Below are 72,089 nucleotides of genomic sequence, written 5' to 3'. Positions count from 1 at the left end.
GAAGATTGTTTATTGTATCTATTTGGAGGAACGTGTTTCATGCTGTGTCCTTCATTAAAAAGATTAAGTACTTGATCAATCTTAACCTCTTAGTGTGTCTCATTAGTTTGGTAATTTATTCATCAAAAATATACTCAAAAATGTGTTGGGATTGAAGAGCTGGTATTGGTCCAAGAAAGCATGCTGTGTAGAGCCATGGACCTCATCAGTTAGAGTAATGTGCCTATTTGGGGAGGAGTGGATGCCTTTATAACAGAAGAGGTGTGGAAACATTTACTGATTCCAATACAAATAAAGCTTTTTGAGTGTGGCCCACCTGTAAATCTTTTAGAAGTAAAAGTGTTGTAAACTATAATGCATGAAAAGTAGTATTTATGGAAGCTAGAGCCCGATTCCGGAAACTGCTGTGAATCGGCATTTCTTGTTTTAATGGTCTGCTTTTATAGATAAAAGGAAGATGAATTAGCATAGTTCTCAAGCTGAAGAAACTTCATTAAAACTGAAACCACCTGAAAATTTCAGTGTATTAGCTTGTCCTCAGTTTGATAAGAGGAGAGTTATATATTTTACATGCGTGATTGTGCATTCCATGTAGTGGAGAAAACAGATGATTTCAAAGACAATAGAAACAGAATCTACCACAGACCTTGTGCACTATCTGCAGTAACACCACATTTTATTTAAGCTGACTACTTTGGATCTTCATTATATGTGAGGGAGTTTATTCTCAGAAATCTCCATCCTATGCTTTCCTGATAAATGAGTCCCAGAATCATTCTTTTAACCTCACTTAGTGCTCTGTTTTAGGATTCTTGAGTAGTCCATGAGCGTGTGCTCCTTAAAATGCTATTCAGCATGCAATCACCGTCTCAGCACACCTTTCATCCATTCTTTTCTCATTTTGCTAGTCTCATGTCCATTTGCTGCTCATCAGTCTTACTAAGTGAGCGGAACTCCTCAAAAATTAAAGATAAGGAAGAAGAAAAGAGAGGTAGAGAAATGTGGGAAGAAAGTATAAAAACATAAAAGAGAAACATGAAGGGAACTTAGGTTTGTTCCAACTACTTGTCATAGAGAAATCCACAGCTGTGTCTCCCAAGGAAGAGATGAGCAAGTAAAGGATGGGAGATTGGAACTGCAATTCATTTTTTTTTTTGTTAGTTTGTTAGTTTGTTTTTTGCTTGTTTATTTGTTTGTTTTTAATTTTTGTTTTCCAATCAGGGGAATATTTACTAAAATGAAAGCATTTATCTCATGTCTAGCTAATTCCATGAGAGTAGCAAAGCATTCATGAGGCAGCCTTAGGCAAATCGGTCATTTTTTTTTTTTTCTGGATTTGTTGCTAAATTCAGGCAAAAAGAAAAAGTTCTGTGTTTGTTCTTGTCACAGGTAAATAAGATGATTGGGGCAGATTCCTTAACCATCATTATGTTCTGCAGAAAAGGGTAGAGAGGAAGTTGTTTATCAACAGAAAGGTTGCAGATGAGAATGCAAAACTAATCCTTATGCTGCACTGCAGAAGAAGTCTTTGGGCTTTCCCTAAGGGATTTTAGGTCTTTGAACAAGCTGTGTAAAAATAGACAAGATCTGAAAAAGGTAGGTCATTACCAACAATACCATAAGAACAAAAAACCCCTGCACAGACATAATCCACACACAGAAAATATTCAACTTCTAAAGAGACACACAGTGGTGGTTATGCCAAGACGAAAGGATCCAGACTCATGTAGAGACAAATTTCTGGACTGGGTTAATTGAAGAAGAAACACTCACTAGCTCTGTGAGTGGAATCTTTCAATGGACTAGGGTTTCAGACTGAGTCAAAATAAAATGAACTGAGCACAGTATTTATTGCTTCTGGTTTCCTGATTGGGGATGTATAGCAATAACTGCCCCTGCTTCCTGTTCAAGACCCCCTGCCTAGATGTACTGTACTCTTAAACTGTGAGCCCAGATAAACCTCTACATGCCCCCATGTTGCTTTTGTCAGGGTTTTTAGTACAGAAACAGAAAAAGTACTATTATACCCACCATTTTCTTTGTTGATACAAGAAGCATAGCTCTCACCTCAAGGTGATTAGAAGTCTTTTATTATGGAGTCAAAATTGAGTGCCATAGCCTGGGAACACAAATTCAACTTACTATAAATTTTATGCTCCAACATGGTAGTAGTTTCATGAAATCTTTATAGTAACAAAACAAAGAAAGTCATAAATCAAAGTGCTTTTTAAAATACATCTGTGGAACTATCAGGTAGATTTGTTAAGGCAAAGTAGGAAGAGCTTTGTTACAGATCTTAGATGGTATCTGGTGACATTCTTAGCCTTTATGTTTGGGGAAGCTAGTTGTCTTTCCAAAAGATTGATCCAAGACTCATATTATTTTAGGTTACCTTCAGAGATGGTGATAAAGGCCATAAAGGAAGCTAATTGCAGTCCAAGATAACTAAGCTCTTTACTTGGAGAATTCCAGCCTGACCATATCATTGAAGTTCCAACCATCGTCAGCTTTTGTAGTTGTAGATTCTTTCAAGAACTTCCATTAACAAGCAGTTTTTCTTCCTTCCGTAACTCTGGTAATTCCAATCCAGGGACAGATTTTGGCTCTAGTTCTTGGTATCCTTGCTGGACAGCAAAACAGTGAAGCTTTTCTTAGTGGACAAAGAGGCTTCCATCATGCCGACTTCCATGTGTATGAAATCAATGCATTATAGATACAAAAACTTTTTCTTCAAATGTCTTAATAAATATTAAAGTTTCTGTTAATATTAAGCTATCATATGTATTATCAATGTTAATTTGACCTTTGATTATTTTTTAATATATTTTACATAAGATTATTATATATCTTCTGACAGGCAGGACATGGAAAAATGGCTGTGTTTTGATGCATTTGCTTAAAAAAAAGGTTGCATTTTATTGTTTTAATATTGTGTGTAATAGGGTAGGGTTTCATAAGTGCCATGACATACATATGGAGATCAAAGGTCACAGTGTAGGGATCAGCTCTTTCCTTCCACCACAATGATCCTGGGGATGAGAGTCAGCTGTCAGGCTTGGTGGTAGGAACCTTCTGCTGAGCCCTCTCAGTGGCTCTGTCTTCACTCATTAACCAATGCCATTGATGAGCAGTGCAACTTAATCTCAGTATCTTATATCAGAAAACATTAAATCTTTATAGATGGTTTACATTGACCAAATAACTCAACACATTCATTTTCCCTAACTATTTGTAGGTTCCCATGGCTTGCCTGAACTTGCACCATACTTTCAGCAGTAGGATTCTCAGTGATGATGGAACAGGGATGCTGTTGCCTCGGGTAGCCTAAAGAATTTCTTTAAGTTTTAGGGACCTCAACTCAGAGCAAACGAGGCTTTGTAAATTTCAGGACTAGCCAGTAAGACAGAGCAGAGTTAGAGGGTTTATTTCCTTAATATTTCATTTTTATTATTTGAAAGTTCCAGCCAGGTGGTGGTGGCCCAGGCATTTAATCCCAGCACTCAGCACTCAGGAGGCAGAGCCGGTCGAAGCTCTGTGAGTTTGAGGCCAGCCTGGTCTACAGAGCGAGATCTTGGACAGGTACCAAAAACTACGAAGAGAAACCCTGTCTCGAAAAACCAAAAGAAAAATAGAGAAAGTTGCAGGCATTTATATGTATAGTGATCATACCCATCCACTACTACTTCCCTGTAGTGAACCCCCCTCCATGACCCTACTCTATCTGCTTTACAGTTTCATGTTCCCTATATTCATTTCTTGCTATCAATAACTTCCAGCACCCAATTAGTGCCTCTCATATACGCATGGGTCTGAAGCAGCCTAGCTGCAGCCAAACCACCATTGGAAAGTGGCTCTTGGTTCCTTAGCAATGTTCAAATGCCAACAGCAACTCTAATAAGCACAGGGATGAGTCCACAAGAGCTCCTCTCCCATCCATGCTAGAATTTTGACTATCTTGATCTTGGGTAGGTCACGTGCAAGTAGCTACAACTGTTGTGAGTTGATGCTGGAAACAGCCATGACCTGTCCATAGTCAGCATTGTACGGCTCTCCCCATTCAGCAGATTCCCTCTTACGTTCTTTCTACTCAGGTTTCTCCTAAGTTCCTCAAACCTTGCATGGTGAGAAGTTGATGAAGATGACCCATGCACAGTTAGAACTCAGAAAAATTTGTACAAGCACCTTCAGTCCGGAGGCAGAGCTAGATTAGAACTTTAGAGAAGATAGTTAACATAGACATAGAAGAGAGGTGTTTATGGGAAAGAAAAGAATGAAGTACAAGGATGCATACTTTTCTGAGAGAACTGTAGATAGTAAGACACACCTAAGTAAGTGTAGGTACAGGCTCCTCAAGGTTGAGTGGCAATTAATTGTCTTAGCATTAGCCATATATAGCATTTTTGAGTCTGTCAAGTTGCAATTCATAGGGTTGCTAAGAAACCATTCTTTTTTAAGTCTCTTTTCTACCTCTTTTGATTAGTGAGATTATAGGGTGTCTCTACAAATGCCATGGACAGAGTTATAATAATAAAATCAGAATCCATTAATGTTGGAAAAAGGTTTAATACGTGTCCTTCCCTCATCAATTGCATGAAATTCCCAAAAGCTGATAAAGAGCCTGGGCAATTTTTAGTTTTGCTTAAATTCTTGCTTCTCTACTGGTAGATTCAATGGGATTCTGGCATGAGATGTTCATCTTACTCATGTCCTGACAATTTCTTGTCTTCCTGTTTTGTTCTGGGATGAGAATTCAGACTGCTGGCTTCCTATCGTAACTCTCATTCTGCTGCAGTGTGTTTCTAGTGACAATCTGTCGATACTCTCTTAATATTTCCCCAGAATACACAGAGCTCTTTCTCACGTTCCTAGTCTTATAGATAAAATAATTTAAAAATGGACTCTGGAGGAAATTCAAGGACATCTTATTGGATTTTGAACAAGAGAGAGCTAGAGAGAAGAAGATTAGGCAAGCCAAGCTCTCAGCAATTGCCCACAGGATATGGAAGCAGAAAAAGTTAAATCATGTTTTGAGTGACAAATGCCAAGAAAGTTTGCAAGTCGCTGTACCAGCACAGTGGGTGGAGCAAGAACAACAGTGAGAAGAGAGTGCCAGAGATGCAGGACTACAGTTTTAGTTCAGGCCGGAAGAGAGAAATGAGAAGAAGGAAAAGAGGAAACGCTTTGCTTTCCAAGTTAGGGGCAGCCTAGCAGTGATGGTCTATAAGTAACTGACCTGGGTCCCTTAAGGGAAAGGATTTTGGATTATGTAAGTGTATTTCTCTCTAAGGTAATATCTGCTCCTCCCATCTCATCTTGTCTTTGGTTATATAATGTTTCGTCTTGCCATCTGGCCTCAAGCTGTTCTTTAAATCTCCAGCCCTGGATAGGAAAGGGAAACCTGAAATGTTATCAGCCACCGAGCAAGCCATTTCTAAAGTCAGTTACTAAACTGGTACCTGTGTCAGAGCAAATCATCAAATTAGTATTTATGTGTCTTAAAGGGGTGCCCAGACATCAACATCAAAGGCATATGAAGTCTACATAAGAATGGATCTTACGGACAATGAAGGTAGCATGACATTTGACAAGAAGGAGATGACATATGGAAGCATTATGTTCCAAATGGTGCCTGGGGAGCAGCTGTCTGCAAATTGCCCTTCCTAGTCCCCTTCTCTCTGCCTAGCATCTCCTGTCAATATGACCACTAGAGTATACTGTAAGGAGGTAAGGACGCCCATAAACATCTGTTAGTTACTGGTGGTTCAAAGACTTAAAGCAAGCTGGGAGGTGGCTAACAACTTCAACCCCAGCATCTGAGAGGCAGAAGCAGGCAGATTTCTTTTTTCTATACTAGCTTGGTCTACACAGTGAGACCCCTTCTCTAAACAAACAAACAAATAAATAAATTTAAAAAAATAATATGAAACAGCACAAAATCTAGAATGGAAAGCAATATTGAAAATATGCTGTTGTATTTTAAAAACATCGGGAAGGAGTCACACCATACAATCGTGCCCAAGTAGGAGGTATATTGAGGAGAAGGGGAGAGAGAAGGGGCAGAGAAGGGGGCAAGGACTAGTCCCTGGGGATGAAAAAGGGAAAGAGAACGGAGAGAGAAAAGTGAGGTAAACAAGGCCCACCTTTCAAAAGGAAACAGTAGTGAATATGCACAGAAGGTGCTTTTAGTGGCTACAGCTGGGGTACATCCTGTCAGGACTCTAAGGGCAGGCCAGTACAGATGCTGAAATGCTAACATATAATAAAGAAAAAGAAAATAAATAAAGCCAGTTTGCGTTCGATAAGAAGAAGCAATAGAATACAAAGGTTGCCAAGAGGTCTCAGTGGGATAAGGTGCATGTTGCCAAACATGAGATCAGTACTCCAGACCACAAAGTGGAAGAAGTTGCAGGTTGTTCTCTGAACTTAGTACACATGAGGTCAAAGTTTTAGTACAGTTGGCCTGGAGTTTCTAAAACTTTTCAAGTCTTGTATCTCTTTATCTGAAATGCAGAAGAATACTAATCACTCAGAATGCCTGATTTATGATATTCTGCTCATGTCTCAGTCAGGTATCACTCTCATTTTTGGAGCTAAATTCTCTTGAGCTGATGTTCCCATTATTAATAAGGGCATCTTACAGAATATCTTCGTTTATGTGAACTCAGTATTTCCTACCAGAAAAAAAAAAAAAGGCATTACCTAATACCAAATTGGTGCTTAGACATCCAAATTTTGAGTTGGTTCGTGTGTGTGTGTGTGTGTGTGTGTGTGTGTGTGTGTGTGTGTGTGTGACTTGCTCTGTTTTATTTTGCATTGCATTTTGATATGCAGCCATGTATCACAGGCTGGCTTCAAACTTTCTATGCAGCTGTAAATCCCCTTGAACACTTGATCTTTCTGCCCCCTCCACCTACTGCTGAGATAACAAGTATCTATTCCCATGCTCAGGTCATTATCTGCAGAATTTCATTGAGTCTCTAAGCATACTTCTATCATTAGATAAATATTCTGCCCACAAATATCTAAAAGTCAAAGGTTTGAAAATGAGACAGCCATTTATTTTTGGTTTTTGTTTTTTACATTTTTGAGGTAAAGTTATTTGAGAAGTATTTTTACATAGTTTGATTTTTCGGTGTATTTTAATATGCTTTTAATAAATATTACTGTTTATAGGCTGTAGGTCCAAGTATGTATAAAGCATGTATAAAGACCTAAATGGGGGCCTAGGTTCAATTCCCAATGCCAAAGGAAAATGAAAAGAAATCTCATTTCTTGGTTGGTAGATGAAATCATGCAGATGTTATGGATTCTGTTTCATGTTCTAAAAGCTATGTGAATTTAAGTAATCTGAACAATTAGGGAAAAAGAGAATGCATATGTAAAAGTAATAATCAAAAGAATTGTTACTACTTTTGAGAATAGATTTAAGTATATAAGATTTGATTTTAACTGCTAATATCTATGTTAAAAAATTTTTACTAGAATTTTCATTTGTTGGGAAGCCTCATATGTCTAGTAAGTAGAATAGAATCATTGATGATGACCTAATGATTTTCATTTCAAGATACATATATTTGACTTTAATTAGTGAACCAGAAATGGAGTTTCTTACAAATGTCTTAATAATTGTCATATCAGTAATTAAAGAATATACTATATCAGGTGTATTTAACTCTGACCATGGATCTGTCTCTTCAGAAATCATTGATATAATGTTTGAGAGTAAGGTTTCCTAAAACCAAAAGAAAAATTGCAGATTGTGAAAATAATTCACATAGCAAGATTTGCCTTTAACCTGTTTTATCATATTGAAATACAGTCTGGAGAAAGCATTACAGATGACTTGGATTCTTACAGATAAAGTAATCATTTCAGCAGAATACACTTTCTAGGTCATATGTCAAAATTCAAGGAGTCAATGATAGTAGACTAGGGTGAGCTTCACTTCTCTAATTAAACCATCTGTTCACAACATTCTAATTATTTGACTGGCATTTATATTTCCATTTATTCATAAGAATGATTATTTCACTTCAAAAATATAATACTAAGAATAAGATGATTCTCAAATATGAGCAAAGAAAAGTATGATGAGAACTGGGCTTGAGTTTCCATTGGATTTGTTTTTTAAACCACATGATAGACTCTAGGAAACAATTGCTGTTCCTAATATAGCTTTAATTTTGTCATATGAACTTTATTCTATTGATTATAGAGCTTTTTAATGTCTAAGTTTAGCAAATATGAGACTAGAAGCAAAATCCATTCATATTTTTCATATCAAAACTATAAAATCTCAGGCTGAAGAGATGGTTCAGTGGTTAAGAGCACTGTCTGCTCTTCCAGAAGTCCTGAGTTCAGTTCCCAACATCCACATGGTGCCTCACAACCATCCATAATTCGATCAGGTGCCCTCTTCTGGCCTGTAAGCATTCATGTAGACAGAATACTGTATATATAATAAATAAATAAATAAATAAATAATTAAAAAAACCTATAAAATCTCATCAACATGGCTGCCTAAATAAGTCTTGAATAGCAATGACCCAATGATCATACTAACATGGAAGGGGGAAAGTTCTCAGGGTCTCAACCCTAGACAAAGAACTCCAGACAACTAGAGAGTGCTGAGATCTGGAGAAATGGTCTTCCCCATTCAAGGGCCCATCAAATGATTATTCGATACCATATTGTCAGCCCTGAGATCATATTCACACAGGTAACATTATACTGACTGAGCATGCTGTATTTGTTCTGTGGTATGTGTATGTGTGTAAAACAACAAATAGAAAATGTCTGTGAATTTGAGAGCAAGGAAGTTGCATAGAATTGGCTGCAGGGAGAGAAGGGAAGGGTAAAAATGGTACAATTTTCATTATAGTTTCAAAAAGTAAATTCGTGGTGATAATTTGTGCTTTAATAAATAAAGCTTGTGTGGAGATCAGGCGAATAGGAACAGCCATTATAAGTAAACAAAGAAGTCAGGCAATGGTAGCACACTTGTCAGCCTTTAGTCCTATCACTTGGCAGGCTGGGATCTGTCTGGATCTCTGTGTGTTCAAGGCCACACTGGAAACAGAGCCAGGTGTGGTGGCACATGCCTTAAATTCCAACACTAGTTAACCATGGAGGTCTGGAGGCCTGTACAGATAGACAGGAAGTGACAGCACTGGTCAGGAAGAAGAAGTGATGCAGCTAGACAGAGAGAGCAAATCAGATGGCAGAACAGCAAGGCATATAGGTGTGGGTAGACAGGAAGTCGCTCACATTTGGAAGCTGCAGAGTTGGTGAGGTGAGGTTAGTTGTGGCTTTCCCTATTTCTCTGATATCTCGGGCTTTCACCCCTTTATCTGGCTCCATGTTTTTTATTTAATAAGACCATTTAGAAATTTGTCAACAATTGATGCCCAATGTGGTGCTAAATTCAAAAGACACCAGCAATTTCCATAATTTAAAATCCTAAATCATGACAAGACACTAGAGGAATTCAAGTTTATCTAGTACATGGAATAATCACACCAAATGTGAGGTGGATGTGTAGGCCTTACATACATCCTACTTCACAAATTAATCTTTCATATATGCTAAGCCTGTAGGCCAAAGAGGATGCCCCAACGTGCAGAGAAACCTCAGGTGACTATCCAGAAAGCTGGATGTTTCTTTTCATAACTCATGTTTTTTGGAAGTCACTTTTTTTCACTTCCTGTTTTACTAGGTAATATTATTTCCTTCTCGGTTTTTGAGGGAGTTGAAGATTAAGTATTTGTAGTTATAGTTTTCCTTGTTAAGAAATTCAGAAAAGAAACTCACTAAAAGGCATTAAGTGTATAAATTTGAAAGACATCATAAGATAGTTTTCTGGTGGTAATACAAGGTAGGATAGAAAGTGAATTAGGTACATTTTGGGCTCACCAAAATAGGATCGATAATGCAATATTTTCTCTGAATTTGTCAAATGCAAATGGACTAGACATTGTTGGTGTATTTATTGCTTGTATATATTGTATATAGTTATTATTATATATAGTTTTTCTTATATTAGTTATAACTTTTTTATTACTCTTTATTTTTATTAGATTAAAACACAGGAAATGTGGTAATATTTTATTTGTGCTTTAATAAATATAGCTTGCCTGGAGATCAGAGGAAAAAGCCAGCCACAAAACAGAAGTCATGCAATGTTAACACATGCCTTTAATCCTTTCACTTGGCAGGCAGGATCTCTGTTTGTTCAAGGCTACACTGGAAACAGAGCCAGGTGTGGTGGTACATGCCTTAAATTCCAGCCCTAGTTAACCATGGAGGTCTGGAGGTCTGTACAGGCAGACAGAATGTGACAGAGATGGGCAGAAAGAGGAAGTGATGTAGCTGGACAGAGAGAGCAAATCAGATGGCAGAACAGCAAAGCATATGTGCATGGGTAGACAGGAAGTTGCCCTCATTTGGAAGCTGCAGAGTTGGTGAGGTGAGGTTAGCTGTGACTTTCCCTATTTCCCTGATCTCTCAGGTTTTCACCCCTATATCTGGCTCTGTGGGTTTTTTTTTTTTATTTAATAAGACCATTTAGAAATTCATGAAAATAAATTATTATATATTATATATGTTAAATATATATACATATATATAATGTTATTTAAGTAATTGTATTTCTTCAGTCTGTTGTAGGTAGTTCAAAGCTATCCACATGCAAGTTGTGCATCACCCAGTTCCAAGAGGCCTTTTTGCATCAAGATGCTCCAAGGGCTATAACTGTAAATAAGCAATAACTGATGGAAAAGTGTCACAACTTTATGAGATTTTAGTTCTCAGGCTGTTAATTAATTTTACCAACATTATCATGCCTACTCACAATTTAAATGAAAATGACTAGTTATTCATTGATGAGGTAGTGTGGAAATTTTTATTTATCTATATCTTTTGTTACTTTTATAATCATAAACTTTATGTTGTTTTCTGTTTACAAAGGTTAAATCCATTATACACATATAAGTGAAGCTTGTTAGAACCAATAGACCCTTTTATATTCTTATGTCTTTTAGAAGAAATTAAGCTTTATAAATATTAAAGTATAATAGAAATATAGGAAATAGATATAGCTCATTGGTTGAGCACTTGTCCAACATACCCAATGTCCTAGGTTCATCCCTCAACCTGACAAAGTAATAATGATTATGATATAATTGTACCTAGAAATATACAGAGAAACAATGGCAATTTATTTCATTAAGGATATATCAAACCTCTGGGTATAGCTCAGAGACATCTTTTCATTAGTGACAGGAAGTGATAGGCAACTACCAGTACCATGGAATCATGTTTCATATGGTAGTTGGCAATGTCTTAAACTTCATTATTGGGAAACTACTGGCATAATTATCAAAGTATTTTGTGTGGTATGTCTTCATCAAATTCTTAAGTTTATTAATTCTGTCCTGTAAAGTTTGCTTGCTGATATCACCTAGATTTTTCTTTAGTTATCAAAGACTCAGAAAGTCATTCTTCAGCTACCTTGATCTAAAACTACCTCTATTCATACCCATCATCCACTAGCCTCCAACCCTTACTCTGGTTTTCTTTATAGCACTTAGTACCTCCTAGTTTTGTTTTTTCATTGATTTGCTCTCTCAGTTAGAACAAAACTCCAGAAATTATCTACTTTCTGCATTTATTTCTCAAAATTACCAAACATTGTGTTATGTATGTATGAGACAATAAACAAATGCAGACAACTGACTATAATTTCTGTAACATATTCACTAATTTGGAAGTTTCTTAGCTAAAAATGACATTGTGCTTATTATCATAAATGCAACTTTTATTTTAAAAGGCAGTAGTCTTAGTATGCAATAAATAATTACTATTGATTATATCTAAAATATTCCTCTGAAAATGCTGTTAAATCAAAGACTTTGTATAGTACAGATTCTTAAAGCTGTCATGTAAAATGCTATAAATTCAGTATCTAAGTTGCAATTAAACTGGCCTAATTTGTGTTCATGCAGAGCTATATAAAATATTGAAATATAAAATTGTATCTATATTTTAACAGGGCAGGTTTGATTGCAGTTAACTAAAATATACAATAACCAAAAAGGTCATTAGTTCATATTCCCTGATTCAAAATATTTAACATAGGGCCTAGCATCTGGAAGCAACAAATAAAGTAACTGGGTGTAATACTTTAATGGAAGTGTTGTGACTGGGCCAGGCCCACCTAACTATAGGTCTTACACCTTTGTTCCTGTTGGCAGATAACACACAAGATAACTTTTATCTGGGTAATAGTGCTGTGGGATGTCTTTCTGTATGTTATGAATATATGTTGTTCCCATTGGTTAATAAATAAAGCTGCATTGGCCTATGGCAGGGCAGAATGGAGCCAGATGGGAAAATCTATAAGCCTCTGAGTGATTATTTTATAGGTGGCTGCAGGACTGCAGGGCTGGGTGGACTGGAGAAATGTTTGAGTACATTTTGGCTCCCAACTCCCAACATATGGCAAGAACTTATACTGAAACTGAGAAAGTTTTAAAAAAAGATTCATATATATATATATATATATATATATATATATGTATATGTGTGTGTGTGTGTGTGTATGTATGTATATATACATACATGTATATATACATACATACATAGTCTGTGAAGTCCAGTCTAAACTGGACATACAGGACCCACAGGAAAATGACCACCAAATTCTGCCAAAAGAAGGTGAGATGGTCCTTCAGGTTCCTGCTTCACAGAAGAGACTGCCAGACACTCTACAAGACACAGCTAAAAGCAACTGAGAGATTCTAGGCCCAGAGGCTAAAGATGGATGTCCCAATATTGCAGAAGAACTTTGGATGACTTCCCAGGCAGCCAGCTGTCTCTGTCATTTCTAGAATTATGGAAGTTGCTTGCAATGTACTTCCTGTTTACTCAGGTAATATTATATCCTTTTTAGGATCTTTGATGGAATTGAACACTAGATAGTTATAACTATAGTTTTTCTTAGTAAAGATAAAAGGTAAACTAGATATAAAACTTTAGACTCACAAAATTAGATGATAGAATATTTTTTAAAATTTTGCCAACTACAAATAGACTAGATATTGTAACTATAATTATTGCTTGATAACTGCTTTGTTATATACAATTTTACTATGTTAAAGTTAAAACCTTCACCAGGCAGTGGTGGCATGTGCCTTTAATCCCAGCACTTGGGAGGCAGAGGCAGGCAGATCTCTGTGAGTTCGAGGACAGCCTGGTTTACAGAGTAAGATCCAGGAAAGGCACAAAGCTACACAGAGAAACCCTGTCTCAAAAAAAAAAAACAAAACAAAACAAAACAAAACAAACAAAAATTAAAACATTCCTTTTTGATTAGACAAAAAAGGGGAAGTGCTGTGGGATATCTTTCTGTACACTATGAATATATGCTGTTCCCATTGGTTAGTAAATAAAGCTGTTTTGGCCTGTGGCAAGAAAGCTTACAGCCAGATGGGAAATCCATGGAGACATACAGAGAAAAGGAGGGAGGAGTGAAGGAGACACCAGCCACTGTTCAAGGAGCAGCAAGATGCTGGAAGACTGGCAATGCCATGGCCATGTAGCAACTTAGAGGTTAATAGTAATGGGTTAAACTATAAGAGCTAGCTAGCAAGAAGCTTTAGCCATAGGCCATCCAGTTCACAATTAATATAAGCCTCTGGGTGACTGTTTTATAGCTGGCTGTTGGACTGCAGGTTGGGCAGGACTGGAGAAACTTGCAGCTGTATAATGGTTCTCAGCCAAGTAGAATCTCAAAGAATATTTTCCTCTCCCTCAAATTTGGTAATGATGAGCCAGGCATCTAAATGCAATCTGCTTTTCCTCAAGTTATAACTATTTTTGCTTCATTATTTGGACTTAAAAGAGCTTCTTATAGGAGTCTAAGCTAGTTTCCTTTTGGATCATTTTCTTGCTACTTTTTATCCTTCTACTACATGCTATCTTCTTTACTCCCTGCCCCTAACAACAGCCTCCAACAAATAAATCACCAGACCAAGAACTATTCAGATGACTTTGACTCAGTAAACTCAGTCTCAGTATCTTATACTGTATATACTTATAAATGTATATATAGACATATATGTAATAATATGTGTGTGTATATATGATTAAGTCTTTCTATTGTAAGTATTGAACCGAAACATATAGTGCACTGGGTCTATAGGCTAAAAGCAGCAGGAGAATCAATCAGGTGTTGTTAAATCAAGGACTGTTTGTGTTTCCCAGATGTCAACATCTTTCCTATGTAATGTTGGAATACAATGTCTGATTTTAGAGTAAATTTGTGTAACTTCTGGGATGATGGAAAAACATACTGTTATTGACAAATAAGGATATAGTAATACTTTAATTACAAATTCTTCAGAGAATACTTCAGTCTGTAAATTGCCTTTGTGAGATTACCAATTGTTTATGTCGTGAAATACATAGATCTGGTGTTACAGATCCTGAACAGTGCCATGTGGTACCGTGTATCTTCACTTTCAGTATACGATTTAAGTCTGGCAGTTGACTGCATACTTGAGCAATAATCTAGCTGTGATGTGTCCTTGGTGCTCCTGGGATTAATTCAAGTAGCTACTCAAGAATAGTTACTTTAGAAAAGTGAATAGTAAATTACTATCAGAATATCTTCTGAATTTCCCAGTAAAAATTTCTTGCTTCATCATTGCATTTACATTATGTCACTGACAAAAACACCAGAAATAAAGAACTTAAAAGAAAAAAAAATGTTTTTTTCTCAGGGTCTTAGAAGAATCAGCCTATGGTTGCTCTGAACTGTTGCTAAAGACTATGGAGAGTAACACATCATGGCTAGTGCTTACTGCAGAAGAGGCCTGTTCACCTGATGATAGAAAAGAAGCAAAAAGAGAATGGGAAAGGGGGCAACTAAGATCACTATATCTCCTTCAAAGACACTCCCCCAGTGACCTAAGACATATAGTATTACCCTAAAGAGTATCCACCTCTTAATGGGTACACTACCTATACACCAAGGCTCGGTGGAACATTTCATATACAACCTACAATACCCACCAAAGTTTTTAGTCCACACTTCTTCTTAAAATATCACATATTATTTTAATTGTATACTCATGGTTAAGAATCACTTCCTAGTAGGTTTTTCTTATCATTGAGTACAGTCATTGATTTTCTGTTGGATACTGAAGTTAGCATTTCTTAAAATGCTAGAATTCAGTGGCAGAGTACCTGCCTACCATGCAAAAAACCCTGGGTTCAATCCCTGTTGCTGTGGATATCGCTCTGTATAAACAAACACTGATTGGCCAGTAGCCAGACAGGAAGTATAGGCAGGACTAACAGAGAAGAGAATTGAGGGAACAGGAAGACAGAGGGACACACTGTGTACAGCTGCCTCCAGGACAAGGAAGATGTAAGGTACCAATAAGTCACAAGCCACATGGCAAAGTATAGACTAATAGAAATGGGCTAAATATAAGAGTAAGAGCTAGATAATGATAGACCTGAGCCAATGGCCAAGCAGTTTAAACAATGTAAGAGTCTGTGTGTTTATTTTATAAGTGGGCTCCAGGACTGGCAGGACTTGGCGGGAGCTGGAGAAAAATTCTCCAGCTACACCCTTTCATTATATAAACTGGGTGTGGTGTCACATGCGTGCAGTGTCAGCACTTGGGAGATAGAGGCAAGGCAATCTGGAGTTCAAGATTGTTCTCTATCTAATAGAAAGTTTAACAGCACCTTGGGCTGCATGATATCCTGTCTTGAAAAATATATATATCTGCAATAGTAGTTTTACTCAGTATTTTAAATTGCAGTCATTTGACACTTAAAAATTGAATATATTTCAAACCTGTTGTTAGGTGATTTTGTTACCATGTAAACATTGAAGATTATACTAGCAGGAATGTAGAAAGTATAGCCTACAACATATCTAAGCAATACAGTATCATTGTTTATTGCTCTAGGCTGTAAAACTTTATAGCTTTTACTTTACTGAAGATCGAAGGCAACTAGAACACAAAGTACCCATACATCTAAATATGTCTAAACAGAAATGTTTCAATAAAGGCTAGAGGACAGCCTATGTTCACAGTACCTTTCTATCTTTTTAAAAAATGTAGTAACATTACTAGTTCATGAGAAGTTTGCAACTGTGTCATAATCTTATGGGAAAAACTTATCTAACAGTGATTGGAGATATTTTTGATTGTCATTGCTCTGATGGTACAACTGAGTAGAATTGAATAGATGTTGAGGTAACTATACTATAGTACATATGATAGTCCCCATGCAGAATGCAAATTATATCTTTCCCCAAACATGCACAGTGTCAAGGGTGAGAAATTCTAGTTTATAGAAATTTATTTCAGAAGTTTTTCTGTAGGTTTTTATAAAAACTTGTAGCCATAAGACTAATCAGTATCTAACTGATCTAAACTAAAAATCATCTAAATATTGATAAGACAGTAGACACTAATCTAGAAAGTGTTTACTTAGGAATTCAATTCAGTTCACAAAATTTCAGCTTCTCTGCCATGACTGGTATACTGGGGAGGTATACTTTTGAGTCCCTAGTTTGGCCATTGAAAAAAACAATATTTGGGATCCTTGAGGCTTGTGGAGTACACTTCTATTTAGAGTTATCTTTCTGGTTTGATTCAAGATGGAAAGAGTAAAAGCCACTTCAAATGAGTCCGAGGTGGAAAGTTACCAACATAAGACTCTTCAGTGTGCCCTTAAGTAATCTTGAGAGTAGAGAAAGCATTCAGGTCTCAGCAGCAAATCAATCCATTCACCACTGTGTTAGTGACTTTAGTCTCTGCTGCAGCCTAAATTTCCTCTTGCCCCTCTAAGTTGTCCAAGAGTGAAATGCACACATAATCTAGGCCTCCTTAACCCTTCCCCGACACATCTCCTCAGTCAATGTAGGAGGATTTCATCAACGATCTTTTTGTGCTGTCCCATCCAAACCTCCAACATAGAAGCATCTCTGGTTGGAAGCTGGACCTCTGTCTCTCTGACAGGCTTCCTGAGTGACAATGATGAGAAAGGAGAACGAGCCATCTGGAGGTTCCCTAGGAATTCAGTCCTCAAATTGGTTTACTGATTCTCGTCTCTGTTGACCTCCTTTCATGTATTTATTTATTTATTTATTTATTTATTTATTTATTTATTTATTTATTTATTTATTTATTGTGTGTGTTGTGTGTGTGTGTGTGTGTTTACAGATTCTATTGGAGGTCAGAGAATATATTTATGTAAGATCAGTTTTCTCCTTTTGCCCTTACACAGGTTCAAAGAATCAAACTCCTATTGTCAGGTTTATTCAGCAAGCCCTGTTATTCACCATGTCATCTTGCCTTAGCCCCCCAAAATAGTGAACCTAATTATGTGTCTATAAAAGCCAGACTCCTTGCATATTTTAATCCTGTTGTTGCTTCTTTGTTTTTCGTTTATTAATTTAAGTCACCCTACAAAGGAACAAATTTCATTGTGACATTCACATATTTACATTAATTATACAATGTTGCAATTAACCCTTTAGCCTTTTCTCCATCTCCCACCAGCTCCAATCTGGCCCTGACTGATTCCCTTCTTGACGTCACCTCCTGCCTCATGTCACATGTATTCTATTAAAATCTCCTCAGATGATCTTTTATCTAGTTTTCTGAACTGCTGAACCTTGCTTTTAGGAGAGATGGAATACTAATATAGTTTTTGTGTCATGTGATACTCACCAGCAATGTGACATTGGACAGGTTACATGTTTTCTGTGTTCTTCAGTTTTCTCATCTCTAAAGTGAAAATGACATTATCTTTATTTCACAGTACTTCTATGACATAAAACACATAAGTACTTCACAAAGTCATACACACACAATTATATTATTATTAAACATGAATGTTAAATTCCCTATATATTTTAAAACTGATATTTTAACTAAACTATTAAATGATTTTATTTGAATCTCTCAGCGTTCTTCAGGAGAAACCAGATTATCTGTAATGAAAATAGTTTAATCTTACTTTTTTCTACTGTTATTTCTTAAATTTTGTTGCCTAAACTTATTTTTAGGAATATTTTTAACTGATATGTTTCTTGATATTCTACTTCATTTTGAAACCCTAATTTTCTTAAACTTTATTTTTTAAATTGTGACTATTATTTTTCATTGATTGTTGCTTATTTTCCATATTTCTTAGTAGTTTAATTATGTGTTTGTGAGAGTGAATATGTGCATCTGAGTACAGGTCCCCTAAAACAGGGAAACTTGCTCAGGTCCTCTGCAAGAGCATTAATTGCTCTTATTTACTGAGCTATCTCCCTAGCACCACCCCCCTTTTTTCATTTTAAAAAATATTTATTTATTTATTTATTTATTTATTATTCATTCATTCATTCATTCATTTAGTTTACATCCAGGCCACAGTTTCCCCTCCCTCCTCTCCTACCATCCCCTTCCCCACTTCTGCCTCTCCCTCAATCATATCTATTCAGAAAAGTGCATGTGTCCCATGGATATCAACAAAATCTGGCATATCAAGTTGCAGGAAGACTACATTATTGTATTGTCCTCCCCCTGTATTAAGGCTGAGCAAGGCGGTTAACCCAGTGTGGAGAACTGGGTCCCAAAACCCAGCAAAAAAGAGTGAAAGACAGCTTGTGCTACCACTGTTAAAGGTGCCACAGTAAGAGCTACACAACTGTCCCACGTATGTATGCAGAGGGCCCAGGTCAGTCCCTTAGAGGCTCCCTGGTTGTCAGAGCTCAGGTTAGTTGATTCTGTGGGTTTTCTTGTGATGTTCCTGACAGACCTGGCTCATACAATCCTTCCTCCCTCTCTTTGGCAAGATTCCCACAGCAAACTCAGGCTAATGTTTGGCTGGGGGTCTCTGCATCTGTTTCCATCAGTTGCTGGATGAAGCCTCTCTGATGACAGTTGGGCTAGCAACCAAACTAATTCGTCTTTCTGGGTCTGGCTTACCTCTCCCACCGTGATTTTTCTAGTTCCATGTATTTGCCTTCAAATTTCCTGTTGTCATTGTTTTTAACAACTGAATATTTCTCCATTGTGTAAACGTACCACATTTTCTTTATTCATTCTTTAGTTAAGGGATATCTCAGTTATTTCCAGGTTCTGGCTATTATAAATAAAGCTGCTATGAACATAGTTGAGCAAATGTCCCTGTGGTATGACTGAACATCCTTTGGGTACATGCCCAAGAGTGGTATATCTGGATCTTGAGGTAGATCAATTCCCAATTTTCTGAGAAGCCACCATATTGACTTCCACAGTGGCTGTACAAGTTTGCACTCCTACCAGCAATGGAGGAGCATTCTCTTTGCTCCACATCCTCTCCAGAATGAGCTGTGACTTGTGCTTTTTATCTTAGTTATTCTGGTAGGTTTAAGATGGAATCTATGAATTATTTCACCCTGCACAAAACTCACGTCCAAGTGGTTTAAAGACTGTAACATACATCCGGCTACACTGAACTGCCTAGAAAAGAAAGTGGGACATAGCCTTGAACACACTGGCACTGGAGACAACTTGAATAGAATACCAATAGCACAGACACTAAGACTGACAATTAATAAATAGGACTTTATAAAAGTAAAAAGCTATAAAGCAAACAGCACTGTCTATAGGAAAAAATGGCAGTCTAGAGAATGGGAAAAGATCTTCACCAGCCCTGGATCTAACAGAGGGCTGATTTCCAAAATATATAAAAACTCAAAGCACTAGACATCTGCCCAAACATGAGCTGAACAAGAATGACAACACTGAATGTGCCAAACCATAGAGTACAAGGCCTCAGTTCTACACAGAGTATAGGAAGCCGAGGAAAGCTTGGAACAGGAGAGGGGGTTGTCCTCTAGGAAGAGCAAACCAATGCGTTGTCCAGTGCAAAGTAATCAGCCCTGAAGACATACACACAAGTAACATTATACAGACTGGACTTGTTATATTTAGGAATATATGTAGATGTAACCAACTGTCTTATTAAATAAGAAACAGAACCAATGTAAAAGAGAAATCCAAGAGGTCAGAGCTCAGAGCTAAAACCTTACCCTTCCTCCTGTGGTGGTCCTACCTCTCCGAAAGAGACCTACTTCCTGTGTGTTTGTCTTGATGTAGTCTTTCTGTTCTGCCTTCTCATTGGTTGTAAACCCAAACACGTGACTGCCTCATCACTGCCTGTAAGTACAGCCCTCCAGGTCTTAAAGGCATGTGTCTCCAATGCTGGCTGTATCCCGAACACACAGAGACATACCTAGCTCTGTCTACTAAGTGCTGGGATTAAAGGCGTGCACTACCACCGCCATGCTCTTTCTATGGCTCTAATAGCTCAGACCCCCAGACAACTTTATTTATTAACATACAATTAAAATCACATTTCAGTACAAATAAAATACCACCATAAATATACATGTATATACAAATACATATGTGTATGCAATAACAATTAGTAAAAAAGGGGGCCATGAATTTGAAAAAGAGCAGGTAGGGGTGCTTCAAGGGAGGAAAGTGAAGGGAGGAATGTAGTAATTATATTTTAATTTCAAAATTTTTTTTTAAATGATTGAAATGCTGGAACCAAAAGCAACATATTTGTGGAAAAAGATAAGGATGAAAACAGATGTTGTCCTTCTGTTTCCTCTATAAGATTAAAACAAGGTTTGATTTTTTTGTTTATTTGTTTGTTTTGTTTCTCTGTGTGTTTGTAATTCTTAGTTTATGATTGTGGATTTAAATATCAATTGTTTTATCTGTTAAAATTATGATAGAAATGCTTATTTAAGCCAGGCACATATGGCTGCATACACCTAGAGTCCCAGAACTAAGGAAGGTGAAGTAGGAAAATGGAGAGTTTGCAACCAATGTGAGTTACATAATGATTTCTCTTGTGGGCCTCAAGAGTATATTATAGAGATTCAGCTGTGTATTAAAGCTAACCTTTGACTGGCCAAGGATCTGTCAAAAGGCAAGCCATTTATTATGAATATTTGGTGTTATCTAGCCTTTAATATTTCAGTTGTCTTCTACTATGAAATTCTTGCATGCCCAAATATTTCCAGACATGCTGAACTCCTAGGTTATCAACTCCCCCACTGAGCCTAGGGGACAAGCTGGCTGGAGACCCATAGCTTTGCTTCTTGTGCAAGTGAAGCTCAGACCATCTCCCTGCCTTGGGGCCTAGTGGCTCTCCAGAGCAATTGACTGAGAACAAAAGAGGTTTTTACATACCAAGGTGAAAGGTAGGGGGAGGAACAATTCTGAGGAGGCAGAGAACCTCTTGCCCAGGGAAAGAAAGGGCAGACATTTTCTGTAGAAATGGACAGAACAGCCTGGGGAGAGAAGAGAGGAAGACAGAAGTTCTGTAGAGAGGGTAATCTGATCTCGGGTAGAGTTTTCTGAGTGCCAAGCATAGAGAGTAGCAGAGATGGAGAAAAAGGATACAGAGGATGAAGATGAGGCTGGAAGCATAAGAGTTTAGTCATTAGTAGGACTATGAGCGAGGGAACTGGACAGAACTGAAGCTATGTAGACCAGATTTCATCCCAGAGAAATACAGTAGACAGATATAGAACTTGGTGTATTTAGAGTTATTCCTGCCTTAAATATCTGACAGAGCTATAGCTGTATTGATAAACCTTTGTCTTAGAGGAATAAAGTTAACAGACATAAGAACATAGTGTACATAGAAATTTTTTCCCTCAGATATCCCATGCCAGATGTAGCTAAACCCCTGGACCCCTGGGTATTCTATAGATTTCAAGATCAGGATGGTCTTTATAATCTGCCCATAAGTGTATATATACAGTACACACACAACACACACACACACACACACACACACACACACACATGCTCACACACCAAAAATAGAAAAAAGACAGGGAGAATAAAAGGAAGGTGAATATGAGTATTATACTACAAAGAAACTAATTTTTTTATGTGGTTTCTTATAAATTAGCTATCAGTGAATATTCAATTGCCACTAATAAAACCTATAAATTAAACCTATACATAACCAATAATGTTCTTATAGCTTATAAATCATTACCAACAGCTTGTCTAATGCAGAGATGACTGTTATTTCAGGAATGAATTAATATACATATATAATTATATATATATAATTACATATGGCACATAATTGTATACATATTTGAAAGAAAGTGTAAACAAATAACAGAGGCACAGAAAATGGATTTATAAAAAATCACATCCCCTTCTTAAACTTCTACTCAAAACAGTTAAGGCATCAAAAAGAACTGGTAAGAAATTCCAAGTGAAAGCTACAAAGACCTATATTTCTCATGTGTTCTAGAAAACCAAAACCTAATTTATTTTAATTTCAAAGCAATTTTCACAAAGGAATTGCAAAATTGCAGTTTTGACAGAAAGCATTTATCTAGAAGAATATTATAGACCTCTGCAAAAGGCAAAACAAATGGACATGGTTTGGCAACAACCAGAATTTATGTTGTGATTGTAGAAAGTTTAATTCACCAACAACAAAACAAACCAGTTTGGTAGGTTTGCATCAAATGCATATTTAAAGTGAACTGTTAGACATGTGAAGTTCTCATCATGACTTAATTGCTCGTTTTCTTTTATGTGATATTAAACATATTGCCTCTCACACATTAGGCAAGCACTTGAGCAATCAGCTGCTTCTCCAGTTTGGTGGTTATTTTGGTTAAGGAGAACGTTAACAAAGAATACTGAGTATACAGAACAGTGTTGACATGTTTACCTAGCATGCATGAGGCCATGGGTTTAATGCTCAGCATCAAAAATCAAAACATCAAAAAACACAGAGTAGAGTAAATATTTCACAAACATATAAGCGATATACGTTTATTGTAAATGCTTAAGTTCTTTAAAATATCAGCTTATTAGTGATGACCATCAAACATGTTCTCTTCAATGTCTCCTCCTTGTGATCTTAACTCCAAATTTAAAACATGAAGTACTATCTTAATTCATACTATTGAATCATATAATAAGAAAATGTAGAGACTGATAAAATGCATGTGTCATGTTTCTAAATTATATCCTCTATATTAGTGAAAATAATGCATTTGTTTTACAACCCCAAGAGTTCTTCAATTTATGATGGGTTATATCATCATAAAGCCATTGTAAATTGAAAATACAGCTAAGAGGTGGTGGTACATGCCTTTAATCCCAGAACTCAGGAGGCAGAGGCAGGCAGATCTCTGTGAGTTCAAGGCCAGCCTGGTCTACAGCATGAGTTCCAGGATAGCCAGGACCATTTCACAGAGAAACCCTGTCAAGAAGAAAAAGAAGGAGGAGGAGGAGGAGGAGGAGGAGGAGAAACTATAAAAGTTCTTTTACTCAACAACTCTATTGAACACCACAGTATAACAACAGGCACTAACATGTTCATTGCTCACCAGCAAGACTATGAGATTGACTGGGGTGTACAGCTGTCTGCTGCTTGAATAACAAGAGAACTTTGTACTGCATACCACTGGTCCAGAAATCCTCAAAATGCAAAACTCAGGCTGTGATTTCTACTGAATGAACACTTCCTCTGAGCCATCCTGAAGCATAGATCACATAAGTTGGGCCATCCTAAGTCATGGGCCATTTATCAGTACTTGATTAATTTTTCTATTTTCAAGTAATACCCTTTTCGGATTTTTTGAACTTTCAATTTTTAAATAGTAACATCTAATATTTAATTTTCAAGTATTCCAACTGTATTTTTAAAATTTGATTATATTTTGTGGAGCAATCTCAGTACACTGCTGTGGGATGTCTTTCTGTATTCTGTGAATATGTCTGGCTCCCACTGAATAATAAATAAAGCTGCATTGGCCTAATGGCAAGGCAGGATAAGGTTAGGTGATACATTCAAACTGAAGATGAGATGAAGAAAGGCAGAGTAAAAAAAAAAGAGACTCTAGCTACGAACAAGATGCCAGCAGACCCTTAATGCCACGGCCGTATGGCAGAATATATAGATAAGTAGAAATGGGTTAATTTATGATGAAAGAGCTAGGTAGCAAGAAGCTGAAGCCATAGGCCATACAGTTGTAATTAATATAAGCCTCTGAGTAATTATTTTATAAGTGGTTGTGGGACCACGGGTGGGAGAGATTCCTCTGGACTGCTGGGCAAGGCAAGACTGGAGAAATTTTAGGTTACATCTGGCACCCAATGTGGGGCAAGGTTTTCCACCTAAAACCTGAGAAAGCTTTTAAAAAGGGATCTAAAATGGAGCCAAGGACAGCTTCCTAGTTGTGTTTCTCATGTGAGCCATGACATAGAGACACCTTAGCATGCAGGCTGGGGCTACAGCATGGTGGGTTCTGGGCATGTGGGCTTGACATACAGCCTGGTAGATTTATGCCAGGGTACACAGAGGATCTCCAAGCCATGCAGCACACTGCATGGCAGATTTAGTTTTTACTAGTAAAAAAAAAAAAAAAATTATAGGTACACAATAAGACAGAGTCAGATGGAATAACTCTCTCAACGGTTTACAATATATGCAAAAGATTCATAGGCTTGAGAGAGAAAAGAGAAAGGATATAGATAGTCATAAGAATAAAATAAAGTTTTACAAAACAAAATAATATATAAAAAATAAAATAAGCCACATAAAGATAGAAATTATAGAGTCTGGATTGTATTGTCTTTGGGATTTTTAACTCGAGAGAGATATTTGATTGTAAAGGCTGCTGAGTTAAAACAATATATATATTTCAAAGGTATTGACTTCAAAAATTGGGTCTAAGAATATATTTCTTTGGAAATGAGGCTCTGCTTTTGTTTCCACAGGAAGCAACATACCGTGGACTTGTTCTAAGTTTAGATGGATCAGGTTTGATCAAACAAGACCTCCTAAACCTTGACAGAATGTATCTATTAGCAAAGTTTATAGCCAGTCTTCCCAGAACTTGACCATTATCTTGAATTTTCTAAGGATACCCATAAGATTAACAGCACTTCCAATCAGCAGGAAATAGCCTATAACACTATGTCTACATTCCCCCAAAGTGGATTATAGATATTTGTCTTTCTTTGGGGGGTTGATTACAAATTGTTATTTGTCATAGTCAATCTCTTTCTAAAAGAAGAAAGGGGGATATGATATAGAAATTTAGGATATAGATATGATAAAATAAAAGGGTAGATTATTGAATCTACTTTTAAAAAGCAACAACTCATTTGAAATATTTTACATTGCTAAAGATTTTAATATATTGATACAAGTTTAAAGTTAATTTTGTTATAATGTATGAATATTTCTACTGTTGTTTAAGGCACTGTGTTTATGCAACTCATTTAAAACTGTAAAATATAATTGAGAAATACAAATTAATAATTAGTCATCTATTGTGGGTGCCATGGGCCCTGGCCCCCGACTGTGAGTGGCTGCGGCCTTGCTTGCTGACCTTGATCAGATGTCCTCCCTATTCAGATTCCCTGCCGGTGTCCACCCTTCTGAATGCTTAAGGGAAGTTCCTTGTTTGTGTATCCTGCATTTTGGGCGTTAACTACTTAGATGCAAGAATGTAGAACATTGGGTCTGGAATGTAGACCATTGATAGCGAACTTCTGCCCTCCGGGGGTTCCTCCATTTGTGCTGTAAGCCTGTATTTAAGGTTTCTTCCCTCTTTCAATAAAAGGCATTCGAAATCCAATCATGACGAATGACTCGCTGTCTCTTGTCTCTATTTTTAATCCGCAGCCCTTCGCTCGGACATGGTGAATGGGTATCGGTAATGCGGGCGTTACCGCTACAATCTATGATAATCAAACAGTTATATTTGTTCAGTTTTCTAGGAATACATAGATATATTTCAGTTAGGTTGGTAATTTTCAAACACTTCAAAGACCTGAAGAATATGGAATTTAAAATGTTTTAAAAACTTAGATTTTTCTGAACAATAAGACACATCTGCTCCTGGCAGCACCAATTACATCAAAGAGGATGATGGGCATCGAAGAAACTCAATATGGAGTTTGCTTTCTTTGTGGCAAAAGTTAGCCACTGGGCAAAAACGTGCCCTTGCTTTGACTGTTTGACAAGATACTGTATAAACAGGACATGCAGGACACATAAGAAGTTGACCACTAAACTTTTCAAAGGGAGATGGTCTTTCAGGTTCCTGCTTTGCAGAAAAAAACTGCTGGATATTTTACAGGACATGGGGAGAAATAGCTGACGAACTTTGCCAGAATGGGTGGAACAGGCCTTAAAATTTTCTACATCACTGAAAGCTATGCCAGAGACTCTAGGCCTGTAGGCTGAAGATAGTCCCATTGTTACAGAGGAACTTTGGATGACTGTCCAGGCAGCCAGATGTATCTGTCATTACTAGAACTATGGAAGTTGCTTGCAATGCACTTCCTGTTTACTCAGGTAATATTATATCCTTCTGGGGGTCTTTGATGGAGTTGAAGACTAGATAGTTACAATTATAGTTTTCCTTAATTGTGATAAAAGGTAAATTATATATGAAACTTTAGACTTACAAAATTAAGAGAGAGGATAGAATATTTTCTTTAATTTTGTCAACTACAAATAGACTATATAGTGTGCGGTGGGCTAATGCTTTTGTACATTGGTTTAATAAAATGCTGATTGGCCAGGAGCCAGGCAGGAAGCATAGGAGGGATAAGCAGACAAGGAGAATTTTGGGAAGAGGAAGGCTGAGTCAGGAGACACCAGCCTGCTCTCAAGGGAGCAGCATGTAATGGCACACAGGTAAAGTCACGTAACATGTGGCGACATATAGATTAACAGAAATGGGCTGAATTTAAGTGTAAGAGCTAATCAGTAGGAAGCCTGAGCTAGTGGCCAAGCAATTATAAATAATATTAAGCCTTTGTGTGATTATTTTATAAGCAGGCCATGGAACTGCAGGGGCCTGGTGAGAACAGAAAAATTTCCAACTACATTCTCGAATTTCCATAAGGCCTAAAAGAGTTTAAAAAGGGCTTCTAAACTCACAACAATGGAGCCAAAAACAGCTTTCTATTTCATGTCTCATGCGGGTTGAGATATGGAGACACCAAGGTACAGAGACACCATGGCGTGCGGACTTGAACTATACAGTATGGTGGGTTCACAGCATATGGGCTTGAATACAGCGTGGCGGCTTCCTGCCACTGTACACAATGGTGTCTCCCAGACACTCAGTGTGGTGAATGGTGGATTTAGTCTTTGCTAATACATAAAAAAAGGACAGATTTCTGGGCTACATACTGCTTTAATGGAGGCATAGACCAACTGCTTCAGAGAGATGGCAATAAAAATACCACCTCCATGTTGAAAAGCTGAAGTGGGTGGATTCAGCAGCCAAGGCTTCAGCTTCAGTACTAGACACTACAGTTTAAAGCAAAAGATTCACAATAAAACAAACTCAGCTGAAAAAAAACCTCTAAATGGTTTACAACATGTGTAAAAATATACATAGGCTTGGGAGAGAGAGGAAAAGGAATATAGACAGTTATATAAAGAAATAGAAAGTTTTAAAAAATGAAGTCTTTAAAGAGAAAATAAAAGGAATATAAAAAATAAGCAGCGTAAAAATGGAAATTACACAGAGAGTCTGGATTATATTGTCTTTGGGATTTTTAACTGCAGAGAGACATTTGATTATGAGAGCTGCTGAGTTAAATATATATATTGAGTTAGTATATATATTATATATATATACTGAGTTAATATATATATATGCTGAGTTAATATATATATTAAAGATATCTTGATTACAAAATCTATGTCTAATGATACATTGCTTTGGAAAAGAGGTTATGCTTTTGTTTCAAAAAAAGGTGAGAACCTGTGGATTGCTTCCAGGCTAATATGGTTTGACCAGTCAAGACCTCTTGAAAGATCTCCAATGATACCATGGCCCAGATCATCCAACATCCAAAATCAACTTCAAGGCAACTGGTTCAGTGAATACAGCCTCACAGACTACTCCATAATCCTAAAATTTTCTTTGTGTTCCCATAAGATTACCAGTGCCCTCTATCAGCAGAAAGTAGCCTAGAAAACTATGCCCACATTCTCAAAAAATGCATTATGGGTGTTTGTCTTTATTTAAGTTGTTGGTTGCAAATTATTATTGGTCATAGTCAATCTCTTTCTAAATGAAGAAAGGCAATATGATGTAGAAATATAGAATAAATGTTTTACAATGCTATAGATTTTAGTTTATTACAAATTTAAAGTTAATTTTGTTACACTTTATATATATTTCCACTCTTGTCTAAGGATTATGTTTAATATAACTCATTTAAATTGTAATATATAGTTCAGAAATGCAGATTAATAATTAGTCTTCTATGATAGCCAAATTTATAGTCATGTTAAGTTTTCTAGGCATATATAGATATATTTCAATTAGGTAGGTAATCTTCAAACACTTCAAAGACCTACGGAATATGGCATTTAAAATGTTTTAAAAACTTAGACTTTTCTGGACAATGAGACATGTCTACTCCTGTCAGCATCTATTACTTCAAGGAAGATGATGGGCACCAAAGACACATCATATGGAGTTTATCTTCTTCTTGGCAAAAATAGCCATTTAGGCAAGGAACTGTTCTTACCTGGACTGCTTGACAAAATGTTGTATTGACTGGACATGCAGGACCCATAGAAAGTTGACCGCTGAACTTTGCAAGGCGAGATGGTACTTCAAGTTCCTGCTTCTTAGAGGAGACTGCCAGGTATTCTACAGGACATTGAGAGAAGCAACTGAGAGACTTTGAGCCTATAGGCTAAAGATGGATGCCCCAATGTTGCAGAGGAACTTTAGGTGACTGTCCAGGCAGCCAGCTGTCCCTAGATTTTTTGGAAGTTGCTTACAATGTTCTTCCTGTCTACTTAGATAATATTATACCCTTCTGAGGCCTTTGGTGTAGTTGAAGACTAGATAGTTATAATTTTCCTTGGTTATGATAAAAGATAAATTAGATATAAAACTTTAGACTCACAAATATTGGATAAATAGAATATTTTCTCTAATCTTGCCAAATACAAATAGACTAGGTATTGTAACTATAATTGTTGCTTGATAACTGTTTGTTATATGTAATTTTACTATGCTAAAGTTAAAGCCTTCCTTTTTAATTAAACAGAAAAGGGGAAATGCTGTGAGATAAATCTTTCGTACACTGGTTTAATAAAATGCTGATTGGCCAGTAGCCAGGCAGGAAGTATAGGCAGGATAAGGAGACAAAGAGAATTCTAGGAAGAGAAAGACTGAGTCAGGAGACGCCAGCCCCCCGTCCAGGCAGCAGCATGTAATAGCACATAGGTAAAGCCACGGAACATGTGGTGACATATAGATTAACAGAAATGGGCTGAGTTTAAGTGTAAGAGCTAATCATTAGTAAGCCTGAGTTAATGACCAAACAGTTTTAATTAACATAAACCTCTGTGTTTACTTGGGTCTGAGTGGCTGTGGACTAGGCAGAAACAGGAAAGCTTTAGCTACAATAGTATAAATGTAATTTTTGCTTGATAACTGCTTTTTTATATATAATTTTACTATGTTAAAATTAAAACCTTCCTTTTTGATGAAACAGAAAAGGGGAAGTGCCGTGGGATGTCCTTCGGTGTACTGTGAATATGTGTGGCTCTCATTGGATAATAAAGCTGTATTGGCCTGTTGCAGGACAATATAAGGTTAGGTGTACATTCAAACTGAAGACAAGACAAAAAAGGGCAGAATCCAAAGAGACGCCAGCCACCACCAAAGGAGCAACAAGATGCCAGTAGACGGGTAATGTCACGGCTATGTGGCAACATATAGATTAATAGGTATGGGTTAATCTAAATTAAAATGAAAGAGCTAGCCTGCAAGAAGCTGAAGCCATAGGCCATACAGTGTGTAATTAATATAAGCCTCTGAGTAATTATTTTATAAGTGACTGTGGGACTGTGGGTGGGAGAGATTCATCCAGATTGCTGGACAAGGCAGAACCAGAGAAATTTCTGGTTACAGTGCACTTGTACATATATCTAATTTTTGTATTTTATGAAATATTTTTTAAAATATAAACACACTCAAGAGTTTAATGGTAAATCAGAAAAATGATCTTCTCTTGGCTAACCCTATGTGCAGATGAATTAAAATATTTTCAGCATTTATCATAATGAAAATTTTCTCTCTGTTGAACCTTTATTCTCTCAATACAAACATTTTCCATGCTTCTAGTTCCCCTGCCTTGTATTTGGAGAATGCCAATTGTTTCTGAAATCTCCTGGATAATCTGTTTTGTCTTTATTTTATTAATAACTTTTGTTTACTAATTTATGTATGTGCCTGTGCACATACAAATGAGTTTGTGCCTCGTGGAACCTCTAGAAGTCAGCAGACAATTTTGAGTCTGTTCTCTCTTTTCACCTGTGTCCCAGGGACTGAGCTCAAGTCATCCTTGGGCTTGCTAGAGAAGTGCCTTTACCCACTAAGACATCTCTAGTTCAGTTTTATTTTGTTTTGAGACTGATTCCCCTGCATTCCAGACTGGCTTTCATTCTTGGTCCTCCTGCCTGTACCCTCATGCTAGGATCATATGAGTGGGTCACAATCCTCCATTCCATAGTCCATTCAAAGAAGAACATGTTATTTTTCTTTTAAGTTCCAGATAGAGCAAAGTAAGTTAAATTAAGCAGTCAACAGGGGAGTAGTTAATTCCCAACTGACTCACTCCCTGGCCGAATCTTTTCATCCAACCTTAGTGTATATGCAGATTCTGGTTCAGTGGAGATGTTTTAAAACAGCAGGATGAAATGCCATTTACAAAATGCAACTTTTGATACAATTTGCAGAAACAAAACTAAAATTGATTTTAATGGGACACTGTCTCTGGGGCTTTAAATGATGTACATGAGTTTTCATGTATAAATCTAAATTAAGATCTCCTGAAAAATCCTTCCTATAAAAACTGCTCAAAGCAGTTGAGTCTGATTATAACCTCTAAAGTGAAAAGGGAAAAACTGAAATACTTCACAAAGAAGTGTGTGGTCAGGAAAGCTTAACTACTGACAAGAGCAATTTAACCATCCATTCTTTCTTAGATGTTTATGTTATATCTGTGAAAAAGAACTTTTTTTCCTAACAAAATCCAAATTGATTCCACCACGAGTAGTACCAGATATAGTCATATCCTGATGTATCACAGTAATATAAGATCAGACCAAGACCAGTACAAAAGGCAAAAGAAAATCAGAAAAAAAAGAAAGTGTTTGTGATCAAACACTTAGTTGTTCATAGCAGTGACTTTAAAAAAAAAAAAAAAAAGCTTTGCTACCTCTAAGCAGTGGGATGACTCCTGACTACACAATAGAAGTGTAAAAAATTATTTGCCTTGAAACAAAACCAAACCAAATGAAAGGGGATCATTTATTCCAAAGCAAATGCCATGCACAGCATTCTGCAGTGAAACCTAAATAACTGTGTAAGCATTAAAGGAAATTTTCTTTGCACAATAGGTAGAAAAAATATTAGCTAGAGAGCTCCACATTTGGCCTACTAAGTCTAGGCATGTATTAAAGGCAAGAGAACTCTGAGGAAAGAAAAATTAAAAGAGCAGAGACCAGCAATATTTGACAAGTGCTGAATTCTTTAATCCACTTCCTGTAAGATCCCATTTAGATTTCTGCACAGGATATAAACAGCCTTGGAAATGGTTTTTAAAAATCATTAGGTTTACAGAATTTATGTACAAAATCATTAGGTCTACAGAATTTATGTACATTTGCACAATCGGTACTGAGAAAATCCACATATAATAATTCTCTTTTACCTCTTTTAACAAGGCTAGTCAAATTCAACTACTGTAATTCCCTACAGTGAAAAAAACATGTGCATATAGTCTACAACATGCTTCTACAGAGTAAATGAAAAAGGTTTACTAGTTCAGTGTAAGTATAATATCAAACTATAGCATGTGTAAGCATGCATGTAAATATATATACAGTTGCACACAAGTCCATATACAATGGCAGAATTTCTATTCGAATATAAGATGTTACACATAAAAACATATTTAGATTTATATGGAAGGAAAGCAGAAGTGAGACTGGAGGAGGGGAAGAAACCAGTGGGAACAACAAAGGGTTACAGAATACTACACCAAAGGACTAGGAAAGTCTGAACATGGACAAAGTACATGATATGATGGAAGAAAATTATCAGTTAAAACAAGTACTGTATTCAGTGATTACATGCCAATAAAAAAGTGACTGATCTTTTCTATTTCCAAAAAAAGTACGTAGACATATCTATATATGTTTATATTTGTATGCCCATATATTATACTGTTTACACAGTGAGTATATGTGTATACAAACTCATATGTATGTGTATGAGGGCAGAGAAAGAAAGATACAGGAGAAGAGGAGAGAGAAAGGGGGGAGAGGAATGGAGGAAAGGAGAGAGAGGGAGGAAGGGAATGATGGAAGGAGGGAAAGAAAATGTCTAGTGAGTAAGACAGAGTTGCTGACTTATTAAGTAAGATGCTCATCATAATTTTGTCTAAATAATGAGATTGATATCACAGAAACATATTTCAGTTTTCAAGTGTTGACTTGTAGCTCTAGATGTTGATTTGTTTGTTTCCTGGTAGATTAGATATTGCAAATAAATGTTTTATTAACAGGACCTTTTCCAACACTGGGTAATGACAATTAAAACAAATGGAGAATACTGTAATTGAACAGCATTTAGAAATAACTAAGTTCTTTGTCTGATTTATTTTCCCTCCTCCACTTCACTGTGAATAAATAGCATGCAGTACAGTGAAAAGGAGGACAGCCAGACAGCTATATACAACCTACCTGAGTGTTATGAAGGACAGTTGAACAACTGTATACAACCTATCTAAAGTTCAATTCCATTTATGGCAAAAATTGCTTATGTTTTAAACTTATGCAAATGGTAATAAAGCATCAAATGTCAAATGAAATGAAGAATAGGAAACAAAATGGAACTAATGAAAGAAGGTTCTCATAATGAACATATTCTTCAGAATACTTAGAGATATTTAGAATACTAAAGTACTAAACTTAAGAGGTTGACATTGATACTGATATTTAAAAAGAGCATTGTCAGATAAAGACAATCGTTGCATTCAACATATACTGTTGGCATGTTTAAATTACTAGGATGCACACAGATATACTTCTGACTAGGAGGAAGCTGAGCACTCAACCTCCATGTGGTTTTCGCTGTATATCTTAATATTAATTCATTTAGATTTCATGAAACAGTTACCATGTTTAAACATACTTTAAAACTAAGGAATTATATCACATGGTGTCTTAGTCACTGTTCTAGTGCTTTGAAAAGACACCACAATTATGGCAACTATTCTAAAAGGAGGCATTTAATTTAATTTAATAGGGCTTGATTATAGTTTCAGAGGTTTAGTCCATTACCAGCATGGAGAGGATTATGGCAGCGTATAAGCAGACCTCATGCTAGAGAAATAGATGAGATTTCTACATGTAGATCTGCAGGCCACAGGAAGAGGAAGACACTTTTATACGTAAAAGCATTAAATACATTCATAGAAGAATATACATAAAAGTTATTTTTTTTATATGTTCCACTCAAATAAAGTAGAAAGTCACTTGATGAAGGTAAACACATTTTAGAACACAAGTATACACTTACCTATGTGTGGTGGTGTAAATGGAGGCAGAACTTTGAAACCTCAAAGCCACCCATCCTCCTCCCCCTGCCATGTGACAAACTTTCTCCCCAAAGTGTCACACCTCCTAATCCTTCAGTAGTGCTACTCCCTGATGACTAAGCATTCAAATTTATGAGCCTATGGGGGCCATTTTTATTCAAACCGCCATGCTGTTGGGTGACCCTTCTGTATCCTGTGAATGTGTGTTGCTCTCATTGGTTGATAATAAAGTTGTTTTGGCCTATGGAAAGACAGAATAAGGTTAGGTGGTACAATCAAACTGAGGACTCCAGAGAAGAGGGGCTGAGTCGAGGGATACTTGAGTAAGTCGCCCAAAAAGCAAGATGCCAGGAAACTGGTAAAGACACGGCCACGTGGCAATACATAGATTATTAGAAATGAGTTAATTTAAATTAAGGACTGGTTAATAATAACCTGAGCCATCTGCTGAGCATTTCTGTAATTAATATAACCTTTTGTGTGTTTATTTGGGACCAGGAGGTCAGGGCGAAAAGTTCTGCCTCCATTTACAGCACCACACATAGGTAAGTGTATACCTGTGTTCTAAAATGTGTTTACCTTCATCAAGTGACTTTCTACTTTATTTGAGTGGAACATATAAAAAAATAACATTTATGTATATTCTTCTATGAATGTATTTAATGCTTTTATGTATAAAGTTAACATTTGATATTCCTTCATTCTTTATCATCAAAAAATTCCTCTGAACTCACTCTGTCAGTGTTTAGAGTATGTAAATTGAAAATTTTTAATGTATGTACATACACCTGCTTCAGAGAGAAACACAGATACAAGGAGATGATTATATACATTAATATGCTTTCCTATACTAGAAACTTTATCAACCTTAGTGAAATAATTAGTTCTTAGTCTCTCAATGTGAATAAGTTCTATCCATCTAGATGTGTCTAAATCCAAAACAGCTCTGTTTAGATTGTGTACTTTGATAAGTCTTCATGTATATGACAATAACAAAATGCATTATACTTAAACATTTTCTAATGTTTATTAACACATGTGTCCTATCTTCTCCATGCCTTTCATGTATAATCAGCTCCGGATTGCTCTCTGTCACAAATCCTCTGTCTTTTGAATGTTTTGGTATTTTGACACACATGTTTTCCGTCTTACTGTGGTTTTAACTTGTATTTACTTAGAGAAAAATAATGTTAAGCATTATTTAACGTTTTTTTATATACCACATCTAAGTGTAAATTATATAGATTTTCCTGTTTTTAATGTAGTTTTTATGCCAAAAACTATAATATTCACATCTTTACATAAGACCTTCATTTGATGATTTCTTATCATACATATTTGTGTTAATATGAAATACAACTTTTTATATATTTATCTCCTGCTCTGCAACCTTAGCAAAGTTACTTATCTGTTCTGGAATTACTTTTTGGAAATTCTATATGAATTTTCTAAATAAAAGATTATTGTATTGACTCAAAATTTATGTTAATTTCCTTCTGATATAAATAGCTTTTATTTATTTTTTTATTCCTTTGTTGATGTGCTTTGAAACTCTAGTACCACACTGATTGTTTCAGTAGAGACATTAAAGTTATTTTATTTTTCATCTTCAGAGGAATATTTTCTCATTTGGTCTGTGGACAGTTATAGGTGTTTCTATTTTGTTTGTTTGTTTGTTTATTGATTTATGTTTTGTCTGGAGCCACCTTTTATCAGGTTGGAAACGTTCCTTTTACTCTCAATTTACTCAAACATTTTAAACCACATGTTGTCTTTATTCTAATCTTGTATTTATTAAGTGCTTCATTGCCTTTCTTGAGATCATTACATCAGGTTTTCTTTTATAAATGTAATTCTGAATATAGTAAATTACATTGATTTGATTTCAAATGAGATGCTAACTTCTTGTACCTGTTATAAACTTCAATTGGTCTTAATGTATTTTTAGAGATTGCTGAATTTTACTAAACTTTTTTTTTTTTTTAGATATTTTTGCTTTTCTCTTCATTAGAAATATTTGTTTCTGCTTCTCCCTCCTTAAAAGGTCTCTATAAGTCATTTGTATCTGAGTAATACAAGTCTTATAAAGTCAATAATACTGATGTTTTTCCTCCAAGACGTAAAAAAAATATGGATGCAACTTATGTTGGTTTATTCAAATTCACCAATGGAACCATCTAAACAAATATTTCCTTTTTGTCTTTTTGTATTTTAAAATGAAGATTTATATAAATACAATTCTTCAAATTTTCAGAACTATTCAGGTTACTAAATTATTTTTTCACTAATGGATGAGTTCTCTTTTCTCTCAAGGAATTTCCCCATTTCGTTAAATTTTCTGTGTTGTTTGATAAGAGTCTCATGGTTTCCCATTGACAGGTTTTTCTGTATTTGTAAACTGCTGGATGACAACATCCATGTTGTTTTTGATACTGATGCTCAATTGTATTTTTGTTAGTTCTCTATCAGATTGCCTACAATATGACCAGTATTCCTCATCTTCTCACATAACTAGGCTTTCATTTCATTGAACTTTCCCATATATCTGTGTGCTTGTATACAGTTGTTTTAAATTTCATTATATAGTAGTACCAGTTTCTTCTAACTTTTGTTTACATTGCCTTTAGTTTATTGGGTGTAAGGGAGGATTTGACTCTATTTACAATTCATCTGTTTTTACACAAATGGTATTTCGTATGATGTTTCTTTTTTATTTAAAAAAAAAACTTGTGTGTGTGTGTGTGTGTGTGTGTGTGTGTGTGTATTTGTGTGCACCCAAAGGATAGAACAGGGTGTTGGATCACTTTATGCTAGTGCTACAAGCATGTTGAACCTATCAACATCGGTGCTAGGAACTGAACTTGGGTCTTCTGCAAAAGCAGTGTGTTCTCTTAAATGCTGTCACCAATCAAGCACTAATTTTTCTTTAAGGTTTGTATTATATGAAAAACAAAATGTTAATATGCTGTACTGTAAATTTTGTTTTGCTCAAATTAAGTTTCAGTTTCTCTTGGGAGTTCTTGAAACTGTGATATTGAATTAATTTTCTTTACTTTTTTTTGTTTTGTTTTTTTGAGACAGGGTTGCTCTGTGTAGTTTTGGTGCCTGTCCTGGATCTCGCTCTGTAGCTCAGTCTGGCCTCAAACTCACAGAGATCTGCCTGCCTCTGCCTCCCAAGTGCTGGGATTAAAGGTGTGCACCACTACCGACCCGCTGAATTTTCTAGAAATCTATTGTTTGCTTCTAATTTAATTCTATAATGATCAAAAATTGTTTAGATAAATTGAGTAATGGAAAATCTATGTCCCTAAATATGATCTACCCTAATAAGTGTGTTTTGAGGGACCTGTATAAATTAATGCGTATTACTGTTGTTGATAAAGTATTCTATAAGCTCTATCATGATAAGTTGATTCATAAAGTTACATAAATCTTATGTCATCTTGAATAGTCACTTTTCCTTGTTTAGGATGCTTTGTTGAAGATATGAAAACATATCAGTCCATTTAAGAACCTATTTTTTTCTAGCATTTACACAAATTTTGTTTCTTAAATCTTTAACTTCTTTCATGTAGTCAATGAAATATATATATATTTTGATATGATATATATATATGTGATAACATGCACAAGCATGCATACATTACACACATACACACACACACACACACACACACACACATATATATGGAAAGGGGGTTTATTATAGTGATTTATAGGCTGTTATTCAGCTAGTCCAACAATGGCTGTCTATCAACAGAATGTTCAACTATCAGATAGTAGTTCAGTCCATGAGGCTGGATGTCTCAGCTGGTCTTCAGTATTTGCAGGACTCCTGAAGAAGGAGTCCTTTAAGGACAGTGAAGGAATGAACTTGTCAGCAAGAATGAGCACAAGCAAGCAAAAAGAAGAGCTTTCTCATCCCTGCCCTTTACTCAGGCTGGCACCAGGTGTGGCCCATATTAAAGGTGATCTTTACACCTCAAAAATTAGGAATTAAAATGGGATCCTCCTACTTCCAATGATTTAATTAAAAAAAAAAACTCTCATTGTTCTCAGCCACTCGGGTTTTAGTTAGTTCCAATTTTGTCAGGTGGGCAAGCAAGAATAGTCATCAAAAATCCACCCTTTGCCTACTTGGCACACAACAATATCTCCTATGATGAAAAAATAACCAAGTCATCATTATGCCTGACATGATAAAACTATCCCTCCTGCAACCACAAAAGCATTATTAATTATAGAATAGGTGACAATGTCTCTTATGGGACTTTTTTTTGGTACATCACAACTCAATTATGATAACCACTGATATTTTCTTATTTGATGTTACATTATATGATAAAGAAATTGAAGAAAGAAAACACATATCTGTACAAACACATTCTTAACAAAATATGACAGAATACTCACAGAAAAGGTAAATCCATAACCAGATTAAGTATTTATTCCGGTAAGCACAAAGCATTGTCCTTTCCAGAGGAGAACGTCCAATGGAGTCAACCTGTCCACAGGTCTCTGAATTCTCACCTTGGGGATAGTGCCTTTTGTGCAACTTAGTATTGGTCTCTTCTGTTGGCAGTTCTGTCACTCTGCAGCAGCTGTGAACAGGTCAGCCTTTGTGAGTGGCAGTCCATGGTGTGGAGCCCATGCATAACCTTCATCTTCACTACCATGACCACTAAGTTTGTTTGCCAATTGGGCAAAAGAAAGGAATAGCTAGAGAAAGAGCTGACTATCCACAGAATAGTTTATCTTATCTACTTGATTACTGAACTCTTCCTCAATTGAATTCACATTTTGATGAGCATTTACATGAGACACAGTATCTTTACATCCTTCACCCATATGGAGAGATCTATCCACATACTTCTTCTCCAGACATCTTTCTCATCAATTTCTAAGTACTTTAACATCAGCTACAGCTATGAGTCAGTGAACAATCACACATCACATTTTAAAAGATCCAAATTAAAGTTGCATTTCTCCACTTCAAAAGATCTGTATTAAAAGTGGGAATTTCTGTTTCAAATGATTGAAGTTAGAAAAAGAAATCTCAGTGTATCCAGCTGCTTAAATTTTAGTCAATTCCAGAAACAGTCAAGTTGATAACCAAGAACAGCTACCATATGCCCCAGCCAGTAGGGCTTCAATGGGAACTGGTCCACCCTAAAGGACGGAATGATAGGGACAGGAGACACAAAGGAATACACCAAGACAAGATTCTGATCAAGGTGCAACTTTATTTTTCTCCAGGAGGGTTCATATAGTTCCTGCAGGGGGGGGGGGACAGGAAGCTGTTACCTGCATAGGGTGGGGCAAGCTAACCCAGCTGCAGGATGTTTGTATTGGATGTTTATGCAGGATGTTGACAGGGTGAAAAGGTCAAGGGCTCTGACTCAATGTCCTGTCGCTAGGCAACCTGACCGTAAGATGTTCTAATTCCCTGTCTTATCTGGGGTCTGTATTTTTCCATTAACTAGAGATTCTGTCCTTATCCCTGACAATCATATATATGTATATATATATCTGTTTTCAGATTTGAATTGATTTTATTTTTTATTATATGTTACATACTGATATATGTATCCTGTCCTAACTCTGTGTAAGTAAATAATCTCTGAATTTTAAGTGAACATTTAGAGCATTCATACAACATAATTTTAATGAGATTGAGTTAAAATCTGTCATTTTTAAACTTTTCATTTGAAACAAATTCTTTTATATTTAATTAACTTTTAAATCAACTTACTCTTGCACACTTGATTCACGCTTCCTGTAGCAATATCAGAGAAGACAAGTGAGTGTCAGTCAAATAGCAGGCTTCCTGTAGGTGTACAAATGTACAGCACAGTACTATATGGGATGAAAGCGTACCTAGCAAGCATCATGCTATGCTTTCTGTGTTTTGCAGTTTCAACCGAGTATCCATGCCACTCCCTCTGGGCAGGCAATTTCATGAGAATTAAGGAAAATTTTTTCCCATAATCTTTGATAAGTCGTTTGCACCCTGAAAGCCTCTCCGCCAATGCAGCAAACCGAATCAGACAGAATTGGAAAAGCCCAGGTTTAATGGGTAAAGCATTCCAGATGATTCTTGGCCCCTCAGAGAGGAGATGGGCCGAGAGACCAGAAGAACCACTTGTCTGTTTTCTGGGATGCAGTTTATATACACTGTGGGAGTAGCCTTGAGCCTTTCTGGGGGAAGAGTGTATTTGGCGGACTTTGAAGAGGCTTGTTTAGGGAAAGAGATTGCGGAGGGGAACTGAGGTGGATCTTTCACCAGACTCTTTCCAAACATTCCAGACTCTTTGGGTATAGGGAAGCCAGGGAGCCAGGGGATTAGGTGGAGCTCCCACCCAAATAATCTTATCCTTCTATACTTTAATTCAATCCAATCAATGCAGGCTTTCACATTAGCTATCATTAACTACTGACAAATTTTGATAGCCCTCAGCAAAGTAAAATATATTATTTTTAAAGGAAATCTTTTTAAAAATCTCAAAATAGCATTTATTACTTGAGGAGCACTTAGTGTATACAGAAATTTGAGTATTTTATTTTGATTATTCATGGAAAGGTCATGAAGTATCATCATCTCTTCCGCAGAAAGGAATTTTAAGTAATATCAAGGTCACAAAATTGTTCCCTTTTAAAGCATCTTTTGAATTTGTTTTTCTTCTTTCCATTTTTGTGTATCTCCTTGCCAGCATGAAATACTTTCTTCTCTTTTAAGTAAGAGTAGGTGTCTGTCTCATAGTTTCAGTGAAAAGGGGCCAAGATCAAAGTTGTCTAATTCCTCAGCACTTTGCCATCATGCACCTAACAGGTATCAGGGGTGAGGGAAAGCTTGGGGATAGCACATGCAAAATGATCCCTCTCTCTTCCACCCAAGGCTGTGGAAATTGACTGACGTGCTTCCTGAGGAGATGCCCCTATTGTTCCTCAGCTTGTCAGTGCTGAGATCACACAATTCGTTTTTCTGCTTTTCTACCCTCTAACAATTCTGTTTCAAGTACATGGATTTCCACAGAGCTGAATGTCATTTCCTGATAGCATTTCTACACATTAGAAGGGAACACACATTCTTTCATCTTCTTGCTGATATACACAGTCCTTACTCCATATTAAGTTTACATGTGGAAAACAGCTTTACTCACCTCTTTTTTTAAGCAGCTCCATTGGGGTATATGTAATATTTGCATACAAACTGTCTACATGTATTTAATATAAACATTCAAATATTTTCATGCATCCATACACTCGTGGAGCTGTCACTAAAGCAATATAATAGACATATCATCCATTTTCTACCAAATATTCCCATGTGCCCTCTCCTTTCTGCTTTTTTGGTGATAAGAAACTTTTTTTTTTTTTTTTTTGGTTTTTCGAGACAGGGTTTCTCTGTGTAGCTTTGTGCCTTTCCTGGATCTCACAATGTAGATCTCGAACTCACAAAGATCCGCCCGCCTCTGTCTCCCAAGTGCTGGGATTAAAGGCATGCACCACCACCGCCCGGCCCAGTAAGAAACTTTTACATAAGATATAACACCTTTAAAATTTTTAAATTTGTATTAGCATATATTGATTTTATATTAAAATGTGTTTGACATTTTCACTTCCCATTCCTTTCTTCTCTCCCCCCATTCCTCTCCCAGTGAGACTCTTCCTCTTCCCAACAAGCCATCCAGTACAAAGCAGAGCATTGTTAACCACAGGAGCTCTATTGCTCAGCCCATCTCTAGTTGGGAATAATCTCAACATTTTTTTTATAATGGTTAGTCTTAACTGTTGACAAAAACTGGAATCACTCAGGAAGATATTCTCATGGGGAATAGTTTGGATGGGTTGACTTGGAGACATGCCTTTGAGAGATATTCTAATTGAATTAATTAATGTGGAAAGGTCATGATGAATGTGGAGGACACCATTACCTGCAGTTGGGTAGTAGACTGTGTAAGACTGGAAAATGTAAGGTGATTAGAATATATGTTCTTTACTGTTGGTGTGATACAAGTAGATGTTTCAAGTTCCTGCCTTAACTCTTCACAATAATGAACTGTAACCTGGAACTGCCAGCTAAAAATACTCTTTCTCTCAAAAGTTGCTTTTTATCAAGGTATTTTGCCACAGTAACAGAAATGAAACTAGGTCATTTCTTCATGATATTTTGTCCCATCTATTCTCTACATCCCCTTTCCTTTCTTCTTCAGAATTATGTACTTTTTGTGTTTCCATTTATTCACTATTTTTGAGTCATAACTAATGATTATTTATGCTGATTGACTGTTGTGAGATTTATTGTTTACACTTATAAGTTGCCTGAGTGTATATAAAATCATTTGTTAGCTCATTTGGGCATGAAATTTTATAGTATGTTCCCTCTTATTCTCCTAGCCATTGTACATCATTTTAGTGCTAATTGTTAAAAATACCTGCAAGTATTCTGTGATGTTTTCAGGAAATATGGGCTTGTGGTACATACATAGTTAATAGTGTAGTAAAATGTCATTGTGTTAACTTTATTTCCCTTGACTGTCATTTTCCTTATGCTTTAAATACTCCATTAATATTCCTTGTAAGTCTGCATATGATGAATTATTTCAGCTTTCTCTTTCTAAAGAAGTCTTCAATCCATCTTTGAAACGTATCTTTGATAGATAAAGTAGTCTAGGTAGAATTTTTTCAACTCTTCAAAGACTATGCTTCACATCTTTCTTGCATAACAACCAAAAGAAATCAGCTGTCATTCTTATCTCAAATTCAATGCGAATTTTTTTTTATCATTTTCAAAGATTCCCTCTTTAGCCTTAGTTTTAAGCAATATGAGTACATTCTGCATTGTCTAATTTTCTTAATGTTTCCTGTACTTAGGGTTTTTCAGATTTCCTGTCTATTTAGACCCACTTTCCATCAATGTTGGTTTACTGTGGACTATTCCATTTTCAGAGAGTCTTCCCTGTCTCCTTGCTTTCCCAGCCTCCATACCCTATATATTCAGCTGTTTTGCTACAGTATGCTGGTGAATTTGTTGTTGTTGTTTCTGCCTTTGTATGTTTGTATGTGTGTTTCTTTGGGGGTTAATTCTGTCAGCTTCTTCAAGATACCAATTCTAATTCTGAAACTGATAATCTGCCACTGATCTCTCTCAGTAGCATTTTCATCTCAGACTTTGAAGCTTTCATTTCTAGATATTTGATTTGGGACAGTTTTACATATCCATGTCTCTGAAGAACATATGTAATATATAATCTATGAACAGAATATGTGGAACACACACACACTAATTTTAGATACCATTATTTTGTTCATGCCAGGGTTTTTTGTTTTGTTTTTGTTTTTTCTAGACAAGGTTTCTCTGTGTAACAGCTCTGGCTGTCCTGGAACTAGCTTTGTAGACCAGGATGAACTCAAACTCACAGATATCCACCTGCCTTTGCCTTTGAAGTACTGGGATTAAAGGTGCACCACCACCACCCAGACAGATACCTTTTTGAAAAATAGTTGATGATGGCAGTGAATTGTACTTTGATAACTTTTCATTATGGCTTTATTTTTCAAGATATATTTGAGATTTATTTTGGAATGCTGTTAATTTAAAAGCAATTTGATCTCATTCTGATTAGGTAAGAAAGAGAAACATTTAGCCAAGTATTAACTACTGACTCCTTGAAGAATGCCATTTTCAATATCCAAAACCAGGGATTATGAATTGTGTTTCCACTCTTGCTGGGGCAAAAGATAGTCTTCCCAGCATCCTTTATTTCCTTCCACCTGGATCTTTTCCATCTCATGTACTTCCTGATGAGCAAAGGGTAATCTGTGCTTGGATACATAAGCACCCGTAGAATCTGCAACTCTCTTGAGTTCTCTTATCCAGCTTTCTCTCCCTTCACACTCTTTTAAAGCCTCTCTTCCAAATCTTCCAGAAATTCCCAAATTACTTTTTACTTCAGGCAGAGAACTCAGCTTGTCCATTCTATCAGTAACTAGACTTAATGGCTTAGATGTCTTGTTGGTTATGTACAGTCTATGGAGGAATCGCTGCTCTTTGCTGTGTACATAGTGGTTTGAGAACTATTGTATCACTTAGCGCCCCTAATAGTTGTTTTAGGAAGGAGAATGAATCCAGTTATTATGTATAGTTACATTTCTGCTAGAAGAAGAGCTAAATAAAACTTTAAAAATATAATAGAACTACACTATATAAGTCATTTTAAAACTTGTTTCCATCTCATAAAATATGTTTAAAAGTTGGGGAGATGGTTCAGTGAATAAGACCTGAATTCAGATAATCAGTACATACAAGCCCAGCATGGCAGCATATATACATAACCCAAACACTATGGTGTCAGGGGCCTCAGGTAAATGGAATTAATTCACTGGTCAGCCTTACTAGCCAAATGGATGAGTTTGTGGAAGACCTAGGAAGACCCATTTTGTTGAGCAGTAGCCTCCAAATGCACTGACATGCATATAAATGAATACCTGCCTACATAAATTTACACCCCACATATATGAATACATCCTGCTTGCTCTCTCTATCTCTCTGTCTCTTTTCTCTGCACATGCTTGATGGCACACACACACACACACACACACACACACACACAAATCATGTATTTAAGATTATTAAGATTCCATGTAGTCACTATTTAGAAGAAGATTCATAAAATGAATTATTTTTATTTCTTCAGAAAAGATACAATTTTTGTAGAGTTTAGTCTGGCAATGTATGCCTTATCTGGAAATTTTAAAATGATATTTAAAAAGAGATGGTTACATGTGTAGAGAAATGAAACTGAAACTGATCTGGAAGTTTCCTCCCTGTTGGCTAAATTTCAAATCCTGGGAGGAGTAACCTAGGCAGCTGTGGGAGAAAAGTCAACAAAGGTCTTACCCAACTATTAACCCTAGTAAATGAGAGCAACCTGCCAAGCAAGATGTACTCACTTGTGAAATGGTGGCACTACTGTTATATGGACAACCAACTGCTCTCTAACTTGACTTCAAGACCTCTCCACAGGAGCAATCTGAAAGGGTATATGGCGCTGAGGTCTGGTGGGGGAAGAGTCACGAGCAGAAGAATCACAAGCCATGGTTACCAGAGTTAGAATGGGCTTTATTAGAGAGAAGAGGGCATAGGACAGGAGAAGCCAGGCCTGGCAGAGAGAAAACAGAAAGAGAGGGGCACAGGGGTGCACAGAGAGAGAGAGAGAGACAGAGACAGAGATAGAGAGAGAGAGACAGAGAAACAGAGACCGAGAGAGGTGGAAAGAGAGAGCGTGGGGGTACATGTCTGGCTTTTTGGTTGGGACACAGTGGCCTGCTGATGACATAATAAGGCACCCCTTACACAATCTATGTCTGCTATTGTAAATATGGAAAAATCCATAGCTAAGGAGGTCTTAGATCCTAGGGGAGGGGTTGCTGACTGCTGTCATTTGGCTAAATTGACAAACTGCCTCCTAAATATCTGTTTTTGTACTCATACACAAATGGTGACTTCAGCCTTAATCAGAAAAGCTTCTCATTCCAGTGAATAATGGTGAATGCAGAGACTCATGACTATGCAAGCTATTAAGAATAAGTAATGGATGAGTTCTGAGGCTTAAACATGACATTTCTACCATCCCTCTTAAAGTTCAGGAAACATGTGGCATTATGGTTAAAAGAGTATAAAAATCAGAAGATGGGGGGGGAAGACTGTACAGTGCTATCTTCTGGACAGGACATAGTGATTACAATCATCAACCCATAGTAACTGTGGTACTGACACTGGGTCTGCACAAGAATGGGGCTGTCATCAGTCAGCCATAAAGGGAACATGGGCACAATGACATAGCTCAGTCAGTCAGCTACTGCGTCCAGGGCTGATGTTGTAGGATTCAAAGATCCGCTAGGCACAAAGAGAAACAATGGTAAGAGCAAGTTGTCGTTCCTGAACTCCCGTTTTAGGAAAAGGGAGAACCAGTGTTTTCCGTGGTCTGCACACTGGGACCTCCACCAAGCTCCAGCTGATAGTTTGAAATCAATCATCACACAGATGGCCCTGGTTCAAGGAAACGGTTCACAATATAAACTCAAAAGTCGTGATTCTGAGCAAAGGACAGGTGTTGCGGTGCATTGTTGTTGGTAGGGATGAGAGGGAGATAGGGGCTGGCAAGGGACAGAATAACCATAATGCGTTTGAATCATCCCACTTTATCTCTTATTTCTCCCTTGCCTTTTATCAAGCCAAAGCTGTAACATAGGTATTTTGTTTTATCTTCTCCTTCATTCTCACTTGACATAAAGTGATTTCATGTGAGCATACTTTATAGTTTTGAGGAAAGATTAAAAGCACTATATTACAGTACTGCTCAGCAAGCATTTAAAAAATAAAATATAATTGATCCTAAAAGCCCATTCAGAGTAGCCTCTGAAAAATCTCACAGAGAGGTAATTAATTCAGGGCAAGTGCCCAGGTTCCCTTCCCCACCCCCTGTCGTTAGTATGTGATCTAGTGTAGTCCAGCTGTGGCCTGTTCTTCCTTTGTCGTCATACTCTGCACTAAGTAGCTTTATTACCTGATTTTTTTTTTCAAAAAAATTCCTGAGATTGATGTATTAATTAGGTTTTAACTATTTTTTCCTTTATTTTTTATCAGAAAGAAAGGGAGGAAGGAAAAGATATGAAAGGAGGTGGCAGATGGGGGGAACAAAAGAGAAAGGAACGTCTCATTTCCAGGCACACAAGCATACTTAAGGAAACCTAGTTGTTTAATGCCGTATAAACATGTACCTTAGAAAAGGCACCTAGGTGGAATCTTTTCACAGATGAACTGTTTTTTTTTTTTTTTCTGAAATTTACTACATGAATTGTTATCCAAGTACCAGATACAGAGCTTCTATCTGAATTACCAGTTGAAGTAGAGTTTCTAATAGTCTTGACAGTGGTCCCTCCTCCAAATACCTCGTTACAGGGTGTTTGGATTTTCTAGCCTCTAAGTTTCTTTGCAATCGAGATTTTTAAAGGCTGTGTGATTGCTTCCCATGTATATAAACCTCAGAGATTTTTTGTTGTTGTTGTTCTATTCAATTCATGGCAAAAGCTTTTAAATGCTGAGTTATGTACATTCCATGCAAGTAAATTTATATGCAAATATTGCAATAGATATAGCCAGCTTGTATTTATTGACTTGATGACTATTATTTATGTGGAGTTTTAGAAAATAATCATTACCATGTTATCTAAAGAACTTCAATGTGAAGGCCATTCAGACTCAGAATCATCTATCTGTGGATGTTTTTCCCCAGAGTCTAGGAAATGATTGTTTGAAAGCTTAGCATGGGCCTGAGATTATGTCTTCTCCTTGCATTCACCTTCCAAATGTTAAAATGGTCCAGACACCCGACTTTCCTTGTCCTGTTCAGGATTCCACCAACACTGCAGTATTTAAGTATGCTGTGTTTATTTATGTCCTTTCTAAGTCCTCTTTCACTAACTTCATATTTTTCTTCCTTTGTTATTTTGGGCCCCGTGGCATAGCTCAGTCAATCAATTATTGCATTCAGGGCTGATGCTGTGGGATTCAAAGACCCACAAAGAGAAACAACGGCAAGAGCAAGCTGTCACTAGATCGGCTGATCAATCTGTTATTGAATTGTTTTTAAATGTATGTCAATTCAAGAACAGAGTTCAGAAATATGCATTGGAGGTGGGAAGGGGGAGGGGTGAATTCAGAGCATTTCTGTTCCTAGCAGTGCGGAGCTGACCTTGCATTTAGAGCTAGAGGGTGGAGGTAAAGTGTGCGAGTGTCAGCAATAAGTGCTGTTCACAGGAGACTGTTTAATACCTTTGCTAAACCTGAACAATAGCCAGAGACCTGCAGCTGAGGATGCATGACTTACCCTGGATTGATCCTTTTATCTTTCTATTTCTGCAAGATGATAAAAACTATTTCAGGACAAACAAGCTCCCTGCCTTTCTCTTCCTCTAATATGGAAAACTGTCAGTTTTGCCATGAAAGCACTCACATTCAATGTTTTTTTTTTTCAATTTTCATAGTTTAAAATGAGAGAGAGAGAGAGAGAGAGAGAGAGAGAGAGAGAGAGAGAGAGAGAGAGAGAGAGAGAAGGAAAAACAGTAACTCTTTCAAAGTCTTTTGTTTTGTTTGGTATTTCAACTTAATTAATAAATTCATTTGTTTTGCTTGGTATTTCAACTTAATTAATAAAGTCATTCCTGGTCGAGACACAACTGGTGTGGTGGCAACAATAAAACGCACTCTAAAGTGATAGAGACCTGGTTGAAATTCATAAAGTGTTGGATGAAAATACTCAGGACAACAGCTGTGAGGAAGAGCATACATAACCCATAGTAATGACAATAATCTATTTTTGTACTTTTTAAGATTTACTTTTATTTTTATTTGTGTATGTGACTCTCTCTCCCCCCTCTCTCTCTGTATGCACACACATGAGTGTCACATGTATGGGTTCCTGTGGAGTCCAGAAGAAGCTGTCAGATCTCTTGAAGCTGGAGTTACAGTCACCTGACCTGGAGGCTGGTAATCAAACTCTAAGAAGAACTGAAATTGTTCTTAACTATTAAGTTATCTCTCCAGGATCCATCACTGATATTTTGCTTTTACTATTTCTAGATTTCTATATGGAATCAAAATTCCATAAGGGTAACACATTGCATATGAAGTGGAAGTTGCCACTTTTAATGATGATACTGCGTCAAAAGAGGGGCTAGATGCTGCTCTCTTCTGTATCACTCTATTACTGTAACAATTCATCGTAGGTACCTTCCTCAGTAAGAAAAATATGTGTTAGAATTTATTAATAGCCACAGTGACTGCATGTAACAACATATCGAGTACCTATAAGATTTGTGCTGTGTATGAAAAGCAAAAGAATTACAACTGTCAAACAACAGAAACTTAGATGTGATTATAATTCCTGATGTTCTCACCCAAAGGAACTAGAATCTTGGCTTTCATGATTATCTGCCCCGGCCAGTGGGGTCTTCAGTGGGGACATAAAGGGAGGGCCAGTGAATGAGAGGGACAAGAGCGGCAGGACGTCCGATCAAGCTTCACAATTTTATTTTACTCTCAAGGCATATATAGGTAGGCAAAGGGGGTTGGGAGCAGGAAGGGGCTTAATTATGGGCTGTTCAGCCAGCAGGAAATGTTGCTCTGAAGGTTATCTATCTACCCTTGGTCAACTGCCTAATTGCTTAACTGCAGCTCATTCACCTGCTATCTGAGAAGAGGTTCTGGTATCTGTGGGAAGAGGTTCTGGTGCTATGGAGACTTAAGCAAGACCTAGATCTAAGAAAAGAGGAGAGAAACCCAAATATGGCAGCATGTGTGTCAAGGGTCGCTTAGGGTTATGGCTCCCGTCAATTATTCTTCCTCTCAGTTTATGTTTGTGGAGTTTAGCATATGTCCCCACAGTTGGTAATGCATTTAATGTTCTAGCTCTTTGCCACTTGTGTAAGTGGCTCTAAGTGTGTACATTAAAACGTGGCTTCTCTCCACCTCATATGCCTGTGAGTCTCTCATGTCTGCATCTACAGATAGGCCATTTATTTTCACTACTGTGCAGTACTTACTGCAGAACTACTGTAAATCCAATGTATCCATCTCCTGTGGATTTCATGGTTTCAGGGGGTTTGCTTTGTTTTGCCAATCAAGGAGGCCATGGACATTTCCAAACCTATCAGGCTTTGAAATTTTCACCAGGGCATGTACCTAGGCTGGAGTATAGATTCTAGCACAGGTGCATTGTGTCCTGTCCTCCTCGGTGTTAACCTACACACTAAAGTGATTACATTCATTTATAGTCCTGTTCGTAGGGTTTTCATTGCCTCTTTTATTCACGAGGTATTGTGTTTCTCCACTTACATTGTTGTTAGCATTCTTAAATGAAATTATAGCTTATAGTGTTCAATTTTGCCTTTGCCTGTTAAAAACTCTTCATGTTCTTCAAAGGAAGACTTTCAAGTATCCCCTTCTTATGAACTCTGCATGACTACGTCACTTCTTCTCATAATCCATGCACCATTCTCTTCCTTTATCATATTCAAGAAAACTTTCAATTTTCCATATAACATTTCCTTTATCAAAAAGATTCTTTCTAATCACAATTGCTGACTTTTAAAATGATAATTGAATGTTAATTTCTATTTAATAATATTTTCTGTGTCTCTGTCTCCAGAAAAAAAAATCTCACATAAGTAGTCTAGTGATTTTTAAGAACACAAAAAGCAAAAGCATTTAAATAAAAGAAGACAGTACTTTCAAAAAATGATGATAAAAATTTGGAGATATGTAGTAGGTAGCCATTCCAGCTTTGATCTGGAAGTTCCAACCCCCATTGAGGCTTGGGCAAATGTCACGCCTACAAGGCGGGGCCAAGGGAGGCGCCAAGAGACCAGGATGGGCCAGCGTGTTCTCTGTTCCTGGACCCTAGATGGTAGAGGTCCAGGGTCCACTGGACTGTGATACACCTTCCCCAGAACTTTGTAGTAGCCCAATCGCACAACATCAATGATGGGAGCAGCTCCAGTCTTGTTCTTTGGAGCTCTGCTCGGTCAACTTCCACTGTCTAGGGTCCAGGAACCAAGAGCGGGCTAGCCCATCCAGATCTCGGGTCTCTCGGCGCCTCCCTTGGCCCTGCCTTGTAGGCGTGACAGTTGCCGAAGCCTCAGTGGGGGTTGGAACTTCCAGATCAAAGCCGGAATGGCTACCCACTACAGAGATACCTTCAAATGAGTTTCTAGCTGTAATGCACAATACATAAAAATTAAACATGCATTATGCTCAAACATATTGTCTATAGTATTATAATTCAATTTGTGTACAGGTGGTATATAAAATGTGACAGAAGTATTCAATACAGCAGCAAAAATGTGGAATCTTACTTCATTAGTAATTTCTTGTCCTGAAAAGAGTGTTGGACCAATTAACATAGGGTTAATAGTTAAGATGTAGAAAATTTTTAAAAATTTCAGATATGGTTAGACCCATGTATGAGCACAGATAAAAAGAAAAATGAAACAGAAAGATAAAGACTTTCAGAAACAGACCCAAGTTTCTAGAGACACTTTAACAAATGTGGTAATTGGAGGGCAAATTAGCACAAAAAATTGGACATTTCCGTCATGCTGGGAAGGATGCAGAACAAGCGAGGTACTTGTAAGCTGTCACTGGAGACAAACGTGAGCCATTGTGGAAAACTGGAAACTTTTGAACAAGCTCAGTGCACATCTGCCCTGTGGCCTAACAGCTTAAACCCTAGGCAGGCATTTATTTGAGATAATAGAATTATATCTCTACAGAGGAAACCACATGAATGTTCATAGCAGCTTCATGTGTAATAACCAGGAAGTGAGAAAAGCTCAGATGTATATCCACAGATAGAAGCATTAAAAATCGTGGTGCATCCATACAAATTATATGCAATAGCACTACACAAATAACATTAATACATAAATTATGTAAATGAATCAACACATTAATGTGCTGAGTGAAAGAGGTCAAACAAAGGGAAGCATGTGTAATATTATTCCATAAACAGTAACTTCTCAAAAATACCAACTAAGTAAGCCTCAAGATAGCTGCTGCTTAGAGTAAAATCCTTGAGGGTTAGAAAAGACATGCGGCCTTAAGAGGATAAAGGGAATATTTAACAGTGGATTATAATGAGAATACAAAGCTTTACACAGGTCAAAACTTATTGTGTATTTTAACATTTGCCCCTTTTACATACTTTCCTAAGTATGTAAAAAGAATACCCTATCAGTGAAAATACAAAACAGTTTTATGTTCAAGTTAAGAGTCACGAATACATTCCCACTCACCTTTTAAATAGTTTCCTTTAAAATATCTGATATCTTAATTGACTTACCAAGTCTGTGTAGAACAGTAGAAATCTGCTTCAACAAGGCCAGACCTCCTAAACATTACCAAAGTTTTTAACAACTAGAGACTAAATATTCAAACAAATGAGATCATTGAGACCACCATAAACACCAATTAAGTAGCAATATAGAGATTGATGGAAAATTGACTATCAAACCTTACCCAGTCATCAAGATAAAGTAACTAGATTAATTGTATGCAACATCTTTATTATATATGCATAATTCAAATTGGAAACATTAATATTAAACACTTCGGCTCCTTAAGGCAAAGTAAAGAAATAAAATAAGAGGAAATGGAACAGGAGAAATATTTGCAATTCACTTATCTGACTCTGGATCCTGAATATATAAAGATTCCCATAAACCAGTAACTAAAGGATGAGTAAGTTGAAATATGTAACTAACTTGAGAAACTGTTTCACAAATTATATCATATAAATAGCCAAAAATGTATGAAAATATGTTTGACATTATTGTTTTTTAAAAAATTGCAAATCAAAGCTGTTGCAAGTATTTTAAGCATTAGAATGGCAAAATGCTATTATCTACCTAAAATCTACTCACATCACCAGTGAGGCTACCTGGAAAACGAGACCCCAAAAAAACACGGAGAAATGGATGAGATCTACATGAACAGCCTGGTCATGAGTGGGAACAATGAAGGGCGACGGTGGAGGGAAAGAGAGTGGGAGATCCTAGCTGGATCAAGAAAAGAGAGGGAGAACAAGAAATAGGAGACCATGTTAAATGAAGACCACATGAGAAGGGGAGGAAGCAGAGAGCTAGGGAGGCCCACGGAGATCCACAAAGATAACCCCACAAAAGACTGCTGGCAATGGTCGAGAGACAGCAGGAACTGACCTACTCTGGTGATGGGATGGCCAGACACCCTGTTAGTTGTGCCATAAACCCCATCCAAGGAAGGTCTGAGGAATCTGGATGCAGACATCCACGGCTGGGCCCCTGGTGGAGCACTGGGATCTAATTAGTGAGAAAGAAGAGGGTTTATATGAGCGAGAATTGTTGAAGCCAAGGTTGGATAAAGCACAGGGACAAATAACCAAATGAATGGAAGCACAGGATCTATGAACCAAAGGCTGAGGGGCCCCCAACTGGATCAGGCCCCTGAATGGGTGAGACAGTCATTTGGCTTGATCTGTTTGGGAGGCAGCTGTGTGTTGGTGCCGGGTCCTGGGCTCGTTGCATGAGTTAGCTGTTTGAATCCTGGGAACTATGCAGGGACGCTTGGCTCGGTCTGGGAGGGGGGGACTGGACCTGGCTGGACTGAGTCTACCAGGTCGATCCGGTCCTCGGGGGAGACCTTGATCTGGAGGAGGTAGGAATGAGGGGTGGGGTGGGGGAGGGGGAGGGGGGCGAGAGTGGGAGAACAGGGGAATCTGTGGCTATGTTGAACTAAATGATGTTGTAAAATAAATTTACTAAAAAATAAAAAAAATATATAATAAAATGATACAAAAACGGTCTCATCAAAGTTTGACAAGGCAAACCAACAGAGGGAAAAGAGCCCAAAGAAAAAGCACAAGAATCAGAAACCCACTCTTTCATACCCTCTGGAGTCCAAAGAAATGCTAAACAGAAAGCTATAATATATTTGCAGAGGACCTGGTGCAGACCTGTACAGGCCCTGTGCATGCTGCTTCAGTCTCTGTGAGTTCACATGAGCTTTTCTCAGTTGATTTAAAGGACCTTGTTCTCTTGGTGTCCTCCATCCCCTCTGGCTCTTACATTCTGCCTCTTCTTCCTTGGGGTTCTCTGAGGGTAGATTTGATGAAGACATCCCATTTAGGGCTGAGTGTTCCATGGTCTCTCTCTCTGAGCAATGGATGGCTATATATCTCTGTGTTTGTTTACATCTGCTGCAGGAGGACACTTCTCTGGTGATGGCTGAATAATGTACTGATATTTGAGTATAGCAAAATATTATTAGGAGTTATTTTATCACTACTTTTTGTATTTTTGTAAGACCTTTAGACCTTTTTTTTTTTTTTTTTTTTTTTTTTTTTTTTTTTTTTTAAATCCTAGGTCTCTGGGCTATCTGGTTTCTGGTTCTTGATCACCAAAACAGTGTAGGGTATGGGTTCAATTTTGAGGAGTGGTCATTAAGTCAAATCAGACATTGGTTGGTTACTCTTGCAAGTTTTGTGCCACCACTGCCTGAGCGTATTTTACAGGCAGGACAGCACTGTAGATCAAAGGTTTTGAGCTAGACTGGTGTTGGTTTTACTTTTCATAACCTGTAGAGTTCCTCTCTGTACCAAAGGCACTAGAGCAGTGTTCTTCAACCTTCCTAATGTTGCAACATTTTAGTACAGTTCCTCATGTAGTGGTGACCCTCAACCATAAAATTATTTATTACTCCATAATTTTAATTTTGCTACTGTTATGAATCATTGTAAATATCTGACACACAGTATACCTAATATGCTCCCTATAAAGGGGTTGCCAACACTGCCCTAGAATGTGGGGATGAAGGTTCTAGATCGGCACCAGCTCAAGCTTTCCATGTTCAACTAGTTGTGTGTGTGTGTGTGTGTGTGTGTGTGTGTGTGTGTGTGTGTGTGTGTTGTCTTCAGCAATGGGGCTGTGCTGTCAGTTTATGGAGAGCAGAGTTAACCTTTACTGTTAGCAACTGTGGGAGCCCATTTTCAGGTTTCCTGGTGGCTTTAATCCAGCAGATCTGCATAAAGAGGATGATTGGACCCCGGTCTTTGGCTCCACCCCCTGGCATTGCTATAAATAGACCTCTGGAATAAAGTTCTGGGCTGGTGGGTAAGGATCGAGGCCCATCCAAGTCTATCCCGTGTTTCTCTGTTTTCTCTTCCCTTTCTATTTCTAACTAGTCTCTTATCCCTCATTCCTCAAGAGTCCTGGGGTAAATAAGTGTGGGAGCTGGTCCCCTACAGGTAACAGCCTAGGTTGTTTGGGGATTTCCATGGGGCCCCTTTGGTCAACAAATCAATTGACTGTAACCCAGTCCTGTACTGTAAACAAGAGATGACCAGCTGGGATTCCACCTCTCTCATTATTTGGAAACTTCGTTAGGATTGCCTTTATTATTTTAGGAACTTTCCACTGCACAAGGTTTCCATACCACTCCTCTAATGTCCCTCAAATCTAGCTGTCTCTCCTGGCATCCACTCCCTCAACCTATTTCCCCTTCCCTTCCCACCAGCTCCTCCTGCTCCTGTCTGTCCTGTCCTCAGTCCACCCATAAAATCTATTCTATTTCCCTCTTCAAGGGAGATCAGTGTGTCTCTTCAGGTACCTTCCTCTGTATTTAACCCTTCATGGTCTATGGATTATTACTTGGTGATCATTTATTTAATGGCTAATATCCACATATAGGTGAATACATACCATATTTATCTTTCTGGATTTTGATTACCTCCAGAACAATTTTTCTAGTTTGAGTAATACTTCATTGTATAAATGTACCATTTTTTTAAAAAAATCCAATCCTCAGTTGAGGGACAACTAGGTTGTTTCTAATGTCTGGCTGTTATGAATAGAACAGCATGGAACATGGTTGAGCAAGTGTCCTTGTGGTAGGAAGAAGTGTCCTTTGGGTATAGGCCTAAGAGTGGTATTGCTGGCTCTGGAGGAAAATCAATTCTTATCTTTCGAAGAACTGCCATATTGATTTCCATAGTGACTGCATGAGTTAGCACTCCCACCAGAAATGGATGAGTGTTCTCCTTATTCCACATGCTCATCAGCATGAGCTATTAATCTTGTATTATTAATCTTAACCGTTCTAATGGGTGTAAGATAAAATCTTAAATTTGTTTTGATTTGCATTTCCTTGGTGGTTAAGTATGTTAAACACTTCTTTATGTTTCTCAGACATTTGAAAATCGCTCTTTTGAGAATTCTTTGCTTAGATCTGTAACCCATTTTTAAAACTGAAATATTTTTTGACATCTATTTTCTTGAGTTCTTTATATATTTTGAATATTAGTCCTTTACTGGATGTGAAATTTGTAAAAAAAAATTTTCTCATTCTGCAGCTGCTGCTGCTTTGTACAATTGATGATGTCCTTTGCCTTACAGAAGCTTTTTAGTTTCATTCATTAACTGTTGATCTTAGTGCCTGTCTATTGATATTTTATTCAGAAAATCTTCTGTGACAACCTGTTCAAGGCTATTTCCCACTTTCTCCTCTTCCAGCTTCAGTGTATCTGACTTTATGCTTAGGTCATTGATCCACTTGACTTGAGTTTGGGGCAAGGTGATAAGTATGGATCTATTTGCATTCTTCTACATGAAGATATCTAGTTTGACCAGTACCATTTGTTGAAGATGCTGTCTTTCTGCCAAAATGTGTTTCTGGCCTCTTTACCAAAATTCACATTTCCATAGGTATGTGGATTTGTGTCTGGGTCTTCAATTTGATTCCATTGATCAATGTGCAATGTGTCTGTTTTTATGCCAAGATTATTTTCATTTTATTACAGTAGCTTTGTAGTACAACTTGACATCAGGCATGGTGAGACTTCTAGCAGATTTTTTTTTTGTTGCTTAACTCGTATTTAAGGAATTTGTACAGGAACATGCTTTTAATCCAGACCTTGCAAAAGAGAGACAAGAGGACCCTGAGAAGTCTCTGGCCAGCCTGAGCTTCAGCTTTAGTGATAGATCCTGTCACAAGTAATAAGATGTAAAGTGGTAGAGAAAGACATCTGTCTTCTATAAGCACATCTCTCTCTCTCTCTCTCTCTCTCTCTCTCTCTCTCTCTCTCTCTCACACACACACACACACACACACACACACACACACAAGAATATGGAAAAGCAAAAATGTGGAGCAGTCTTTGGGATAACTTTGAGACAGAGAATCCCTGGAAGGAGTGTCCTTCAGAAGAAGTCTGACTGTATAGTGGAGGCATACTGCAAGGTTGTGTTTGTTTGATTTGAGAGAAAACACAGCATTGCATTTTGCCTCCATCATACACAGAATTCTTCTGAAATAAGAAGAATTTGCTGAGAATTCTCTTTGTGGAGTTTGCGTATAGTCTTTGTTTAAGACAGCTGCATATGGACGAAGACTCCTTGGTGGGAGTCACTTAAATCTCAGATGTCTGTACTGCCTAGCACAGCTGTTGGCCACTGCTGCTGACTTTCAAGCAGGGCCGGAATCAGGGCTTAAAAACTAGAAAGGTATGAGTGTTGTACAAACCCGAAGTTGGAGAAGTCCACAGAGCAGAGATTTACTGAGGCAGGTGTAAACCCTGTGATGGCAGTTTCTCCTGCAAAGAGTCCCAGGCGCCCTCGGTAGACAAAACTTTGCCATCTACAGATTGACAGGGCAATTAAAATGCCTATTTGTGATTGATACTGAGAGGACTACAAATCAATAGTTAGCATGCAATCCAAGTTATTTAATTTAAACCAGAAAATAAAATTTATGTTCATGAAAATGTTTCCTACAGGGATTGTCAGTGCATCTTGACTCATAAGCAGACAGGGAGGGTGGGGAGAGGGAAAAGCAAGACACAAACTATATTCCATAATTGCACTTGCAGGAGTAACAGAGCCAGCAAAACTATTCTTTGAGGCAAGACATCAGAACAATGGCTTAATTTGGAGAAGGAACATGCATGATTAAAAGGCAAAAGGGAAACTGTTTAGCACTAAAATCCACGATGCTTATTTGATATAGGTAAATACCTATGACTATTTGCAAAAACCCATCAAGTTGTAGTAAAATGTGTGCATTTCGCTGTATATACCCTACTGCATAAGTAGTTCACAAGAGATGATTCATAGACTTTATCTACAAGTTATCTAGCAGTAAAAAATCAAAATAAACTAGTCTGTGGTTCAGTGGGAGAGTGCTTGCACACAATTCAGAATGAAGTCCTGGGTTCAATGCTCAGTACTTTTCTTCCAGAGGACCTAAGTTCATTCCCCTCCCCCGTGTCCTGCATCTTACAACTGCCTGTAGCGTAGCTGAGAGGGAATCCAAAACCTCTGAGAGCACCTACACCCAGAGCAGTTATTCACACACACACACACACACACACACATACACACACACACATACACACACACACACACACACACACACATACACAAACACATACACACATACACACAATTGGAAAAAAAAAGTAAATAAGCAAAATAAATGTAAAAATTCTCCTTATGCTTGCTGAAAAATGCCAAAATTTTCTTCCACGGAGGAATTCAATATGACTTTAATGATGCATCACACAGCTTTATAAGATAAATGCAAGATGAACTCTTCTGTTTTTAAAAATTCAGGATGATCAGAATTTTTCATTATAGTACAAACCCATTGCTGTTCTTTTTTTTTTTTTTTTTTTGCTAATTTTTACTGACTGATATAACAAGACACAAAGTTCATGAGAATAATACTTTAGCGGTTTTTATTTCTGTTATAAGATTTATGCTTTAGTCATCGAAGAATAGACAGAAACAAGAGTTGTTGATAAATACAAATTCTTCTAAAAGATAAAGCAAAGCATATAAATTTCATACATCATTTCCATGTTTTTCTTTCTTTCTCTTTTCCTTTCTTTCTTTCTTCGCTATGCCAGATACATTAAAATGATTCAGGAAAGGTTAACCACTTATTGTGACCTACATAACACACTATTGCCAAGGGGAATAAAAATGAGTTTAATTTATTTGAAAGTCTTATCAAAAAAAGAGTTTTTAAAAGTATTTTGCTTATAGCTTTAAATAATTACAAAGTTAATATACCAGAGATGGAGTCAGCACAATTTTTACAATATAATGATATGGTCGTTAGAATTGCAAGAATGTATCCAGTATCCATTTGTAGAAGACAATTCAACACAACTGTTGAAGTCATTTACCATATTCAGTTCAGAATATTGATGTGCAAACAGCTAGTGCATCCTTTCCTCTGAAATTTTGAACAAAGATAGACATAAAATATACACTATAAGTCAAAGAAACTAATGCCTTTCTGATTTTGTGTTTAAAAATTACTTGGTTGAACTAAAAGCCAGGTATCTTGTTTTCTTCATCTTCAGAGAAATATGTGTCTACAATATGAATTACTGTGGCAAAGGGTGAGAATTTTATCGGAGTCCTGGCATAGATCAATGGCACCTTACACGTTGCCCTCTTAAAACCACAGTAAGCTGTGTGTGAGAAATGCACAGCTGTAATCAAGGATATACGTACATAGTACCTTGACCTTATGCTGTGGCTAAAATAAACCAACAGATTTCTTCCAGGAAAATAAAATCAAATGCTTGCAACTAGTATTTTCATGCCTCATTGATTAATTTTTTCTTGCTTTTCATACCAATGTCTTCCAACAATTATAGAAAAACTTGAATTCAGTATTTCTAGGTCCCATGGATAAAATACAAATTGATTTAAGAATATCAGAATTGGGATTTTACACAAAAGTTTGAAGTCAGGATTCCACTGCTTATGTACAAGATGCGAAGAATTGACTAAAGAGCTAATTAGATGAGAAAAACTATCCACCTGCAGGTTAATATATTGTTATATGGTTTTCTAACTTTTTGCATCTCTATTCTTAATTAAATATGTTACAAAGTTTGTATATTTATTGATATTAAAATTAGTCATCCCAAAATTAACTTACACTTTCAAGAGCAGTTGGCCTGTAAGATATAATGGTAATTTGCAGTAAAAAGTTTTCACAAAAAAACTCTGTATGTGATACTGTATACTAATGTTCTTTGTGATATACTTCATATTGTATTTTTGCTTTAGGGATGTCCGAGATTGCATTCTGAAATTGAAACATTTTACTGATATTACAAGGAAATAAATAATGCAATTCCAATATTAATGTAACACGAATCTTAAAAGGTCTTATTTTAAGATATTGGGGTGAAAGCTGAAAGATCAGAGAAACAGAACAAGCCAGCCAGGTTCTTACCTCTATGAAATCCTCAGCCTCAAGAAAGAGACTTCCTACTTACTCACATCTTATATACCTTTCTGTGCCCTACCATCTTCCTTCCTTCCTAGTGCTGGGATTAAAGGCGTGTGCCACCACACCTGGCTCTGTTTCCAGTGTGGCCTTGAACTCACAGAGATCTGGATGGATTTCTGTCTAGGACAAAAGGATAAAAGGCATGCACTACCACCGCCTGACCTCTATGTTTAATATAGTGGCTGGCTTTGTCCTCTGATCCCCAGGCAAGCTTTATTGGGGTACACAATATATCACCACATATTAAAATATAGTTATGCTAATAAAGACATAATAATAAATTAAATAAAGACTGAATATTTTTGGATTCATATTAGCTTTTTATGAAACAATCTATACCACATTTATTTATTTACCTAATACAAATCTTAATACTGTTATCTTGGTGTAAATTAGCAAGGAAGTATAGAATTAAATAGTAATTATTATAAGTCCTCCCAAATCCAGTATTAGAGGTTATGTAGGTAAAATCTCATGGACCATGACTCTTGCATATTTAACCTTGCTGTAATATGTACCATAGGGAACTATCTTCAGGTTGATTTCACTCTAGTGACCAATCAAAAGATGTAACCATGGAAGCAATTTCTGAGCTGCTTTCCTTGACCAAAATTGTTATTAATGTTCTCAGTTCATTTTTGTCACATCCATATATTTCTGCACTCATAAATCATAACATCATTGAGCTGTATATACGAAGACATGTGTGAATATGTATTTTGACTACACTTATTAACATGTGGAGTCTATGAATCAAAACATTCTTGGCAGATCCATATGGATTTTCAGAAGTGTGTACACTCTTTTCTAAAAGTGATCACAATTATTCACTTTAGTAATATCTTATATTAAGACATGTCTTGCATAGCTTACTTTTACCCTTTCCAGAATCTGAGATCTTCATTTTGGTTGCACATTTCACACTGTGTCTAGAGAGATGGTTCATGGGTAAAGGTACTTGCCTCCAGTGTAAGGACTTAAGTTAGAGTCTTGGAATCTTCACAGTACAAGATATCCAGCGTGTACAAACTGTGCTCTTATTCACACATCATGTCATGAACATAACAAAGACACACACAAACACATAAAAAATTTTAACGTTCATGCTGCCAATTTTTAAAAATTTACTATCATCTTTCTTTCTTTCTCCAAATAATCTGCAATTTTAAGAATATATAATTCACTGTTAAAACTTGTTATTGCATTAGCATATTTCCAGCTACATTTTTTGTTTAAAATTGCAATATTACTTTATACAGTTAAATGTTTTTGTTTAATGATCTCATGTACCTCAACATTTGATTTTCTCTTGAAGAGTGCTCTTCAAAATTGTAGGGTTGTTCTTGGAGAATAGATGAAACCAAATAGGAGTTTAGCATTTCCATGTTTTATTGTGCTGATGCCTCTTCAGCCTACATTCTCTTAACCCTATCTTTGATTATTGAATTCTTCTTTATTTTCTCTCTTGGAGAGTATTCAACTATAAGTAGGAATTCTATCTATGTCAATCATTTTACTTACGAATAACTTAAACACAACTTTCAAACCACTTAAATTATAGACTTTGAAAAATATTGTGAATTGTGTTAGTCATAACCCCACCTTAAAAAAGGATAAAGAATATTTCTGTAAGAGATTCTTTATGCCACTTTGATAAGCAGAATTCTTTCTTTGCTTGACTGATCTATTGATAGCCACTTTTAACTGGTAAGCAATGGGAACAAACACAATCAAATAGCATGTTAATCACTAGTCTAAGTGTTTCCACTAAAGGAATGAGTTTGAAACTCACAAATTAGGTTTGTTCTTTCATATTGTGCAGAAATACATTTTGTGAGGATACACTACATTATGTTTATGAATTTGGTTGTTGGTAGCCATTTAAAATCTACCTAATTTTCAGTTTACTGAATACAATTTATGTACATATATTTGTGACTATATAGGACATATAGCAAATGAAAAGTCAGTCTTAAAATAATAGTAAACCAGGTTCCTGAGATGCTGTGTATGCCCTCTCCAGATACCTGCTACCTTCCCTCTCTTTTTTCTATTACAAGTCACTTAAATTTGACTCATTCTAATAGGTAGAGAGCAGCAGCTCATTTGCTTTTTATTTGCATTTTCCAGAAGGCTAATAACATTGAACATCTCTCCATGTGTTTTCTGGCCATTTATATATATTTTGTGCAGAACCTGTTAAAATCATTTGCCCTTATTTTTTGATGAGGCAGGTTTTTTTTTTTTTTATTAACTTTGAGTTGTCAAAATCCCTAAAATATTCAGGATACATCTGTCATATATGGAAAATGTTTTCTCTGTAAGACATTCTTGCATTTTCATTTTAATGTAAGAAGATTTTTAACACTGAAAAGTCTAAATTATTTTCTCTTATAATTTATGCTTATTTTATTGAACCTTCTTAAAAGTGTTCAGCTATTCCAGGTAACCTAGATTTCTCTTTCTCTGTTTTCCTCAAGGAGTTTTCTATTTTAGGTGTTCCACTTAGCTTTATGATCTGTTTTGAATTAACTTTTCTGCATGGTAAGATTGGAAGTTTCTGCTTTTCCCCTATGAATATCCAGCTTGTGTGATTTCCTTTTCCCTGTTTCATTGACTTGGCCTCTTGTTTTGAAAAGTAATTGCTAATATATATGTAGATTCGTCTCAGAGCTCTCTGCTTTGTTTCACCTATATGGCTATTCTTTTTCTAATAATACACCATCCTTGAAATTACAAAAACAATGCTTGAGTGACACTAATAGGGTTGTCAATTTCTATCAAGTATACTGCTGAATATTTTATTGGCTTTGCCACTAACCTATAAAACAGTCATCTAAAAACATTGGATTTTCCTATATATGAGTTATATGTAGGAAATACATATATACACAATATATATATATATATTCTGTTCCTTATATCAATATTTTGCAATTTCATCAGAAATTTCCCAGCATGTATTAATTAGTGTTTTCTGTATTTCATAATTTTTTCCTGCTATTCTAAGTAATATGGTGAGAAGAGTATTTGCAAGATCATCTGGAAGATCAATTTCTGGGATAACTCAAAGGACACAGCATACAGTTGTACTCGTGACTATAACATAAAAATATCAGTAGCAAAACCACTCAAAGTAAATGATACTTAGGATAAAATCTAAAGAAACTAGGCAAACTATCTAAATGGCATCTCTTAATTCAGTCACACAAGATGTGCAGAATTCCAGTAGAAGCAAGATTTTTTTTTTCTGTTTTCCAAATGTCTATGGTTTTTACTGGGAAGTTGTCAGGCAGGAACTCTCTTCCTGTGTTAATCAGAACTCTAGAGATAGAATGTGTGTTCTCCAGAATCAACATCACAAACAAGTTTGCCTCTCCAGAAATCATGCTTTGCAGTGTCCAGAAGCCATGTTTGTAAGTTAGCTTGCTGTATTTACTGTTTTCTGCACACATACTTTGGAAATGCTTTCATCACATAATTGTTCAAAAGTCATGTATAAGAAAATGATGCATTGTACCTAATATTGATTTGTCTTGAAACCATGTTAGTTCTAACAGGTTATTGTTCTAAATATTTTAGAATTTTCTTTATGAACATCTCTATCACACATAGCAATTAATGATGCTTTTTCCATCAGTATCTGTAGAGAAATTCATTGCTTTAGTGTACAGTGTTTCATTGGCTGGGACCAAAGAATATTGTTCATAAGTGGTGGGTGAGAGCAAATATCCCTGCTTCCTTCATTCCATCTCTTCTTAATAAGGGATTCTATTTTCACCATTAAATTTGAGGTTTGCTACAGGATCTTTCTAACTGCTCTTCATCAGAATGAAGAAATTTATCTGCTGTTTTTTTGATTTGCCAAAAATCTCATATGACTATTAGATCTTGTCAGAAGATGTATTGTATCTACTGAATTGATTTTATGTATGTATGTATATATATATATATATATATCAACTCAGTAGATACAGCATATATATATATATATATATATATATATATATATATATATATATATAAATGTTCTACTATCATCAGTAGATATGGTAAATGATACTGACTGGATTTTAAAAGCTGAGTGATAAATCTCAGTTGCTTATAATATATAAAATTTTATTATATTGCTGGATTAGTTTATTAATATTTTGCTGAAGATTCTGTATATTTATAAACTTATTAAAATTTAACTTGTAAATTTATCACAATCAGAGATTAAAATAATAACCAATATTTAAATTGAGCTATTGAAACAATATAGTGTAATAAATGTTATATGAACATGAAAAAAAATTGCTATGTAGTTACCTAAGACAAAAGATAGTAAGCTCATGTTCAATGTCTTAATAACTGTTTCACACAGTGTGAGAATTCATGCTATATTCTCTTCTGTACTTTATTGTAGGTTTATTGTATATAAACATAAGCAATGTTCCTTCAAACAAGGTTCAACTTTAAGAGTATGGTTATTTAGATTCCTATGATTATACAAACTTATGCTTTAAAATTGAAATGCCAACGTAAATGCAAAATATACTTTTCCACTTCTGCTCGTCTCATTATACTACTTAGCAATAATACCCTAGGTTCAACAAAGTGAACTAACTGTTCTTTACAGCTTCATAAGTTATATAAAAATATGTCTAATTCAAGTGAGCTGATTCATGGCCTTTGATGAAGGCGTCAATTTACCACTTCTGAAAGTGTGTCACATCACTTCTCGGCCTTTTGGCTAAGATCAAGTGTGAAAATGTGTCACTTATCAGGGTGTGATGATCTCTGTGAAGCCGAAGAGAGTAACATTACCATATTCCTAATTGCTCTATGTGCTAAATATGTATTTAACATATTTTTGAAGAAAAATGATTCTAATTATAAGATTCTCCCCTAAAGATAAAAGCCAGAGGTGTTGTATATGCATTAACTCAAGAAAACTTGGTCAACCCATAAATTCTATTTACAAGAAATAGCAATTTCCACCAGAGACCTTTTCCCAATAAAGGAACAAAAATTATAGAGACTCAAAACACAATTTTGACACAAAAGTGGACTTTTTAATCATTTACACACACTCACACACATATACATACACACACAAGCAGTAAACAAAATGTAACAATATTTTTAATTAGTGAAAAATGACAATAAACAGTGATGCTGTTCAGCATCTCTGTTCCCCATCATGCCTTGCTTCTGTCACTGCCACTGATAATTGAACAAGTAAAATTGGCATCAGTAACTTCCAAATGTGCAACACATGTGGAATCACTACTGCAATTCTAAGAAGGATGTATTTAAAGATGTTCCTTCATTTTGCCAGACAAACGTTACCTCTCATAGGGCAACCTCAATACCTAAAATAAATCTTCTTGCACTGGTTATGCATGTGTGGTTTAGGATAAAGTAATGCTTCTGAATGATTTTTATGTGTTTACCTATACAGCAGAAATATGATGATATGACCCTTTTTATAGCCCAGTGTGGTGTATAGTCTATATGACTTTAACTTGGAATTATATTCTATAGTTTCTAAATTGAATTAATAATGTAGTTAGAAATAACCTGCAAAAAGCATTCAATAATCAAATTTCTTCCTCTGGGAATACATAATTCGTCCATTAGCTTAAATGTTTGATCTACTGGGGATGAGCTGGGCCACTTTTTTTTCTTTGTTTGGAGAGAGAGAGAGAGAAAGAGAGAGAGAGAGAGAGAGAGAAAGAGAGACAGAGACAAAGACAGAGAGACAGACAGAGACAGAGACAGAGTTCTTAAAGGGGACTTTGGGCCTGCACATAGAGACTCAGCCTCCATGCAGCATAACTTGTAATGATGCATGGCTGTAGGACCTGGGCTGTCTTAAGTATTTACCTTGGTTAGCAAGTGTATCCTGCCGGAACCCCCAGGGGCAGTCCAGGGAACATGTAAATGTTAACATTCACAGTAGATATATCCTAGAATTTTAAGTAGTATTCATATACATCATTTTAATGAATATATAATCCTATTCTTAGAAAATACTGGAAGAGTCAGGATGGTAAATATGACCTCGACATGTATTTGGCTGTTGACACTGTGTCTTTCTGGGAGCCATGTTCTTACCACAAACATCAAAAACTCAAAGTAATATATGTTTGAATAAACCTGATAAAGGAAGTTGAAAACCTCTACAATTAATTGTTTAAAACAATGCAGTGAAGGAAGGAATTTGAAAAAAGACCCCCAAAATGGAAAGGCCTCTTATGCTTACAGATTGGAAGAATTAAATTTGAGAAAATGGTTACACTACATATTGTATGTTGAAGAGACAACATACAGAATGGGAAAAAAATCTTGACCAGATATATATCTGAAAGAAATTACTATCTAAAAATACATAAAGAATTCAAAAATTAAATCAATGAAAACCTTAAAATCCTGGGTGAAGAATGAACTAATAAACTGAGCAGACAGTTCTCAAGAAATAAAGTACAAATTCCCAATAAATGTAGCTGGAAGTTTTCTTGTGTCCTGCCTGGTCCCACAGCTGCTTAGGCCCAAGTAGACATACAGAGGCTTATATTAATTCTGAACTGTATGGCCATGGCCTATGGCTCAAGCTTCTTGCTAGTTAGCTCTTATATCTTAAATTAACCCATTTCTATTAATCTATGTTTTGCCACGTGTTCTGTGACTTTACCAGTCTGCTGGGATCTTGCTTCTTGGGCAGCTGGCTGACGTCTCCTCCCAGACTCTGCCTTTCTCTTCCTGTCTATCTGCTTGTACTTCCTGCTTGCCTCTAAGCTCCCTTACCATAGGTCAATACAACTTTATTTATTAACCAATCAGAGCAAGACATTCACAGTACACAGAAAGACATCCCACAGCAAATGTAGTCAGAAGTTTTTCTGTGTCGGGCCTGTCCCACATCCGCTCAGACAAGTAAACACACAGAGGCTTATGTTACTTACAAACTTATTTAGCCTAGTAGCTCAGCCTTCTCACTTGCTAGCTCCTATAACTTAACCATTTCTATTAATCTATAAATTGCCACTTAGCCATGGCTTACTGGTATTTTCACATCTTGCTTCTTCTGGTGGCAGGTGATGTCTCTTCTCTCTTTTCTTCTTCCTCTCTATCTGCTTGAATTTCCTACCTGCTTCTAAGCTGTCTTGCTATAGGCCAATACAGCTTTATTGGTTAACCAATCAGAGCAACATATATTCACAGCATACAGAAAGATATTCCACAGCAAATAAACACCTAAAAAAAGGTTCAGCATTGATTGCATCAGATAAATGCAAATAAATCTACACTGAGCATCTATCTAAGCCCAATAAGAATGGCAGAACTAGGAAAACCTGGTATTTAATCTCATCTCATTTTTGAAAAATAAATATTGAGATAATTTTTTATGTTCTTGAAGTATACTTTCTAGAACTAAATTAGGCAAATATTGATTAATTAGTGGATACAATGGAAATATACTATAGAAGCAGAGAAAAATTAAAAATAAGAATGACATAAACCTAGATTTTTATAGGCATCAGGCAATTATTTTTTATAATCAAGAAATACTGGGAAACTTTCAGAACCGGAAACAGAAGGGTAAATTCAGAGAAATACATGAGAGTTTGACAGTAATAGACAATGTATACTCCTCTGAGATTTAAAAGTGCAGCACCACAAATAACTTATAAGTATAATTCTTGAAATAGTGTGGAAAGATTGTATTAGGAAGGAAAGGTATTAAAGGTTGAGACAGTGGGGACCGATGTCTATTTTAAAAAGATTGGCCTTCAACTTTTAGTTTGTGTAGATTCACTAAAGTATCTTGTATAACACATACCCTCGACCATTAATATCAGAATGTTTGTATATAGAAAGAAATCATGGTGATATTTGTTGAGTGCTCATCAACATCATTGCCAGTTCCATGTTTCCTAACACAATGAATTTTGATACCATTCTATATTGAAAGTGTGATAAGTGATTTATATCTGTAGAAATGGGACATACAAAGAGTTTGTAATGTGATCCATGTCACACAAAGTCAAATTGGATGGAATTGAAGCTGGATCCCATAGAGCCATGTGAGCTCTGAGTATGCTCTGGGGAAACTTCAATGATGGACTGCAGAGTTGTAATGAGAGGAGCTGTAGGGAAACTAAGGAAGGAAACAATTTTCTGGAATTTAACTGACAATATCTGAGGAATTAGGAGGCACTGTCATAGTTTTCCCAAGTCATGTAGTAGAATTCCCAGCTGTTCTGGAAAGCAAACTATAACAAAATCTTACTGCTATTAATGACATTATTCAGGCTCTGTAAACATAGCTGAACCTTTATACCTACTGTGAATACATACCCTTAGTGGTATGTGCAGCAGGGGATGTGTCCACATTTGGAGGATTGTGTCTGTCTAACAGGTGTCACACGTTTTTTTAAAGAATTATTATTATGAATTGGCTGCTTGGTTGTTCATCCATTCCCTATCATCTGCTGGTGTAAAGTGGTGCATTGGAATAATACAAGCACAGACCCAGTTAGCCATTCATATTTGTTCCATGTCAAACCCTTCTAAAAACTACATAATATATATTACATGGCTTTCTGTAGTTATTAATTGATTAAAATTTCTAGAAAGATAATCTGCAAATATAACTAAACTTGTCATATAAATATAGGATTGAAAATTGATTCTCTTCCTACTTTAGGTGATGATTATGGGACAATTTACAAAACTAACTGATGACCACATGATAATCACGATACACTCTCAAGATGAAACAGTAAAGGATGTATATATTTACTATGTAGTAGTTAAATAAAATTTCACATTACATTTTATAAGTACATGAAATTTAAATTTGACAATCAATAATATATTTTCATGTAACTATCTGTGTATAGTGCTGTATACACAGGACAGATCTTGACTTACCAACATCATCATATCCATTCATTTTCTGGAAAAGATATAAATCACATGTCTATGTCTTTGCCTATAAGGCCTTACCCATGTAGGATGCCTTTGTAGAAGCATCATTTGTAGAAGAGTCAGAGCAGAGTTGATTCATTTTGTAGACATATTTTAAGAGAAACATACTACATAATATGCATGAGCAATGCCCATATTGATACACCTCTGGAAATTTAGATACCTAGTCCAGCAGACAGCGTCTTGGTTATAATAAGGAATGTCTTAAGCACATTATTCAACTAGAAAAACTGATTTTAGAGCTGGAATAATTCCATATGTCTGTAACATTATTAAGAATATCACTAGAATTCTAAGAATATTTCTTTAGTTACATACAGGTTTTCTAGATCCATCATTGCATAACTGTCTTAGTTGTTTTGGAGAGCAGTAAGGAAGAAATTGTGGGGAGAGGGAAAGAAATCCAAACAAAGATGAGAGATCATATAACTGCATGTACCACACATAACCATTTTGCTCTTTTAAAACAGTGTCAGAAACATCTCTAAATCTATCTCTGTGATTAGGAGGAGACTGTCATATAGGATTGCTCATCATATCTGACCTTAAGCCTTAAAACTATGGGAAAGGGTATAGAAAAAATGTATTCACTGGTTTACACAAGACAGTCTCTAAATAGAGGCTTTTTTTCTGTTCCGCCTGATCCCACAGCCATTTTCAAATAATCATTCAGGGGCTTATATTACTTAGGAAAGTTTGGCCAATGCCTCAAGCTATTACTAGTTAGCTCTTACATTTAAATTAACCCATTTCTAATAATCTAAGTAAGGCCATGACCTTACCAGTCTATTGGCATGTTGCTCCTAGGGCATCTAGATGGCGTCTCACAGACTGCCCTTCTTCTCCCGTATCTCTCCTTGGATTTCCTGTCTGGTTCTATCCTATATTGCCGTAGGCCAAAGCAACTTTATTTATCAACCAGTGATAGCAACACATATTCACAGCATACAGAAGGACATCCCATATCATTTCCCCTTTTCTGTCTGATCAAAAAGGAAAGTTTTAACTTTAACATATATACATAAAATTACATATAACAAAAGTTATCAAGCAAGAATTACAGTTACAATATTTAGTCTATTTGTATTTGGCAAAATTAAAAGAATATTCTATAACCTATGCTATCTTTGTGAGTCTAAAGTTTCATATCTAATTTACCTTTTATCATAACTAAGTAAAACTATATTTATAACTATCTAGTCCTCAACTCCATCAAAGACCCCAGAAAGAGATAATGTTACCTGAGCAAACAGAAAGTGCATTGCAAGCAACTTCCCAAATTCTAGAAATGACAGAGACATCTTACTGCATTGACAGTCACCCAAAGTTCCTCTGCAATGTTGGGGCATCTATCTTCAGCCTACAGGCTCATAGTATCTTGCAGACTTTTCAAAGAAGCAGGAAATTTGGAAGATTGTCCTACCTATATCATATTAGCAAAGTTTGTCAGTCACTTTCCTTTGTGTCCTGCAGAATTTCTGACAGTTTCTTCTGTGAAGCAGGAACACTGAAAACTGTCTCTCCTTTTTCTGGCAAAGATCAGCAGTCAGTTTCCTGTAGGTCCTACATGTCCAGCTTATACAGCATACTCTCAAGCCATCCAGACGAATGGCTAGCCTTGCCACATTGAAAGCAAATTTGATAAGGAGTTTCTTTGATCTCCATGATCCGCTTTGAATTGGTGCTGCCAGGAGTAGTTGTGTCTCCTTATCATGAAAAACCTTAAGTTAACAAAACATTTGAAATGTCATATTCTGTAGGTCTTTAAGTATTTGAAGACCATCTCATTGAAAAATAGCTTTGTATACCTAAAAACTAATGTATATGGCTATAAGTTTGATTATTACAGATGACTATTAATCTGTATTTTTAATTACACATTATATTTTAAAATGAGCTGAATAAACATATCTTAAAAGAGTAGAAATATACATATAGTATAATAAATTAACTTTAAATTTGTATCAATAAACCAAAAATCCACATAAATGCAAAATATGTAAGATTAATAGTTGTTTTTTATTAAAGTACATTTAATCTATCCTTTTATCCTGTCACTTCTATATCATATCCCTCTTTTTTCTCTTAGAAAGAAATCGAGTATGATCAACAATAATTTGTAACCAAACCCCCCAAACAAACACAAATATCCATAGTCCAATTTTGGGGAATGTAAGTGTAGTTTTCTAGGCTTCTTCCTGTTGATTGGGGGTGCTGGTAATCTTATGGGGACCCTAAGAATATACAGGATTATAGTCAAGTCCTGATTGGCATGTTCTGTGAGGCTGGATCTTCTCAGCCAATCATCTTGAAGCAGTTCTGGATGCAGAACTCCAAGGAAACTGCAACAGAGGCATTTTGAAATGGTGGATCATCTGGACCATCTGCTCCCATCGGAGTTTTTTTCAGGAGGTCTTCCTCAATTAAATCTGATCATCTTTAACCTTGAACAAATCCATGGCCTCTCATTTCATGCAGAATCAAAAACATAACCTCTTCCTCAAAGTGGCATACCATTTGACTTAAATTTTGTAGTCAAGATATTTTTAAAATATGTAGGTTGGTTTAATCCAGCAGCTTTTATAATCAAATGTCTCGTAACAGTAAAAAATTTTAAAGGCAACATAATAATATACATATCTCAGACTTTCTGTGCACTTTCCATCCTCGTGTGGCTCATTTTCTTTATATTTATTTATATTACTTTACTCCTCTTTCAGGCTGTATCTATTTTTTCTCTTTTCTCTCTCAAACCTAAGCACATCTTTTAAACATACCATGACCTGTTTAGAGGCCTTCTGTCTGAATCTGTTTTTACTGTGTTTCTTAACCCTTTGTCTGTATGAGTAAAAATCCTTAACCAGCCCCTTAGTACACTGCCAGAGCTTGTGCTAATAGCTTAAGCCCATAGGCAGTGGCTGGGAGAAACCTCTCTGTGAGAGACTGTGGAAGCCTGCCACATGGCTTGGCTCTTGGCTGTTGGTGGCCAGCTCTGCTTCACAGGCACTGCGGCTGTCATAAAAGACTAAGAAGCCCAATGTGGCTCTGTTTCTCTGTGTCAGAAACTTGTTAAAGCTTTCTCAGTTTTGATGTGGATGTACACGAAGCACAGTGGTGTCAAATGTAAAAGAAGGCTTTTTTTCTGTCCTGCCTGGTCCAGCAGCCATTTTCAAATCATCATTCAGAGACTGATATTACTTATAAATATTTGGCCAATGGCTCAGGCTACTACTAGTTAGCTGTTACATTTAAATTAACCCATTTATAATAATCTAAGTATTGTCACATGGCTATGGCATTACCAGTCTGCTGGCATGTTGCTCCTAGGGCAGCTGGATGTCATCTCCCAGACTCTACCCTTCTTCTCCTGTATCTCGGCTTGGAATTCATGCCTGGCTCTATCCTGTCTTGATGAAGGTTTTTCTGTGTCCTGCCTGGTCCACAGTTGCTCTGACCCAAGTAAACACTCATAGATTTAT

This window comes from Peromyscus leucopus, chromosome 19, assembly GCF_004664715.2.
Source record: "Peromyscus leucopus breed LL Stock chromosome 19, UCI_PerLeu_2.1, whole genome shotgun sequence".
NCBI lineage: Eukaryota > Metazoa > Chordata > Mammalia > Rodentia > Cricetidae > Peromyscus > Peromyscus leucopus.
The sequence above is the reverse complement of the archived record's forward strand: the minus strand, read 5'-3'. Positions refer to the sequence as shown.